Source organism: Gopherus flavomarginatus, chromosome 24, assembly GCF_025201925.1.
Source record: "Gopherus flavomarginatus isolate rGopFla2 chromosome 24, rGopFla2.mat.asm, whole genome shotgun sequence".
Classification (NCBI taxonomy): Eukaryota; Metazoa; Chordata; order Testudines; family Testudinidae; genus Gopherus; species Gopherus flavomarginatus.
In genome coordinates, this window is record NC_066640.1 from 7979740 (window position 1) to 8038461 (window position 58722).

Below are 58722 nucleotides of genomic sequence, written 5' to 3' on the forward strand. Positions count from 1 at the left end.
CCACTGAGTAAGGCAGCTCCAGGACTGTACTAGTCTACCCAAGTCTGATTCCACAGGCAGGCTGATTCCTTAGTACAGAGGTTCTCAAACTGAGGGTTGTGAGGTATCAAACCTCCACCCCAAACCCCACTTTTCCTCCAGCATTTATAATGGAGTTAAATATATAAAAATGTGTTTTTAATTTATAAGGAGGGGTCGCACGCAGAGGCTTACTATGTGAAAGGGGTCACCAGTACAAAAGTTTGAGAACCGCTGCCTTATAGCATGCGGTCCAAGGAGCCACTCTGCCCCGGAACTGACATTGGGAACACAGCGAGAACACACAAGAGCTCCTTGAGAACGACTCTGGCCTCGCTAGGAAATTGCGATGTTTGAGGGATTAGACCCCAGCCTTTTCAATGGGAAGGGGCAAACGCCAACCCCTGATAGGAGCAGGTGAAATCTCCCTGAAGAGAGATCTGGCCCATCATTCGAAACATGGGCCTGCTCCTGCACCCACAGGTGCTGGAACTAGGGGTGCTGAGGGGGTGGCGGCAGCAGCACCCCCTGGCTTGAAGCGGTTTCCATCATATGCAGGGTCTGCAGTTTGGTTCACGTGCTCTCAGCGCCCCTGCCTACATCCCTTACTCACCTGAGCAGGATTCTCATTGGAGTCCAAGGGCCACCGCGCCTGGGCAACACCCAGCTGGGCCCAGGGAGTCAAGCGAACCGATGCATTGCGCTAATGAGATGCAGCGTGATTAATGAGCCCCCATCGCGGTTCCATCACCCCCCCACGCCCCAGCTGCGATGAGTTAGCCGGTCCTCAGCAGACCGGACACCAGCCGCCGCGCTGGACGCTGCCGGCTGCACCGCACGCCAATCAATGGGCATTGTGACGCCGCCGTGTCGGCTCAGTGATTAATTAACTAAACCCCGTTACGTGCCCCGGGCTCCACCCGCACGCGGCGGCCCTGTGCTGGGGGGGGGGGCAGCCCCCGCCGCGGGAGAGCGGGGATTGGCAGCGCCCCGCCCGGGCCCCACCTGCCTCGCGGCTCTGCCGCTTTAAGAGCCCGCAGGCGGCTGGAACGGGGTCAGAGGCGGGGCGCGAGCGGCCGGCAGTGCGCCGGCGCCGGCCGGCGGGAGGGGGCGGAGCGCGATTTGATTGGTTCCCCGCTCCTCCCTCGCGCCGCCCCACCTTGAGGGTCACGTGACTCGGCGGCGGCTCCCGGCGCGCCGGTGGACGCTGGAAGCCAAGATGGCGGCGGAGCTGGTGGAAGCGAAAGTGAGTGAGCGGCCGCCCGCCGGCGGGGGGCGCGAGGGGTGGGGCCACGGCGGGGGCGCGGGGTTGGGGGCGGCAGCGACGCGGCCGGGGGCGGCGCCCCCGTTACCCCCCGGCCGCGAGGGCCCCTGGAACCTCCCTGCGGGAGCCGCCCCCGGCTCCTGCCTCCTCCGCCGGCCCCCCGCGGGGACCGGCCCGGCCCCCCCGCCGCTCCCCCGCCAGGGCCCTCGCCCGCTAGCCTGGGCCCCGAGCAGCCCCGCCTCTGCCGGTCTGAGCCCTCACTCGCCTCCCATCCCTCGGCGTCAGCGCCGTCCCTTCCCGAGCGCCTCCCCTCCCCCGTCAGCGCCGTCCCGTCCCGATCGTCTTCCTCTCTTACCCCTCCGCGCCTCAGCGCCCTCCGGATCCTGGAGACACGCGGCCCCCCCCCGCCATCGCAGTCCCATCCCTGCCGTCCTGTCCCTGGAGACCCCCCATCTCCTGCTGACAGTACCTTCCCCCGCCCCCAGTAACCGTCCCCGGAGGCGTCTCCTTAATCCTCCCTCCCTGGCATCAGTGCCATCCTGCCATTTTATAGCTGAGCCTGGGGACCCCAGCATCAGCCCCTTCCTGACCCTGAGACCCTCCCCCACCCCACCTGTGTCAGCACCTTCCTGCCTCTCACGGCCCCAGAGAGCCCCCATCCCTCTGGTGTCACCACTTTCCCCGCCAGTCTGGAGACCTACCCCCCCCCCCCACAATCCCACCAGTATAAGTGCCTTCCTGCCCCCGCCAACTCCAGAGACCACTTCGCTCAGCCTAATGCCTTAGTCCCTTCTTATCCCCAGGCTGATTCCTGAGATTCCCTCAGGGCCTTCTCGTCACCCCCATTGACCTCTGAGATTGCCCACCACCTATGCTTCCCCTACTTTCACTCATTGCGACTGATGCTTAAGATTCCCCACCTACTTCTGTCTCAGCCTCTTCTCACCCCAACACTGAACCTGAAGATCCCCAGCTTACTCCCCCGTTTCAGCACATCCTTTATAACTGTTTTGAAAAAATCATTTCAACAGGCATGCTGCTCCCTGCACACCTTGGCTTCCCTCCGCACCCGCTGCTTCATCTTATCTCCCTGTTCCCTCCCCCATGTAGTCATTGCCTCAGATCCCTCCTGCAGTTCTCCCATCCTCACTTCTACTCTTCTCATTTTCCCCTTCCTCTGTGACTCCCTCATGCTGCCGCCTTTCCTGTTCCAATCTCAGCTCATTGGGCTTCAGAGTGAAGAGTTTGCAAGTGCAGTTGAGGGTGTGAGTGTGAAGTGATGACATGCAGGTTTCTTCCACTGACACTTTAGAAAATGGTTTTGGAGTGAGGGGTGAATGAACTGTCCAAATGTCTCCTGTGGGTCAATTGTTTGCAAACTTTACCCCCCCCCCGGTATAAATGTCTTATTTTATGATCTAAATTGAAGGTATGGAGAGGCTTTCAGCAAAGTGAATATGGAGGTGGATAATGAATGGCATCAAATGCTTTAAATGTTCTGGAGAAAATCTTGATATGTCTATAAATCTGCATAGACTAGAGGATTCTGTGATGTCTGATGTATTTGAACGTTGTTTAGTGACATGCTGTTTTTTAAAAATATGTGAAGTTGTATTAGACTTACAAAACATCTTGTGCATAACAAGCCCCTTTAGGGAGAGGAAGACTTGCAGTGCAGATTCCAAGCCTCTCTTTATTGAGTCCAGTTCTGCTATGTGATACTGCTCTCTGCATGAGTGGGGCTCTTCAGTTCTTGCCTGCCAATGAGTGGAATCACAGGTGTACTGTCTGTGAAGCAGAACTGTAATCTCTCATGCACACAACAGGGCTTTCATGGTAAAGTTCCCATTCTTGACAGATGCAGAATACCTCTTAATGACTTCAATGATGGTTGACGGGGCTCAGCCTCTGGCAGGATTAGGCATTAAGTAATAGAATGACAGGGCAGGCCCAGTGAATGCTGTGAATCCTAGAACTGGCTGATGTAGGACAGAAGTAAAATGTAGAGAACCCTGTTTTTTAAACATAGGCATAACAATGGCTGACCCCTTCTCCCTGTGTTAGGCCTTCCTCATTGCTTTTTGTGGGCAGAAGCCCACCACTCTTCTGAAAGGAAGCATCTTGAAGACTTCTGTTATCTGTTGCCTGGCTGTAGTGAGAGTTCATTATCTTCCATGCTCCTTGAACACACAATTTCCTGTCTTTTGTTGCTGCCTAAAGCCTACATCTATATTCATTTTAAAATGAATAATCTCACTGGCTAATGAGAACTGCATATTCATACTGCTCACTCTGAGTTAGAGGCGTGAGGTTCTAGACATCTATTTCTCTGTGCCAAAATAGCCTGTTTTGCTTTTTATTGTTTAAATCTGATAACATCACTAGACCTGAAATCTGGGTAAACGTAAACTGCAAAAAGCAATTGAGTTAAGCGCTGGTTTATATACCTAATACACCCAGAGAACAGGAAATTGGCAACAATGAGTACAGGGATAACTTTCTTGTCTAGGGTGCTTATGCAGCCACTTTTGCTGTAGTATCTAGGCACCATGTGGTCAGTAATGTATTTATTCTCACAGTGCCCCTGTGAGGTATGGGCAAGTTCCATTACCCTCATTTTACAAATGGATAAGTGATGCACAGAAACTGAATGACTTGCTCAGGTTCACACCAGAGCACATGGTGGAGTAGGGAATCGAATCTGGGTCTCCCAAGTCCTAGATTGATTCCCTAATCACTGAACATTTTTTCCTTGGTTTGTCAAAGCTCTATTCTCACCCCACCCCCTTCTTTTTCTCATTGAAGAGATTCCAGAACACATCACACTACTAAATGTCTCCTTGCACCCAGATGCATTTGGGATGCATTATAGAACAGCGTCAGTGAAATAGAAAGTCCAAGTGAATTTCACAGGAAAGGAGAAGAATAAAATGTGAGAAGTTAATTCTTTCTGTGGCCTGGTCTACACTTAAAATTTAGGTTGACATATCTGTAGCACTCAGGTGAAAAATCAACACCCATGAACACCATACTTATGCCCACCTAACCTCCAGTGTAGACCCAGCTAAGTCAAGGGAAAAATGCTTCCATCATCGTAGCTACCATCGGTCGGGAATATTGTGTTCCTGCAGTGACCAAAAAATCCTTTCTGTCATTGTATTCCGTGCCTATATTATAGGGTTATGCCGGCAGAGGTCGAGTGCCGTAGCTAGGCTGCTATAGTCCCATAGTGTAGATGTGACCTTAATTTCACGCCCCACAAATACTATTAATGAATATTTCTGGATTTAAATCAGTTGCCATTTTCCTTTAAAAGTTGGCCTGTCAATTTTTTCAATGAACAGCAAGAACATTATTTTCAACCTATTTTGGTAATTAATCTGATTTCTGTATGTCTGTTCCATATTATCAGAAAATAAATATGGAAAACACCTAATGGGTGTTGTTTCCATCCCATGCACCTGGACATGTAGGAGTGTTTTCTGGAAAATTTCTCCTGAATTTTTTACAAACCAGTGAGCAAGCTGCCAGAATAAATGCAAATATTCAAACATATTTTCAGGGCTCAAAAAACACTTTCTTCACCCTGGGTGTATGTGAAACTTTTTTGGCAATGAAGAAGGGCCTTAACAATCAATCTGTACAGAATGTGAGCATTAATTTTAATTAATATTTTCTGGCTCTTATCCTTATGAAGACACTTCCAAGCATAGATCAATCCTGTGTTGTCTTTGAGTCTACAGACAGCTCCAGTTCCCTCTGAGCTTCCCCAGGCAGAAGAGAGCGAAGTTGACAAGACTGGTCAGTTTCAGCGTTGTTCAAAACCTTAGGATCAGCCTTGAAATTGGTAGTTTCATGGTGCTCACTCAGAGCAGTAACAGAAGCAGGCACTGGTCCTATTCACAGGAGAGCTGATTGAAGGGAGTTGAGGTGTGGGCTGAAGTAGTTAATAACCCCAAATACACTTGCTTTTCCAACAACCTGATGCAAGATATTTAGTATCCTTGTGATTGACACTGTTTCCAGTTGTTACCATGAGATTACTTTATAAAAAAATCTGTGATAAATACAGCAATTCAGTGACTACTTGTGTCACTGCCTTTGTATCTGTGTATACTGAATGATATTCAGTAGGTCTGCTGTGTATTCCCATTGCACAAACAAGTGTCTGTGCATGACACAGTAATCAGCTGAAAACCAGGTGATTTAAATAGAAGGCTTGGTGTCACTCTTGCAAGTGAATTTTAATCTTTTGAGTTCCAGGGTACAGGCTTTGGAGAGAATTGTCACTTGATCTATTTATAGCGCCAAGAATCTTTTACTTTTTTTATATTTATTTCCTAGAACATGGTGATGAGTTTCAGAGTCTCAGATCTTCAGATGTTACTGGGTTTTGTTGGCCGGAGTAAGAGTGGACTTAAACACGAGCTGGTCACTAGAGCGTTGCAGCTGGTCCAGTTTGATTGTAGCCCTGAAGTTTTCAAGAAAATTAAAGAGCTCTATGAGACTCGCTATGCCAAGAAGAACTCTGAACCGGGGCAGCCACAGCAGCACCGACCTCCAGAGGCGCTCTCCATACATTCTTCCTATGACCGTGGGAACACTGTTGCTAGGACTTCTCTTTCCACGCCTAACATTGACTATCCTGCACTCTATGGGAAATACCTTAACGGACTGGGGAGATTACCACCCAAAGTTGTAAAGCCTGAAGTTCGGCTGGTGAAACTTCCCTTCTATACCACCTTGGATGAACTGCTGAAGCCAACAGAGCTAGGTGAGTCTCTCTCATATGCAAATACAATGCTAACGCCCAGAACTCTGTCTTGGAAAGGATGGTGAAAAAGCATGCAAATTTTGAAATGATGGCAGCATTTTTGGTGAGCAGTGAGGCCACATGAGAGAGAGAGAGAGAACCAATGGGTTCTCTTTTAGTTGGTGTCTATTCAGAATATTCCTAGATTAATTTTTGTTGCTTTTTTTAACCTTTCTTAAAGCAGGAGCGGCAGTCACTTATCAAGGTGACTTGAAAGCCGGTCCTGTTTTGCTGTGGCTTTTGTATCCTTTACTGCCTTTTTAACATATTGCATCCTTGTGTACTGAATCATAATCTGCTCTTGCTCCAGCTAATGTAGCAGTATATTAGGGAAGCAGCTGTTTTCTCCGTCATTGTCACAACTATGCTAAACTGGAACAGTTGCCCTTTCTATGCTGATACTAGTTAGTTCTATACTTTATCATGGCAGACTTAAAGCTTCCCACAAATAAAGATGACTTATTGTAATACACACACACACACACACACACACACACACGTCGTCTTACGTTTATAAACCTGTCATGCAGTTCTTTATGCACCATATCTTGTGTTTTGAAGAGCAGCTAGAGGAGCTTGGAAGATGAAAGAAGCAGCTCCTTCCACTTTGGAGCCATGATAACCAGAGTCTGGGTTAGCGTTGTTATGGTTCGAGGTAGTGACGAGCATTGCCGTAACTGGCTGTAATGTGTTTTTTGTGTGTGACAGAGGCATAATGGGCCTTTTTGCTATGGTTGTGGCTCCCTCTGCTTTGTGACCCATCAAACTACGCCCATCTTCAACGGCCCATAAAGTAAACGTGGTTGCCTCAGGCCTCATTACAAAATGGACCTTGTTGTGAGCAAAATAAAGATGGAATTTGAGGATCTCCTGTTGCTGGAAAGGCTTGATCCTAATGTGCAGAGAGATGAAAGCAGTGTTGATAAATGATGGTAATGATATCTTACCAAGATTCAGCTAGATGAACTGCTGCAGTGTCTCAACATGAACTGGAAATTTGAAGGCATGTGAGAAGCAGCCATTGCTGAATAGCCTCACTAGGCAGAAGTGTGGATTTGTTGCTCTAATGTGGACATAAAAGGTGCTTTATTTAACCATGTTACGTGGTTCTGAGAAACCTGCCAGAACACAAATCAGATAATACTTAAACTGTCCTCTTTAATTCAAGAGAACATAAATTTTAGGAACAGGAAACAGCCATCTGGCCCTATGTGCCTGCACTTTCATAATTTCTTAATCCCATCTTCCTGCTTTTTTCATCCTAACCCTTCACTCCCTTCCGCCTTCACAAACTAGGCTGGGTATCCCTTGAGGTTATTTATATCCTCTGTTTCAGTTGCCTTCCCTCTTAACTTATTCCATATGTTTATTACTCCTTGTGGAGTTTCCCTGTTTACTCTTATTTTCCATATTTCTTAGCTTCTGGACTACTTACCAGTGTAAAAAGAGAACTATGACTATATTATACAGGCTTCAGATATATGTGATTTGTCTGCATAAGAAGGCAGTATAGACGTTAAGGCTGTGATGACTTAAACAGAGTTTTAGAAATTGGCTAATTCAGTCTTGAACACTGTGTGCCAGTCCACTGGAGAAACAAATGAAATGTAATTTCATATTTCGAAGGGGGAGAAAAGTGATTTTTTTTTTTTTCCTGCTACAACCCCATCTCCTATTTATAGCTCTGAGAAGGAGTGGAAGCATCTAGAGTTGAGGAGAAATATATTTAGCCTGATTACCAGAGAACACTGAGGTTTAACAATACATAGATGTTCTGCGTCAGACCAGATCTTTGGTTTGGCTAGATTGGCATCCGACTCCATATGAAAACTACAACCTCCAGAAGGTCTCTTGTTCCCTGGGCATGTTTGACCAATTTTCTCTTTTGTAATTTGTACTTCATCTGTGGGACTTGCTATAGGGCAGCTAGTGTGGAACAGATGCTCTTTTTAAACCTGATTTATCACTCCGAATCCACACTGAAATATAGATTTATAGTTCTACTTCATCTTTCCAGCTCTGCAGGTCCAGCATTGGTGGTAGTGGGGAGTACAATTGCTGGGTATCATTAGTGGGGAGCAAGCCCAGTGTATGATTCCCTGGCTGCTTCAGCATGGCAGAATGTCTTTGATGTACTCGTTCATTTTGGTAACTAGAAATGAGACTAGTAGGCATTGCTACTGAGATCCGGTTCTGGACTCTTGCTCTCCTAGCATTAACATTAGCAGAGGTGATAGATATCTGCGTGACTAACTTTTGTACTTGGCTCAGTAAGATTCCGGTTATCCTAACCCAAGAAAAATGCTTATCAGTGTGCTTACAAATACACACTAATAGTTTGTGTTTTGGAAACTGACGTTGACAATTTAGCTCCAAGAATATTAAGTTAAGAATACCAAAGTAAAGGTCTATATCTATGGAGTTCTACTTAATGAGATGGAAAAAGAATAAAGGCTTATCAGTTGCTTTGGTTTACTGTATCTTCTTATCTTTACATCTTTTGTTAAAGCAGTGCAACTTCTGTGTACAGACTAATCCTGAGACCTATTCTGTAGAAAATTCAAATGCTACTGGTGGTATGCCATAGAAATATCTGAGATCAGAGACCCATTTCACGTGGACATCATAATGTGCCCTGGGTAAATGTCCTGCTACAGAAGACATTTTAAGCATATGTAGTGTGATGAAGGAAACCAGGGAATTGAAACTTTTGTGCATTTCCCTGATTTTTTTTTTTTTAAATAGAAGGATCTTTGTTAATCAGAAGCTAATATGTGCTGAGAAACAAGTCTCCTTGAAATGATCACATTGAGATCAAAAGGTGGGCTATATTTAACTTAGAATAGGAGGATTAGAAGGGACCTCAGGAGGTCATCTAGTCCAACCCCCTGCTCAAAGCAGGACCAGTTCCCAACTAAATCATCCCAGCCAATGATCTCTACAATTGTTATATGCAGTGGGGTAGCTGTTTGGATCCCAGGGTATTAGAGAGACAAGGTGGGTGAAGTATTGTCTTTTAGTGGGCCAACTTCTGTTGGTTAGCGAGACAAGCTTTTAAGCTTACACAGAGCTCTTTTCACCTGAAGAAGAGCTCTGTGTAAGCTCGAAAGCTTCTTTCTCGTGAACAGAAGTTATTACATCACTCACCTTGTGTCTCTAGGCAGACATGCTTTTCTCTGCAGGAGAGTGTCAGATTACTATGCCTGCAGACAAAGATACAGCTTCAGGTGTTAGGGCAAGGAGACTTGAAGTGTTTTGTGAACCAGGTAACATTCCATATTTGGTAACTACTTAAACACACACGTTATACCAATTCAGTTTAGTAATGGATTGAATTAAATCATCACAACTTCCTTGTGTGGACACTTCTAAATTGGTTTAAGATTGTCCACGCAAGGTAGTTGTGCTGGTTTAGTTAAATCGGTACAGCTTTTGTGTGTAGACAAGGCCTAAAACCTAGTATTTGCTGACAGGATGTTTTTGTAGATTTCCTTAGCCATACTGTGGCTTTCAGTGAATGCCTTGGTTTTTATCAGAGATGAACATGGTTTGGTAATAGTGAAATGTGGTGTGGTAGGGAATTTTGGTTGGTTCTCCTGAAGCGAGAGAGAGTGTGACAGCCTGCATGTTTACTGTGGATGCAGAGTGCTGAGGTCTTTGCTTGGAGGCAGTGCCTGAGGAGGATCTGCTGGTGTCATTGTGGGAACAGAGGGCTACATAATCTGTGTGTTTCAGCCACTGTCAGAGTAAACTGTATCTCAGTTTGATACCCTTTGATGGTATCTACTTGGCAATTTGTATACTGCTTTTTATCTAGCCTTGAGTAATAAAATAGACAGTATTATTTCCTGCCCTGTTGAAGATCATGCTCAGTTCCTGTGTATATTCAGTCTGTCTTGGGGTATGTCTACACTGCAATTAAAAACCCGCGGCTCAGGCTGGCGTGGCTCAGTCTAACGGGCTGTTTAATTGCAGTATAGATGTTCAAGCTCAGAATGGAGCCTGAACTCTATCGCTGTGAGTTCTGACTCCAGCCCGAGCCTGAAATTTAACAAACCACTTAGCCATAACTCTGGGAGCCTGAGTCAGCTGGCGCAGGCCAGCCACTGGTGTCTAATTGCAGGTATCTGTGGTGGCTGAGGCAACTGTATTCTCTTGATTGCAAAACACACATCCCTGCATTTGACATCCTCTGAGAAATCCTCCCAAGAGCATATTTGCAAGCCATTGGTTCAGTTCTCTCTCTGGGCTAGTTCTCCGAGGTGAACAAATTGGGTGATTGATTCATTTGGAGTTAGAATAAAAAGCACCCATCCATATTCCCTGAGAACGCTGTCAGTTATTTAAAATTATAAAAACAAACTAATGGGCTCTCACCCAAGTCCCAGTATGAACTCCACTACCATCCCCTTACATTAGTCAATATGTGTTTTCAAAGGTCGTGGAAATGAATGGGCACTGCACTGTACTGTGAAAGGCATCAAATCTGGGCTACTTTGGATTGTGGGGTGGAAGGACACTTCAGAGCTCTGGAGCTTTTACAAAGAATCCCATGCCACCAGCCCCTTCTCTTGTATATCAAGGGAGAGAATCTAGCATTGCCTCCGCTGACCACAACTATGGTAATATGTCTCAGAAGGAGAGGTGGTGACTAAGGTAATAGGCTCCCAGGCTATTAAATATGATGCACTGATGCAACATACAGCTTGGTGTAGGGAAATCCTAAACTAACAATCCTACTAACATTAAGTGATCATGCTCAGCTGTTCTCAAACTGGCTTGTGGGTTGGCTTCTCAGAATAAGAATCCATTATAATTGGACTAAAATTCTAAAAGGCTATGCCAAGTACTTGTGAGTATTAGAGATTGTATGTCTTAGTCTGAGATTTGCTGATCTAGCTCAAACTTCATAATTAATTGACTTCTTTATATCTTGCTATCCTGGGGTTTTAACAGAAATTCATCCCAGCAAGTCACAAAAGCCACACAGATCAGAAAAGCTTAACTTAGTTCACTTTCAGAAAAGGCTTTTGGCTGAAACTCATTTTTGATTAAAAGTGCCCAACTCAAAAGTATTGAATAGTTTTACATGGTTTTTTTTCTGTTGGCCAAGGTTGTACTTGGTTGTGCCATAGCAAAAAGACTCTGGAATTCATCCGAGTTGTTTAATACTTACGGTGAGCTTTTGAAAGGCACTACAGTCTCATGCTTCAGGTCATAAACCAATCTCTAGTCGAGATCCGGTTAGAATTCTCCCTTGGGACAGATTATCCCATAACTTACTGAATGGTTTTCCCCACTCCCCCTTCGCCCTTCCCCGACACACACACCCATACACACACACCTTCCTCTGAAGTATCTGGTACTGGCCACGGTTGGTGAAATACTGGAGTAGATGCTTTTCTTCCTAGCTTCTTTTGGATCAGGAATAGCTAAGAGTTCTTTACTCATATCAGTCTCTAGCAGCCTCCTCTGGTTCACCCAGTAGAGATATTGACTGGCTGTGGTTGAGAGGAGCCTAACTCTTTGCCAGGAAAGCTGAGTTGCCCAGCTCCTTCATGGAGAGGAATAAAGAAAGATCAAAGGGACCCAGGTGGCTCAGGTCTCTTAATTCTGTTTCCTTTCCTCTTTCCTTCTGCAGCTAGTGAGCTGCCCTTGAAAGGGAGGGTTTTGCTTTGACTGATATTGCTTTTCCTATGGAGCAAGTTGCACAGTCATATTGACTAGGGCTGCTGTTGCTTCAGTCTCTGATTTGTGGTCTGAGGAGAGCACTGCTATGTTGCCTAACAGTCATACTTGTTTTCTTCCCCAGCCTCTAGCAGGACTAGTAGCCCAATTACATTTGAGTGACAAGGGAAAGAGGTAATCTTGGAGTGACACCTCACCCATGGTGCCTGTCAGAAGCCATTTGGCATGTTGTAGAAGTGGGCCTTTTATGCATTTTTGAGGTAGATGGTATGCTAGATATCTTGCTGCTGGGAGATACTTTGATGAAGAGAGATGATCCTAACCTCACATGAAAACCTAATCCTACAGTGATGATGGGATAAATGGGTGGAAACTGCTTGGGTCATGGCTTTGCTGCTGATGCTGAGGTTTGTACTCTCAATTGGGGTACAGGCATTGCTTTTGGAAAAGGTGGCTGCTTTGGAAAAGAAGAGGGATTCTTGCACAGTGGATTTTTTTTTAATATAAGTAATTTAAATCACCAAGCAGGAAATCTTGATTTGACTCATGGATTTTAATTGTTTTGTATTTGTACTTTTTATTTAATTTCTGAAGAGGTTAATTCTCACTGTTGTAATTTGGAAACTTTTTGCTAGCCAGCAGGGTGCCCTGTACACATTTAAGCAATTGTGTGAACTTCATATACATTTATTCAGATTTGTAATTGACTTTTTATTGCATTAGAAAATGGTGAAAAATATTTATTTACTAGATTCATTTTTACTTGTGATTTGTGTCAAGCTGCATTTGCATGGAAATTGGAATTCAACTGAAAATGCACTAAGGCAACTTTTTAAAATTTGTTTTGTTTAATTATTTGCATTTAAAACTAATTTATTAAAGGAAGTATTGTTTGCAGTTGGTGAGTTGGTCTCTGGTCACCATGTCGTTCAAGATTTTAGAACTAGTAGATCTCATCCTCATATCTAGTTTTTATTCATAGATCAAAAGAGGTAAACTAGCTTTCCTGCGTTTTCAACTCCCAATCCTTTTTCCAAATTTGAATGAACTAGTCTTTGAACTGATCTAGTCTAATAAACTGAATTGAAGAAAATATTCTTGCTGTACCTGCAGAAGAGGCCACTGCTGGTTAGCACTTTAGGTAATGAGTGCTTGGCCAATAAGATTTGCTGCCTCTAAATTGGTCAGCAACTGGGGATAGGAGGAATATCCCCTTCCCCCTTCAGGCCCCCCATGATGTGGTGCATAATATACAGAGGGTCAACCAACTGATCTGGTGGTCCCTTCTGGCTTTAAACTGACTTCCTCCAGTGCAGTGGTTTGGCTTTCTTTAAAACTTCATCCACAAACATGTACTGCTTGAATGTTGTGCAGTGCGAGATATCTTAATTCCTTAGAGTAAGGTTAGGCCTTAACATAGTTGTCATAATTTCTATTTTAATTAAGCTTGTTTTAAAAAAGAAAAATGTATTTTATTTGGATTTTTTAATTAAAATTAAACTGACCTTTTTTTTTTTTACTTCAGTTTTTGTCCACTCTGGGTTGTGGCTAACAGTATCTCCTTGTCTGTCTACAGATCATTATATTACCATACCTAAAACTGTACCATTAACTTAATGCATTTATTGACACCTCTTTTCTCTGCCCTTTGGGGCCAGCCTTCTGATGCTATCTTATCACCTGATGTTGATGTTAGATTGCTTTTTTTCCTTTTCCACAGCCAGTCTAATGGTCCCATCTATAAATACTTTCATGTTATGCATTGACACATCCTTACATTTCCCCCTCCCACCCTGAGTTCTGTCTTCATGCTGTGATTCCACTCATAGTGTGCTCTTGTTTTGAAGTGTACACCTGTTGCCTGATTGGGAAGTTGAAGGAACACATTATAAAATGGGTGGGACAAATTCCACAGCATGTTAACCCTGGTAACAAAACAGGCAGGCAAGGAGTGAGCAGTGCATTTTGATCAATGATGCAAAGACATTTGTCTCACAAATCTCTCCTTTCATTATGCCGCCATGACAAGGTGCCCTTTTTTTGTTTTTGGTTTTTTTTTTTTTTTTTTTTTGGACTATTCATGCATCTCTTTGGCTTTATAGGAGCATCCTCTAATCCCAGCAGACGACGACTTCTCCAATGCCAATTCAAAGAAACAAATGATGAGTGTATTGCTAAACAGAAAGTGAAATGAGGGATAGGACACTACTCATTTCAGTAGCACTTGGATGTACATTGGAGTGTAAAGTCTCCTCTCTCTCTTCTCCTTCTCTTCAGTCCCACAGAATAACGAGAAGCTTCAGGAGAGTCCGTGCATTTTTGCACTGACGCCAAGACAAGTGGAGCTGATCAGAAATTCCAGGTACTCTGTGCTGTGTATTGTTAAAACACTGTTAAATGCATAACTTCCCTGACAGTCTTCCTTCCATATTGGGTCTCTCTTCTCTGCCTGGTAACACTGCTCACTTGAGAACACCAGCAGACAGGTTTTCCCCAACATGAGGCACATAATCATTTTTGGCACTGTCCAATCTGTCTTGGTCTCTGTAGGCTTTCCTTCTGGCTAGTGTGATAAATCCCAGCTAGAATAGTAAGTTTAGGCAGGGCAAACAGCATGCAATTATTGAGGTCTTGAAACTTCTTGTTTAAGCCAAAAGTATAAATCTGTTTGCAGAATCTTTTTTGAATAACAGGTTAAACGCTCTATGCTCAATGCCATTACCCAGGGATTCTTGATAATAGCTGCCTGAGCAGCTATCTTGCACTCTGCCACTAGGACTTCCCATGACAACTACGTTCCTCTTCAGTGAGAGAACTTTCAACCCCAGGAGTGAAATACATCAGTGCGGGAGGTAAAGCTTACTCAGCAGCTGGCCTGTGACCCTGGAATTTGCTGCCATGAGAGATCAGAATGATGACAAACCTTTTGAGCTGAGTGAAATGTAAAACTCTGACACAACTTCCCCACAGTAAACAACAGAATAATAATGTCACACATCGGGGCAAGCTTCCTTCTTGAATATTTATTTTTATGTTAAGTGCTCAAATAGTATGGCGATCCACATAGATGAAAGTAGTGCAAAGAAATGCCATTCAAAGACCACAGAGACTTGGGCAGACCTTTTGGGATGATCTAACAGAAGACTGCTAACTGTGTATCTTGAATGTGGAGAAAGGAAAAGCCCGGAATATTTGGATCTATGAGGGGATTCTCATCAGCTGTAGTCTGATTAGAACATAGTATGCACTCCCTTTAGGCGTTCTAGTGAGCGCCTGACATCAGATGCAATGCTCCTTCAGGGCAGGTTCTGCCTTCTCTGACAGCAGCGAGAAGTATCTAAGTATGGTCCCCGCTGATGGACTCTTTAAAGCTGTCAGAGTAACTCCCTTTCCTGTAAGCTATGGGCTGAACTCAACCTCCTGAAAACTTTAAACAATTTAAAAGTAGGATTGGATTGCAAAACACTTTCACTGTCAAATCCAGGCTAAATTCTGAGTTTCATCTGGGCAGAAGTTAGAGTACATCTTGTGTCTGTGTCTAAAACTTTCTATTAAGAACCCCGTATTCTGCTATGCAGCTTTTCTGAAACCACTTAATATACCATTTGATAAAGCTAATAGCGTCAACAGGAATATTCTGTTGGTACCATAATGCTCATTCCTTTATTTGAAAGAGCAGTTTTAGTTTACTAATCGAATGAAGAGGGTGTTGTAGGGACATTGTCAGCCTAGGCATAGTGGGGGGCAGAGAGTGGGAATGTTTAACAAAATCTCATCTGCCTGGAAATGTTTCTGCAGTCACTTAATATTTTGATGAAGACAGATACTTTTCTTTAAACATTTCTCTGCAATTTTGGAAACCCAAATACCAAAACCTTGGTTTGGTGCATGAGAGCTGGAAAATGAAACTAACCAGACCGTTCCTATTTTCCGAAACAAGTGAAATTTTAAAGTACAGGAACTGCTCACTTAAAGTTGTCCCAGTTAACATTGTTTTGACGTTAAGTTGCAGACCAAAATTAGGGAACATGCTCGTTTAAAGTTGTGAAATGCTCCCTTCTAATGTCGTTTGGCAGCCGCCTGTTTTGTCCACTGCTTGCAGGAAGAGCAGCCCGTTGCAGCTAGCTGGTGGGTGGTTGGAACCAGGGTGGACCAGCAGCCCCCTTATCAGCTCCCTCTATCAGCTCCTCACTCCCCTAAGTTCCCTGTGCAACAGCTGGCCCTCCCCCCATGCGCTACTCCTGCCCTCTGCCCTGGAGCTGCTCCCAGAGACCCCTGCTTGTTGTATGGGGGAGGAGGGCAGAGGGGGACTAATGTCAGGGTGTCTCCCCTTCCCCCACTCCTGCACCCTGCTTACCCCATCTTCCATGAAGGGGGGGGGGCGCGAACAGGACGGAGGGAGGGAGAGAGCTTCTAGGCAGTAGCTGCTAGTTTCAGGTCTCAGTAAGCTGATTTAATTAACAAGGCAGTGTACCTAAGCCTGGGGTCAGCTACTTAAAGGGGAAATGCACATTTTTTTTCTCTCTCTCACACAGGGTGTCTCTGTCTGCCCTCCTTCCTTTCCTGCTGCCTTGTAGAGTGTTGTGAGAGTTAACCCTTGAGGGCTCAGTCAATTGCTAGTTCATTTAGCAGTAAGGCGTTCCCTGGGAATATCCCACCCTCCGACTCCTCCGCCTCAGCCAAGCTTCACAATCATCATCACAGTGTACCAGTATTAAATTGTTTGTTTAAAACTTATACTGTGTGTGAGAGAGAGATATCTCTCTCTCATCATATATATTACTTACAGACACACACACAGAGATAATATATAAAATCTTTTGTCTGGTGAAAAAAGTTTCCCTGGAACCTAACTCCCTCATTTACATTCATTCTCATGGGGAAATTGGATTCGTTTAACATCGTTTTGCTTAAAGTTGCATTTTTCAGGAACATAACTACAATGTTAAGTGAGGAGTTAATGTAAATGTCACAAACCCTGACAAGTGATTTAAAAAAAAATATCTGTAATAGCTTTAGGTTATTTGTTGATTGGATAAAGAAAACTGAGGTTTTGTTAAATGAAAGTCTGTTTTGTTTTTACCAGGGAGTTGCAAGCTGGTGTGAAATCTGTTCAGGTTGTGCTAAGGTAAGTCTGAATACCATGAAATTAATTAAACCCATGAGGCAGCAAACTAGGGGAGGGAGATCACTAGTACAACATAGTAACCGTTTCAATGCTCTGTGTTCAATAGCTACAAAATAACGGATCACTTTAAGCAAGTCCTTTGTTTGCAAGGATAGCGCAAGCATCTTACAACATAACTTTCTGCTGCATTGACCCTCTTGGTTCTCTGCAGATGATATTTGAGTTATTGCAATAGAAACTGCTAGTTACGTAGCATTCTGCTGTGAAGCCGAATTTGAAGTCTATGTCGTGTCCTCCGTAGAGATTCCTGGGTGTAATGGGTTTGGTTTGACTAGATGACAAGCATAGTTTAGTTTGAGTGGTACTCCTAGCTGGCTGCTGTTGAAGTCGATAGTATTTATTAGGGTAGAGATCTTTTAAATCGCATATGGGATGTAGACATTTAAAGGTCACCATTTCTCTCCAGAATCTGCTACACGGACACTAGTTCCCCGCAGGAGGATCAGTACCCTCCAAACATCGCAGTAAAAGTGAATCATAGTTACTGCTCAGTGCCGGTAAGTCAACCCAGCCATGAAGTGTCACTTTACAGCCCAGGGAGAATGTGTGTGATTTAAATGGTTCTGTTTTATTCTGGAAATTGTTTTCTGGTGAATACAGACGGGGAGCTGCAGTGCTAATAATAGATTGTTTTGACTTTGAAGTGCATTGTGTAATGGATTTGGTTTGTAGAGTTCATTAACAGTATTCTTGCAAAACTGCCATGAAAGTGCAGTGTCAACTTCCCTGCTCTTTACTATGACTTGATAATCTCATCCAAAAAAGTTACTCTGTGCATGAGTAGAATTTTTCAAGGCTGATGTCCTTGTGGATTTTTTTTCCTTTTCAGCTACAGCAGTCTCTCTGGTAAAATAAAGAGAAAAATGTCTCTCTTTGCTACAGGGCTACTACCCATCTAACAAGCCTGGAGTGGAGCCTAAAAGGCCCTGTCGTCCCATTAACCTCACACATCTCATGTACCTGTCAGCAGCGACCAATCGAATCACAGTTACGTGGGGGAATTATGGAAAGGTAAATGATTGCATGACTTGGGAAATAAACGAGCATGTGTGTGGAGTGTGCCCTTTCTTCTCATCCTGTCCCTTTCCTTTCTCTTTAGAGTTATTCAGTGGGCCTATATTTAGTGCGGCAAATGACCTCAGCGGAATTGCTGCAGAGGTTGAAAACCATTGGAATTAAACATCCAGAGCTCTGCAAGGCACTCGGTAAGTCCATGTCATTGTTAAAGTTCATGCAGTCTTCATCAGACTGGACAGTCTGAGAAGTCAGGCTACTAGAAATTTTGTGCGGAAACAATTGTCAAATTCTATAGAATCTTTCTCTGCAATTCTATAAAATCATTTGTCAAATTTGAGTGACTTTGCTAAGCTATATATTAGGCACATTATCAGATTGCCCCAGATCTGTGCAGAGATTTTTGCAGCACTTTTCATGATACAGATAAATTTTGACCTAATTTAGTTGGAGTTAGAATTCATTCCCGGGTCATATTATGGTGAGTGATGCTGAGGTTCAGTGTCATTCTGATGAGTGGTTTCCTGCTTCAGCTGAATAATTATAAATGGATGAATGTTGCCAGAGCACTTGCAGGATCTCCAGAGGAAATTTCTGGAGCAAAGAACTCTTATGTGGGGATGTCCTGCTGCCAATCCCCCTGTGTTTGAGAGCAGGAATTCACAGCACCTGTTTCAAATGCGATATAGATCTTTAGAAAAGAGGTGATCCTTGGTCGAACCCATTCAGATAGATCATGGTATTGGGTAAATGCAGAACCTTATTGGAAATCTTGGGAAATTACCTTTCAAAGGCAAGGCCAGACCGTCAGTTCCTAGTAGTCCAAGGAACTTACTTCCAGTCATTCAGTGATTCCAAATTATGTTATGACATAATGACCGTAGCACTTAATTCTGTATGAGAGGACAATTAAAAAAAACATGCTGTGGTATTCTACGCTAACCACAAACTGCACTTACCAGGCTTAGGGGGCACAATTTCAAAAAAGGCCTATTTAACGTATAGGGAAAAACACACATTCAGATGTGTCAGGTCCTTGTAGCCTGGTCACTAGCTACAGATGACTGATTATATTGAAAAGAGAGAATTCAGCATTCCTTTAGGAGGCACAGTGTGGCCTAATTGATAGAGCACTGGGTTTGGAATCAAGAGGCCTGGGTTCTATTCCCAGTTCTGTCACTGGCCTGCTGGGTGACCTTGGGCTTATCACTTCCTGCTCTGTGCCTCAGTTTCCTCATTGATAAAATGGAGCTAAAGGTACTAACTTCCTTTAAGTGTTTTGAGATCTACTGATGAAAAGCCCTAGATAAGTAGAGTGACTATATAGCAAGTGTGAAAAATTGGGGTGGGGAGTAATAGCCTATATAAGAAAAGGCCGCAAAAATCAGGACTGTCCCTATAAAATCAGGACATCTGGTCATCCTATAGATAAGACTTATTACATTGCAACAATTCAGCCAAACTCTAGCATCCATTTGTACAACTATCTTTAGGGTTCTCTATGGGTCCAAATATACCTTTGTATCTTGCCCCTCGCTCCCATCCCTGCCCAGGTGTGGGGCAGATGAACATGCTGATCCCTTCCAACTCAACATTCAGACAGTGGCTTTGACACAATTGTGCCTAAATAACCAATGGTCCTATGTGATTGATTGACATCTGCAGAACTGTTGCATCTTTGCTTATGGCAATAAGGGGAAGGAAAATGGTAACCAGCTAAGAGTTTGGCAGTCACTGGTTGTTGTGTGGCTTAGCTACCCTAGCATAGCTGAAGCAGCGGTTGTGGACTGCTCTCCCATTTCCCCATGCCGTTAGTGCTGTAAATAAAACCAGATCCCATCATTCCTCTTTGAGCCCAGTTTTAGTGAAACAGGGCTGTGGGTAATCAAGAGTAGAATGGCTTTTCCTTTCAAAACTCGTGTTTACAATATATCCCCTCAAAGTCTGGAAGCATCATGCAAATATTCTACAAACAGGATTTCCTGCCTTTACTGTTGGCAAGCTTGTTTTTGTCATCACCTCTAACTCCAGTGGGATAGATAAATAAAAATCTTGACTTCATTTGGCTGGCAGAGGTGGATTACTTTTGTTAAATTCTTAACCCTGGAGTCATTTTTCTTTTGTCTAGTTTCCCTGGTCATGTTATGAGCTAATGAGAAACACCATCACTTTGGCTTTCCACAAACTCATTTTTTGTGGGCATCCGAATCTGCCAGATCCAGGTAGCTTGTAAACCTTGCTACGATAGCTCACCAGTGCATTCTACAATGGTTTCGGATTCTGATCACCTCTCTATTTTAATAACCATTAACACTGCCCTTTAACTCCACTTGCTTACCCGGGCTGACGTATCTTCCTCTGCATATGTTTCTGTTGACTTCTGTTAAGAGCACTTTCTGAAATCCGGTACTTAGGTGCCTAACTGTGGAGTTGAAAGCCAAAGTTTCGTCACCCATTTTAAAGAAAAAAATCTTGATGCTAGTTAACAGCTCCTAGGATATAGTTGGTCTCATTTCCCATGATCTGCTGGGCTGGATGGAAAATGAATTTAACTGTTTGCAGCATTTAATGCTTGGTATTCTTGTAAAACAATACTCTACAACCCCACCAGCCGTTATGTTTTAGTTGTAAAGCAACATCTCAACATAGAGCTGGTTTTTTTTGTTTCTAAATGCATAAAGATTCTATATCGAGTTGTGTTTTATGATGGTCTGAGACAGCTGAGGTAGTGCACCCTTCCCCAAAGAGAGATGATGGAAGTGTAATAAACGTGTATGAACAGCAGTGCTAGTGGTGGCTTTTGTAATGTTTCTGGAGTGATTTGTTTAGGGACAATTTTCTGTGTTCATTCAGCACCTGTTTGAAGAAAAATGTCCCTCCAAAAGATGTAAATGGTTGTCTCCCTGTGGCCTCTGCAGTCACGTAGGCCCCCACATCTCACCTGCCAGCTAGAGCATCATCCTTGATTCTGTCTGTCCCACCAGATTTTTACGTGGGTGAGCTTCAGCAGAGACTGAACTCCCTACCTCCTATCCTAATGTGTCGATTATTCCAAATATGCCTATTCCCTTCTTGGAAAATGGCATTTTGGCCAGACCTCCTGCCTTGCTCTCTGGCTTTGCATGTTAATCTCCCAGACGTGACAAAGCCTGCTGCAGTGCAGAAACTGGCCAGTATGCCCGCAGCCCAGCTTGTTGGTCAGCTCCAGAGTTGCATCCCGTTGGGGTCTGAATAGAGCTAGTCTGTTCAGCTCAGATGAGACTAAGAGGGTCAGTTGGACTAGAGTCCTGCTGCCTCGCTATCGCCTGGGCTTGCCCCATTATAGTCGTGTCACTCTGTATTGTACTACATTTTTTTTTAAGTGGGTGTGGCCCTAGCTTGAATGCCTTGTTCCTTGTCCAGTATCTGCCCTGATGTTGCAGTGACGTGACCCACTACCACCTTCCACCCTGTTGTCCCTGCTCTCCATGGGTGTCTGAGTCACTTGCATATTGCGCAGTATTTACTGCATCCTCTCCTGGCATCAGCAGGTTTTTCCCCATGTGACAACCGCAGAAGCTTGCCTCTTATACTCCATGTTATTTCTAGGTTTAAAACGGGCTGCCTTAATTTTATCCTCTTGTCTTCCTGAATACAGTAAAGGAGAAATTACGTTTGGATCCAGACAGTGAAATTGCTACTACAGGTGTTCGAGTCTCGCTCATCTGCCCGGTAAGTTGTTGCCCAGCAATCCAGGCCATTAACACTAGCTCTCCTATTTATCTGTCCAAACCATCTTTACAGGATAATCATCTTTCACCAAAACCATCTAGAAGCAGTTTCTTGTGTATTTGCACATGGCACCAGTATCCCATTTTTGGAAGGGGAAGCATCTAGTGATACAATGGTGGGATGGGTCACTGGTCTGTCTGCTCTTGGTCCCGTAGCTGGTGAAGATGCGCCTGTCTGTCCCATGCCGGGCTGAGACCTGTGCACACCTACAGTGCTTCGATGCAGTCTTCTACCTCCAGATGAATGAGAAGAAGCCAACTTGGATGTGTCCTGTGTGTGACAAACCAGCACCCTATGACCAGCTAATAATTGATGGGTGAGTTCCTATGCTCCTTCCTCTTCTGCCCCTTCGGTTATTCCTCCCCACCCTCTTCCACGTTGGGCTCATGCTCTGGTTTTTAAGGCCTTCTAGCTGATCCACCTCCATTTCAAAATTTGTTTTTAAGTTTAAAATGTATAATTGCTCCATGAGCATGTAAAAGACTAACCTCCCCGTTACTGGTGGTAGTGGGTTTGCGTGAGACTCGGTCATTAGTCTTTGCTTCTTGATTCTGTAGCTTCTCATCAGCTCGCTCTGAAACTCGTACAACCGTCTTCATTTTTCATCTTGGTGACAGCAAAAGCTAGGATGCTTTGCTCTTTTCCATGCAGTGACTGATTGTCATTTACACTCCCTAGAGTAAAACTACTTTACACACTCCTGACAAGACAGGCTGCCTTCGGCATGCAGTCGTCTTCCCCTCCTTCGTTAAGGGCCTGATCCTGCAGTACCTCACAAGCAGTTCTCAGCACTTCATAAGTATGTGCCAACCATTAATCCAGGTGTCATTAGGTGCAGAGCTAGCACATCTGAGATGGAGGTATGAATGCAGTTATAAACCAGTGCTCTGTGGGTACATTCTTTTTTGGATACTCTACCTGCAAACTGCAAATAGTATCTGTAGCAGTAGGCTGCAAACTCCTTAAAGTCCTTAAAAAAAGCTTTGCTGGCAATTTCTATATTATGAGTTCCTATAAAAAGAACAAGATACGGGGTTGGAATCTCTGTAGGGACACATTGAAGGTATTTTGAGCACCTTATTTATGAATACCCACACTTTCAAGGGTTTGGGGTTCTTGTAAGCTTAGGTTGGAATTTTTCCTGGCTTTTTAGCCATTGTTTTTACTAATATGTTCTTGAAATGATTTTATTTTTACTTTTTTGATTCTTTTGGTCTGGGTTCATCAAAGCAGCTTAGGGTTGTAGTCGTGCATCGTTGAGCACTAATCCAGGCTCTTCCCTGCCTTAGATGGAGACAGTACAACAAAGATGCTTTTATAAAGTTCTTCCATGAATAAAAGGAGCTTGTTGGTTCATGGTTCTAGTAGTGTCTGCCTCCAATAACCTTACTTTGGTAGGTTCAGAGAACCTCAAGCTGTTAAGCATTGAATCATCTTTGTTATAATGTCATACTAGTTGTTTGTGCTGCTTTCTGAGAGGAGCTTTTTGTGAGTAAGCTTTAGACTTTCAGAATGAAGATCCTGTGTATTGTATCTCTAACAACATTACAAGGTCTGGCAGCACTCAACAGCACTTACAAACAGTATAGTAAGCACAGTAAGTGCGCCAGTAGGATTGCAAAAAAAGGTATCTAAGGTTTGTAGAGGGCCCTGCTGAGCTCTGATGCAGCCAGTCGAGTTTGGGTCACTTTGTTGAAACAGCGTCCAGAGAACCAAGTCCAAGAGAGCATTATGGTCCACATTGGGAAGCAGGAGGCCTGCGTTTTGTCTTCCCCAATCTGGGGCAAGGGTCTGAAGCCACAAATTTTAGGGAAGGTCCTTAGACTGGCCAACCGCAAACATCCTTTTCTTTTAGCCCCTTATGGAGAAATATAACTGTGTGTTTAATATATCTGGAGGAGAGTTCTTTCATTCTGTTGTCTTGTGCTGCCCAATGTGTTCTTGTGGGTCCCAAACATTAAGGTGGCAACTCTAAAAGCTCATGCCTTCAGATTGTGAACCATAGCGGGTTTTTATGCCCTTTGAAAACACTTGATGAGAGAACTGGCCTGTGAGGAGCATGTCCCACAGATGCAATATTCAGTGTTGGAGTCCACATACAAGTACCAATATTTTGGGACTAGCAACAGCACCATAGACGTTCTCAAACATGGTGTACATTTATACATCAGCCTGGAAGGGAGAAAGCTTCACAGTCTGTCTATGCTTGGGCAACTAGCTGAGTCAAAGAAAGTCCTTAGCCTTGAAGACACTTAAGAATGTCAACTGCTCAAAGATTAATGCTTGATAATAGAGGAGCACCTTGGAGGGGATATGCTTCCATTGTGCATCTCAGAACAAGGTTTGATAGAGTGATATTAGAAGATCATATAAAGAAACATGGAGAGATGGAACTGAGTATTATCAAGAGGATAGTCTTATCCAAGGAATGTCTGCCTCTTATCATTGAGATATGTTTTCATATGCAGAGCCAGGACGAGTCCTCTACAAGAACCACTGAATTAGCTAGTCCTGGCAACAGATGCCATCCTAAACAAGTTACAGACCTGACTAGGATTCCCAGTAGCTCCAGAAACTTGGGTTTAGATGCTGATCACCTTAAAGGAGAACTCCGTAAACTAGTTGCCTACTCTGCCAAGAGCAAAGGAAGGAACAGAGTGATGAATGCCACCATTTCCTGTGTGAACAAGGCAGCGCAGGAGTCAGGAAATGGCTAGGCAGCCTGACTATTCACTGAGCTCCAGTGTAGAAATTGCGGACAAATTGTACAAATGCTGATAGCAACGAGGTGCAGAGCTCCTGGTTTCTAGGAAATGAACTCTCCACTCAGATATCTCAGACCTCCTATTGGGGATTTCCCTGAAATATACTGATGGACCAATCACAAGAGCTCAGATGAATTCTACAAAGGGGCAGATGAGTGAGTCTATGTGAACTTCAGCCTTGGTTATATATTCCCATGGATTTAATCATGCAGACAGTACTCGAGTCATCAAGAAATTCATAGTTACTGATCTTCTCTGGCTATTGGGACCTCTTCAGTCAATCTGAAGCAACCTAGACATAGATTACCTGTTCACTTTGCCCTGTGGCCAATACGCAGGCTTGCGAGAATTAGATTTTTCTCAGTAAATGATAAAAAAAATCAAAGTTACTGATATGCAGAGAAAGAAAAATGATGTTTGAGAACTTGCTAGAGGTTTGATTTAAAGATATTTACTTTGTATATTTTGACGTTTAACAGTTCTAAAGATTTCACTTTTGAATCTTAACATCTACTGTCATTAAATAATTGTTTGACCCCACCTAATTTCCTGAAACTGTGGAAAATTTAAACAGATGAAAAGAGAAGAAGGTGCTTAAATAGTCTGAGATTATCCATCAAAATTATTAAATAAATTCTGCCAAGCCTACCAATGCATGTTCCTGGGGGAATTTTGCGTCACTGTGCATGTGCAGAATTCATATCCCCTCCAGATTTCTTTGCTTCCCCACAGAAAAATGACTTCTGACAGGAGAGCTACAAAAGTGGTCATGCGCCCCTTCCCGACAGCACAGACAGGTTGGCTCAGGTGCCCAGAGCAGCCAGTAGAGGTGTAAATCACCACCGGAAGGGGGGAGCTGGGCATTCATGCAAGTGAGAGAGAGACGTTGTGTCCCTCTTGCTCGCTGTTGCAGCATACTGTGTGTGAAGAAGAGCGTCAGGGAGTTTCTAAGGAGGTAGGAATGAGGCAGGCTCTGTCCCCTCTAGCAGAGCAGAATGTAGCAGCCTACCTGCTTAATGAATTGTTCCCATTGTCTTTTGAATTCCCCCCCCCCCCCAGGTGTATAAAACAGATGTAAAAGTTTTAAGTTCTTTCACATTGCCAGAAGGATGTAAAGGAGTGCTTCTCAAAGCCAGTCCGCCGCTTGTTCAGGGAAAGCCCCTGGCGGTCCGGGCTGGTTTGTTTACCTGCTGCAACCACAGGTTCAACTGATCGTGGCTCCCACTGGCCGCGGTTCGCTTCCCACAGCCCCCATTGGCCTGGAGCAGCGAACCGCGGCCAGTGGGAGCCATGATCAGCCGAACCCGCAGATGCGGCAGGTAAACAAACCGGCCCAGACCGCCAGGGGCTTTCCTTGAACAAGCGGCGGCCCAACTTTGAGAAGCACTGGTGTAAAGGACAGTGTGACCTTATAAATGCTGCTTGTGCTTTCGTGATTAGAACTGGTCTACATTTTTGGACTGAAAACATTTCCTATCAAAATGTGCTCCATGAACTGTTTGCTGCTGACCTTTCTGGAGATGGTCAGTAGCCAATGTAAATTGTGAGTTTGATTTCCCCAGCCCTCAGTTGTCTATGATGCAACACTGAGCATATGGCTGCATATATTTGTTGACTAATAACTAGAAATAAAGGATCAAACCTAGCCACATTACTGTTAGGCAAGGGTGTTTGGGGACTTTCTCCAATGCTCTCCACTCCTGTGCTCCATCCATTGTATTGTAGTTTAAATACATTACCGAAATAATTAAAACCAGAGTGATTATATTGCATTATTTTGACAAATATGCAGAATTTTAAACTATTGTGTTCAGAATTCCCCCAGGAGTAAATACAACAGGAATATCCATTTCCCTTTCTCATTTACAGCCTGACTATGGAGGGCTAAAGCTTATGGAAGAAAGGGTGTTCCGGTAGTGCTTCCTCCACTGGCAAAGCTTCCTTTTCTTTATTTTACAGCAGAAAACAGTGAGGTAGAGAAGATGAACTCGATCCAATCCGTGCCTTTGTCATTAATCTGGCATCTCTCTAATAGACAGCTGAACTTTGTTCCTGTTCAGTTTTTGTAAAATTGGTAATAATCAGTCTAGGAGTAAACTAGAATGGACCATGTTGGAGTCTGATCCAGATGGTGTCCGTTTCAGCAAGCAGAGGAACGCAACTCATCCAGTAAAGATTCAGGGAAGCTACTGAAGACCAAGCTAGTTGAGGGATCTCATGTAAGCCTCCCTGAACCATTTTACATCTTTAAAGTTCTATTTCTAGTATCCGTTTTGCTAGGCTAGGAGACTAGAGCTGTCCAGAGCCTGTCATGGATCTGCTATTTGATTCCACTCAATCGGGACAAAACAGTTCTCAGAATGGTTTCACGCATCAAGGAAACTTCAAACTTTTACAAATCAAGTGTTGGTTCACCCTTGTACTGATAAAGGGAAAACTCCACAGCCTAGGCGTGAGTGATGCTTTCTCCAATCTGAATTCTAGATGCTCTGTTCCAATAACTATTAAACACCCTCTTGAAGCCAGTGATGAGAAACACTTCAACAATAGTAAAGCAAATGCCCAACCGCTAAGGCACGATGAACCAGAAAGGTAGTCTCCATCTGGTTAGAGATCCATTTCCTCATGATTGGAAATGGGTAAGGTGGCCATCTGGATCTATGCCAACATTTTTGTATTTTCAACATAGTGTGGGCTGGGCACAGAAGCTTTTTCTGATGCAGCCTCTGGCCGGGAGGACATTGCATGCATTTTATACTTCCCGGAGATTTCATCAGTAGCTTGGGAAGTGCAGTGTCTGGACTGATAAAGAGTAAGAAGAGAGGAAGGCTACACTTCCTACCTGACTTTGTTAATCTGGTGGATTATTCTGTCCTTCCATAATGTAATAAATGGAATGTGTGTGCATGAGTCACCCAGTGTACTGTAGATGTGGCATCATAAGAATATTGTCTGGACAGCATCACAAGGGACTTGTCTATTGGCCTCACTTCACACTTGCAGTGGAGTGGGACTGTGTTCTACTGTAATTAAAATTTCAGCTTTTGGTATCTGCTGGGCTACAGGATGGGGTGTGAGGAGCTGAGTCTTTTGCATTGTGTTCAGATGTGGTCTAATAACTGAGCTGCTGTCTCAGCCCACTTCCTGGTGGAAAGTCTTCATCACAAAACTACCACCTGTCATAAGTAACAATAGTTGTCCTCTCCCACACCATGGGCAGCATCAACAGAGACCAAGGACTGAATCGAGCATGAAGGCTGCTCTCTGATTCATGGTTTAAGCCATATCAGGATGGACTGGGGATGTTGGCACTGCCAGTACCTGTTGTGTGGGGGGGAATAGGACTTGAGTGTAGCAGCTTTTCATTACCAAATTCCCTTCCTAACATAAATGTTAGGGCCATTTAAGGTGAGGATCCATCTTAGCATTCTGTCGTCAAAGGTGCTCTGCTGATTGCCTCAAGGCTAATAGATGGCATCTTCTTTCCTCTCCAGGCTGCTATCAAAAATATTGACTGAATGCGAGGATGCAGATGAAATTGAATACCTGGTAGATGGATCCTGGTGTCCAATCAAAGCTGAGAAAGAGAGAAGCTGCAGCCCTCAGTGTCCAATATTGGTACTAGGTGAGTGTGTAGTGAGTGGGGCTAATGATTTTAAATGCACTGAACGATGAACTGTAAAGAACATACACAGATCACTTGATACAAAATCAGGAAGCTGGGTCAGTGTTGGAGAGTTGTTGAACACCATATGAGCTCTGCTCAGAATACTGCTATAAGTCAGCTAATAGGTTCCCCTGTCTTTTTATACAAGAGAGCAAGTAGTATCAGAGAGGTAGTAACTGCACAGTAAGGGGATCATTCTGGTTGCGGTCCTCGAGCCCTTTGAATAGATCCCTAATGGTTTTGTTAGCGTTCAAATCAGTTGTTTAGCAAAACTGGGTTATCCCTTCCAAGTGGCATGGAACTAACATCTTTTATGTATTCACTTATGGAATAACCCTGCAATGTTCTGCCTCCACTCTTGGACAGTGGAAGGCCAGACCTTTCGCTAGTGACGTTTTTACCAACTAATCAGTCTGCGTTTGTTCTGTAACGTCTCTGACTGAAGTGGTTCCTTGTTTTTATGCAAATATTTCCCGAGCAAACACTGATTCTTTGAGTGGCTGCAGATGTGTGTTCGTCATGTGCACACTTGCCCAAAGCACCGAAGCCAAAGAACTCTGCTTGGCAGTACCTGTTGGGGTGGTACTTGTGCCCACTGGCTGCCATAGCCCCTATATAAGGGAGGCAGCACTCTGGTCCCCCTTGGTTCCTTCTCGCCCACCCGCGGCTTGAGTTGGAGCGTTCAGGTATGGTATCTCACCTCGTGTTCTCTATCGCAGTGTTTATTGGGGGTAGAGAGAAACAAAAAATGGTTAGTTTAGTAGTACCTTAGGGTTTAGTGCCGTGTAGTTAGTTTTTAGCCAGGTGTGACACCTTCCCTGAGTTTTAAGCATTGTCCAAAGTAGCTATCCCTACCAGTGAGCTCCGCACACTCAGGGCTGCCGGGGGTGGCAGGAGGGCACAAGTGGGGCAATTTGCCCCAGGCCCTGCAGGGGCCCTGCAAGCCCTGGTCCGGCGGCGGTCCAGGTCTACAGCATTTTGGTGGCAGGGGGCTCTTCAGTTGCTTTGGGTCTTAGGCAGTGGAGGGCCTTTCATTGCTGCCAAAGACGCGGAGTGACCGAAGGGCCCCCTGCTGCCAAAATGCTGAAGACTCGGACCACCGCCGGGTGAGTACAAGCGCCGCAAGCCCCCTGAATCCTCTGAGTGGCCCTGCCCACACTCAATGTTTGTGCCTTGGGCAAGGGCACATTAAGGAAAGATGCTCCATCTGTAAGTCCAAGAAGAGAATGCAGGTGGTTAGAGCCTTGCACTTAAATTGGCACCTACTAGAGCAGAGCATGAGGCCTGCTTCAGCATAGGGGACTACCACAGATCATCAGGCCCCTCAGAGAGCAACTGAGCTTGTATGGGCTGCAACTCCACAGTCATACTTGGATTCCTCTCCCAGGAGCAACGACAATTGTTCTCCTTCCTTTGGTAATCTGAGGAAAAGCTCTCCCAAAATGGACTGGAGCTGCTCCAGAACTTGGAGAGGTTCCTCCTCCCTTTCTAAGAGGAGTGTAGACCGGCACCGTGAGTCTTTCAGTATGTGGGATAGAGGTGGACTGTCAACCCCCTCTGCAGTACCAATGTGAAACCAGTACAGTCAACTCTGGTACCGCCTGTGGGGCATCCACTGAGCCCAGTCCCAACACCAGTGGTGTCGTCCTGGATGGCTTCCATATTGGTGTCCTTGGCACCACTGGCACTGGCTGCAGACTGTTGGCTCTGTCTGCAGCACCTTGTACCCATGGGGCAGGGTTACAGTTGGCTTCCTGGTCTGTACTGAGGGGTTTGCCAGTGCAGACGCTGTCTTCGGTACTGACAATGATTGCAGAGCAGTCTAACTCTGGGTCTGGGATCAACTCTGGTTCTGGTACCAATGCCAGCTTTGATACCGAGTGGGATGCCTTTGTCAGGACTGTAAGTGCCATCTCTTGCAGAGGATGCAAGGCCTTTACTGGCTTCATCTGGAGTGGCTCCTCCATTACAGTCAGACTACATGGAAGCGTCTTCAGGATCTAGTTAAGAGACCTTTCCATCTCCTTCACCTTCGCAGTCCCACTCTGAAGTCACTTACCATTGGCAATCGCCCAGAAGTTTATGGGGATTGGTACCACTCATGCAGTAGGGATAACTGCACCTGGCCTAGCTTCTACTGGTCACTAATGTCATACCCTATCCAGTGGCTTACTTGGAATCCTTGGGCAGCAAAGTCCCCATTTTCCAGTAAGTCTAGGGAAAGCTCACCTGTTCTCTCCCCTTCTGAGCTGCTTGTGCTTCAGCCATAGACTGAGTAGGCTTCCTCTTAATCGGTGCATCCTGGAACCCTTGTTATAGTCATGTATTTCCACTGCTTCCCTCTTCTTCCTTGTCACCAGATGATGCTATAGTGCTGGATTCTTCATCTCTGGTACCTAAAGATTTTAAATCCTTATCAAGATCTCCTGAGATGAATGACCTTGATCTTGGCTATTCAAGCTGAGGTTTTTAAGGAGAACAAACATATGTTACTGGATATCCTTCAGTTCTCAGCTCCTAGGAGAGCGGCTCTCATTATAAATGAAGTGATATTAGAGCCTCTCAAATCTGCGAAATACCCCCAATGTCTCTAACACCCACAGCAAAATGTACTGATAAGAGAAAGTATGTTCCCAGGGAAGGTTCCCATGCAAGTGTGTTTTTTCTCACATCCAACTTCTACTTCCCTGGTTGTGATGGTAAAAAACCAAGAAGTTATGGCAGGGGGGATATAAATCCATTCCTCAAGTCGGAGTCTGAGGTTGGACTTGATGAGGAGGAAAGCTTATTCAATCTCCATTATAAATGTGCATTGCCAACCAGCAGAAAATACTATCTAAATATGACTTTGTGAATTGAGATGCTGTGTCCATGTTTACAGATTAGTTAGCAGAATCCTCCAGGGAGAGTTGTGAGGCATTTATTGCATAAGGCCATTCGGTGGCCAAAACCTCTTTGCAGTCAACATTGCATGTGGCAAATGCTTCGTCCAGATTTATAGCTTTGGCTGTAACATTGAGAAAGGCCTCGAGGTTACAAGATTCTGGCATAGCTCCTGAGGGCCAAAAGAGCATAGAGGACTTACCTTTTGTGGTCAGTTTTTTCTCTCTAAGAAACTGCTGATATGTTGCATTCTGTTGAGGACTCGTGCTACTTTCCAGTCATTGGGGAATTCTATACCCAGGCCACAAAGAGGCGTCATTTTGCGGGGTTAGCTACAGCCCAGCAATATCATGTGCAATGATACTTCCAGCTGTTCTCCTGCCTTGCTAGGCTGCAAGACTTCTTCAGAAAAGGGCATGAATCACAGAGGAGACCTGGTTCTAATTTTAACCAACCAACCAGCCCATCCTCCTCCTCCTCCATCTTTGGGCAGGCAGCATCTTTGACTTGCATATGGAGAGCAGCTTACCAGTTGTGACCATCTCAACTACATCTCAGTTCGGGGACCGGCTCTCTCACTTCTGCAGTGCATGGGAAGCGATAACTAAGGACAGATGGGTCCTAAGCACTGTGGGGTCAGGTTATGCCATCCAACTTCTGTACTTTTTCCCCTTTCCACATCCTTAACCCCATCTGTTTTCAGGGACCCATCTCACGAGCCGCTGCTGCTGCTTCAGCAGGTCCAGACTCTGCTCTGGGAGCTGTAGAGAGGGTGGTTCCCCCTTATCAGAGAAAGGGATTCTGCTCCTGGCACTTCCTGATCCCCATGCCCAAGGGAGGGTTGAGACCTATCCTCCGTCTCCATGGTGTCAACAATTACATCAAATGCATAAAATTCCACGTTACCCTGGCTGCTAGTCACCCCACTTTGGATCACGCCATCTGGTTTGCTGCCCTCAATCTTCAGGATGCTTGCTTCCATGTGGTGATTTTTTTCCAGACCACAGGAAGTTTCCTAGTCATCAGTCAACATTATCAATACACTGGTCTCCACTTTGGCCTGTCATCAGCCCCACGTTTCTTTAGTGAATGTCTGATGATGGTTGTAGTGACTTATCCCCAGTGGAGGGAAATTCATGTCCTCCCATACCCAGACAACTGGCTAGTGAGGGGCAGATCCAAAGAATAAGTCCTCAGTCCTCTCCAGTTCACACTGTACCTCTTTGATCAACTGGGGTTGATTTTGAACACAGCAAAGAAGACATTGATTTTTATGGGGACCCTTCTAAACTCTCTGAATTTGAGGCCCTTTCTCCCAGGTCAGTGATTCCAAACAATATGACACCTTTTGTGCTTCTGGATCTCTAATCTCAGCCTTCTACCATGATCCACATATACCTGAAGTTACTAGACCATATGGCACCATGGTCCAGCACGTGAGATTGCATCTTTTTCCTCTTCAGTCGTGGTTGAAATTGGTCTCTCATCCGAGTAGCCAATCATTTGACAGACTGGTTTGAGTGCTACTAGAGATACTGGGCTAAACAGAACAGTGCATGTCAGGTTCCCTTTGCCTGTCCTCTACTGCCCAGGACTCCAGTCAACAATGTCTCCATAATAGCGCATCTAGGGACGTTAAAGGTTTGTGATTTGTGGTCAGAGATGGAAGCATCTTTTCATATCAACATACTGGAGCTTCAAGCCACTTACAATGCTTGTCCTGCCTTTTGGGATCAGATCAGGGGAGCATACCACCGGGAGCATAGCACCACAGTGATTCATGTGGACAGTTAGAGAGGAGCCCGTTCCAACTAGCTTTGCCAGGAAGCAATAGAATTCTGGTACTTTTGCATCAAAGACATCATGCTTTACAGCCTTACGCTTACCAGCTTCGCAAAACCAATTGGCCAACCATCTCAGTAGAACTTTCTCCAAGAACCACAGGTGGTCTCTGAAAAGCGGTGTGGTGAGGCCCATCCTCAGGGAATGGAACATCCCTTCAGTAAACTGGTTTGCAACAAAGGACAGTAAAAATGCCATCAGTTTTGTTCTTGATCTCAGTCCAGGATCTTTAACCAGTGCCTTCCATTTGAATTGGGGATCAGCTCTGATGTACTCCTTTCCCCCTATTCCTCTTATCTCTCAGGTTATCCTCAAACTCTGAAGTTGGACTTGACCAAGCTGGCACAAAAAGTATCAGTTTGGTAAAGACAAGGTTGGATCTGTAACCTTCTCAATCTGTCTGTCTGTCCAACCTCCCAGACCTCATCTCTTTTTCCCGACCGACTGACTCAGCACCATGACTAAATTGCTTATCCTACGCTGAGCAATCTGTACTTCACGATATGGATGGTTAGATGAAGAGGAAAGGCAGTATTTGGAATCAGTTTGGAGGGTCCTACTTAATAGTAGAAAATCATCTGCTAGGACCACCAATTTAGCCAAGTGAAAGGGGTTTTTTTTTTTTCCCACCTTGTCAATATCTAGGGGAATTCAGCTGATGTTCGCTCATGCTCAGGATGGTCTGGCATTATTTGTTACATCTGAAGTCCTCCTGTCTGCCTCTTAGCTTGTTGAGGGTTCAGTTGGCAGCAATCTCGGCATTCCATCCTCCAATCCAGAGGAAGTCTGAGAAAACTGACTCCATGACAGTGAGATTTCTGAAAGGTATTGTCCGTCTGTTTGCACCTGTGAAGGAAATGGTCCAGTTGTGAGACCTTAATACTGTACAGGCCACCCTCATGTGTCCGTTTGAGCTTGCTTTTTGTGTCTCTTCTTTTTTCTTTCCCAGAAGGCAGCCTTTCTTACTGCTATAACATCCACAAGAAGAGTTGGTGAACAGCAGGCCCCGATGGCAGGGCTTCCTCCTACACAGTTGTTCACAGACCAAGTGTCCTTCAGGCCACATATGAAGTTTTTTTATCCAAAGTGACTTCACAGTTTCACCATAAGCAGGTTATTTAGTTACCCTGTATCCTTTACTAAGCCACACTCAGATGATCAGTATCTTCATACGTTCGATAGGAAGCAATGCTTGGCATTTTATGTGCAAAGGACTAACCCACTTCAATCGTTGCACTGGCTTTTTGTCTTTTATGTGGATCAGATGACAGGACACCTGGTCTCGACATGCACAATTTCCAGGTGGGAGAACTTCAAGCATTATGACAGCTTATGGAGTACCCCAAGCGACATCTGTTATTTCTCAAAAATGTTTCGATATGGGACACTTGCAGGGCTGCTGCGTGGTCTTTCATATGTACTTAATGCGGTGGCATCTAGGTCAGATGCAAACTGAAGGAAGGCATTTTTGTAGTCATTGTATGAGTAGATTCAAGTAGTACCAGTAGGAGGTAGGGCTTGGAGAGTCATCTGAGTGAAGTATACATCTGCAGCCACTCAAAGGAAAGATGGTTACTTACCTATAACTGTTCTTGGAGATGTGGGTGCAGACCTATATTCTGCAACCCACCCTCTGTCATGTCTGAATCAGTCTCCCAGTCTTGGATTCTGGTTGCAAAGAACTGAGGGGGGTCAGGGATGAGCGGCCCATATGTAACTGTGGGCAGAGGCTTTGAGGGCCAGAAGGCATGAAAACTGGGTACTGCTAAGCAAAATTCTCTGGGTATGTGCACATGTGAGTGGAATATGCGTCTGCACCCACATTTAGAAGAGGAACAGTTATAGTACAGGTAAGTAACCATCTTCAAGGATGTATGGGTCTTCTAGGACATCTCAGGAATTATTCATTTACCCTCCTGGTCTTTTAAGTAGATAGATAGATTTCCGTACTCAGCCTCCCTAAAATGTTTTATCTGCCACTTCTCCAAATACTTTTCAGATATGCAAGGAGGCTGCATCCCTCTGGGATTTGCTGTGGTGGTGATGATGGTGAAAGAGCTGTAAAGGAGCGTTAGCCGGGAAGTTTTGTAGATGTTCTAACGAAGCCTTTCTTCCCAGGTTCTTCCGATGTCAACGGGCTGTTGCCGACTCCCAATGGTAATGGAGAGAACGGCAAGGTCACCGCCGACGTTGTGGATTTAACACTGGACAGTTCATCATCCGAGGAAGAGGAGGAGGAAGATGATGAAGAAGACGACGACGACGATGATGGACCCCAACCAAAACGACGCTGCTCTTACGAGAAAGGTTTAGTTTCTGCCTGCTGACTGCGGAAGTAGCTCTGAATCTCAGAATGGACAGACTTGAATACTCTGGTGCTTACTAAACTGGAGGGGAGGGGAATTTCTCCTTCGCCTCACTTCCCTTCCTCCCTGGTCTCCTTTTGACGTTCCTATTCCAAGTTAACCATTAAAACGAAAAATAAAACCATTGAGCTGCTTCTTGGTTGGAAAACTGCCCCACTAAACAGCCTGACCCGAGCTCTGCCAGCTCAACCTGACCCGGAGTTCGAAGTAAGGAAAGTGTCTTAAGCCAGGCAGCCAGGATCCAGAGCTAACTGACCTTGGGTGCCATTCAGCATTAGTGTGAATCGCTGGAGTTCCCCTGAAAACCTACAGGATGGCTAACTCCAGTGCATCTCCAAAGCTGTGTGCATTTTTATTGTCTTGTTAAATAATCATTCCTGATTATCTAAAGTTTTGCTGGACATGTGAATGGGTGGGTTAGGGTGGGAAAGAGAGGGACTTGGGCTGGGGGCGGGGGGGGAGGTTTATATATCCCAGCAAGGTTAGAGGGTTTTTTAAGGGTAGGGGAAGGAATGAAAGGAAAGACTTAAGATTGGAATCGCACTGTTCTTGCTAGGAGCCCCAGCAGCTCTGCACCTCATGTAAAGAGACACATTGTGAATCCTTTTAATCTACTCTGAAGATGATGTAGAAATTGTGCGTAGTTAATCATTTTAGTTGAGCAGAAGCCATGGGGAGGGCAAGGAGGGCTTGAACCACAAATCTGTTGTATTTATGAAGTGCAATAACTTGGTGTTTTTGAAGATGCAAAGGGCTGTGCATTCCCTTTTGTAAAGAAAGCTTTGTCTCCGGAATCGGTGCCAGGGGCCTGCAGGGACACGGGGCATTGTGTAGGCGTGAGGTGGGGTGGAGGGGATGTATGGCCTTCAAGAAAATGCCAGGTGGGGAAATCTCAGTTTCTAGCCAACTACCTCGGTAACTCCAATTCAGGTTTATTTCAGTCATGAAACAGTGCGAAGCCCATCACTGGTACTGCTGACCAATTTAATGTCATTGTGTTTGGAGACTTAGCCAAGGGCTAAGTGGAGCACGGCGACCACGTATTAATGGCCTCTGGACTTTTCCACGTCTGTTAAGGCTTTGGTCCCAGACCCAAAGCCACTGCTAAGCTCTTAATGGCAAAACATTGTTGCTTTTGAGTTTCCAAATGGTAACCTTTTCCTTTGTCTTGTAAAGATTTTTTTGGTAACTAAATTGCCTACGCAGCTCTGCCTGTCCCTAGTTAAAAGCCTCTGAAGTCTGCTTCTCTTTGGACCTTGCTGACTTTCTCGTCTGTGGATGAGAATAAACTTTAAAAGGAAGTTGGCATGTTGACTTTGCCCCTTGAGCATATACAAGGGAAGCGTGGAACTCAAAGTAACTGCCCTTAGTAATGCAATGGACCACCCCACCAGCTGAGCAGAGATGCTCCAACCAAGGCCATGCGTGTAGCTTCCAGTCGTGCTGTATAGAGACTTCCCAGCTACTGGCAAAGGACATTCTCTCATTTTCAGCCCTGCCACCCCTTCTGCTTACACCGTACTCTCTAACCATTGGTGAAAGTACAGACACATGGGCAGTGTGGACTCTATTTCATGTCCTATAATTACCTCTTCCCCTAAAGCTTGGGCCTGGAGGAAAGGAGGCAGCTATGTTAAACCACAGAACCAAAGTGATGGTGCTTTCCAAAGCACTTCTGATGCATTTAAGAAAAAGTGATGCATTTAAAATACCCCATCAACTTAAAAGCCATCAAGTTCCACTAGAACTCTTTTTAAATACCCTTTTAAGGACCTACTCTAAAGCCTGTAGGAAGAGAGCAGAATTTTATCCCATAGATGCTATTGAGCAGAAAGCTAGACCCTGGCTTTCGGAGTCTTTCCTCTCCAAATCCTCACTGAGACTTGTTGCATGATGTCCGAATAGAACTTTCTCCAGTGAGGCATGCTGTCCCTCAGATTAAGCTGCTTCAAGAAATCCCGGGCCCGGTGGTGGTGGGTTATCGTGCTCTGAGTCCTCTGATGAGAGCGAGAGCTGATCACCTAGGACCGCATGGGCATGTTTGAAGGGAAAGGTCCTTCCTGCAAATCTGTATTTGGCCCAGCAAACGGAAGTGGAGGCAGGTGGAAAATGTTTCTGCCTTTCCCCCCTCCCACCCCCCTAAATGAACACTTGCAAAGCTGACTGTGGCAGGGGCACATCAGGCTGAGGGGGTGGCGGGGGGGATTGTCAAGAAGCCTCTCTCACATTTCCTCAGCAGCAGCACCAGCCTGTGAAAACATGGCGAAGGAATTACCCAGCCTTCCCCCTGCCCCCTAAGAGCAATTGAGGGGATGAGGGACAGGAGGGAAAGAGGCAACCCTGGAATCTCATTCACTCTTCCGCCATTTTAGTTCCTTTCCCACAGAAAAACCTTTATTTGTATGGAAGACTTTTTTTATTTTATTTTATTTTTGCAAATAAGCAATATGTTTTCAGGTTGAAACAAATAAATAGATAAAAATAACTTGGTAGAGCTCAAATTGTTTTACTTTATAAAGTTTTGCGGCTTGCATCCCCAGCCACCCGGTAGTGTTAAGAGTCCAGTTTTTTTTCTAATATTTGTATCCTAATTTAATTGTTTTTAAATTTTCCAGGCCAAGCCACTGTTTGGAGACGACATGCTTCTGTTACTCCTTTCTTTTTGAGTTGGCCAGCTCCTCCTGTACATGTTTTTCTTATATCCTGTTTTTTCTTTTTTGTAAAGAAGAGGAAAAAAACAAGAATTATTTTTCTTTCCCTCAGTACACATTCTTCAATGTTCAGAATTCTAGTGTTTTGTTAAATAAAAAGAAAGATTTACATTTAATTCCCAGCTTGTCCTTTTCCATTGTGTACTTTGGGATGTCCCTCTTCTGACTGAAGGCATGTCTACCTTACAGCTGCTTCAGCCGTCTTCCCCACAGCTGTGCCATCGGAGGGCCATAATGTGGACATTGCCTACGTTGATGGAAGGGCATTTTCCGTTGATGTTAATCCACTTCTTTGAGAGTGAAAGAATTCTTCTGCTGACACTGCGCCTCCACCACGAGTGAGGTCGACCTTTCAATGTCGCACCAAGCAAGAAGTTTTCTCCCAGCACTGAGCAACACAGCTAGGTCGATCTAATTTGTAGTGTCGAGCAGGTGGGAGAGATGGTGGATTCTTCATTTTGTGGGGTCAAGATTGGGAGCCTGATGCTTTGTTACCCAGCGTTGTCAATTATACACCAGGGGGAAGTGGGAGTGAATGTTACTGTGGTGACTTACTAGGACTTTTAAACTCGGTGAGAAGTACCGGGCAAGGGAGAATCTGGTGCTCCAGACGTCTAAAGGAGACAGTCTGGCTCCACTGTACATTGGGCTTCATGCAGGAGTCACGGGATGGGATTCTCTGGCCAGTATCATGTAGGTGGCCAGGCTAGATGATCATAATGGTCATCCTGGCCCTTAATCTGTGACTCTCCAGCGGAAGATGGCAGAGCCAGGCAGGCTGAATGGGGAAGATACCACATTGCAACTCTTACGCTGTAACTTTGAGTCAGTAACTCATTAGTGACGTGGCTGACTGCAGATATGGTTTGCAGCAACACATGATTAATATTCATGACTGTAGTAGCTTACCACATGCACCCTAAGTGGGCACATGGGTGTTAAATTGGTCACAGCCTCCTTTTTGGCTGTGTGGAGGAGACTCCCTTTAACCAGTTTGCCTGTTTCTCCCTCCTCGTTCTCAGTGCAGCAGGCAGGGTGTCCTTGAACAGGCTGGTGGACTGCAACTCTGTGGGCACGTGTCCCCAGCTACTCTGTTCCCGGCCGAGGCACTGGACAATAGCTGCCTAGATTTTCCCAGAATGCCCAGAGTTAAAGCTCAGCTGTTCCGAGGCACTGGGGTGGACGAGCTCAGGGGATGTATGATTGCCATGGAATAAGTTGCCATGTGGACAGACTCCGTGCATGGGCCAGAAGAGTGTCACAGACGGGTTATTAAACCATAGCTGTAATCTCTTTACATGGGGTCTTGGTTCATAGGAGTGTGTGCATCTCCTGCTCATAAATGGGATCTGTGTACATCTGTTAAATTACAGCAATGAACCTCCCACGTGTCCCCCACCAGAACTCCTGAATTCGTTAGGAATAAAGTGCCTGCCTTGTCCTGCATTTCGCATTCGTGCTTGTATCATGAGTCGGGCTTCTGAGTGGGAAAGGCTCCTCTGAGCTTGCATGGATCCTTTTACCAATCCAGTCTGGGACCAGCCCTTGTTCCTCTCTCCTATTCAAGGATTTCTTTGTATTGGAGGTCTTATGATCCCTCAGCATTCACCCTGAGCTCTGGCTCCATTCCCTGCAGTTATGATCAAATCACCACTTAAAATAGGACACTGAACCAAACTACGATTTATATGTTAACACGTTTATTTCATATAAATGTCTGGAACTTAGATCAGGTCCAGAACAGAAGCGATGTCCTCTTAGCATGGATAAGAAACAAAATGGTGCAGTCATCAACCGCCTATCCTTGGGCACAAACAAAAAGCACGTGGCAGCCAGAATTGTGGAAGGAATTACACAGGACCCAGGGAGGTTGGAGGTTTCCAAACCTTAACCAGCATGGTCCACTGAACTGAGACTTGGGAGAGCTGGGTTCTTTTACTAGCTCTGCCACTGAACTGCTGTGTCACCTTGGTCAAGTTACTTCCTTTTTCTGCCTCTTTCCCCTCCCTCCCTTCATCTGCCTGGTCCGCTTAGATTGTAAGCTCTTTGGAGCAGGGGACCATTGTGTAAGTACAAAGCCAAAGACTTCGGGATCTCTAGGCGTTACTGTCATTTTAAATAACTTTCTTCTGTCCTGGAAGAGTAGTTTTTTTACTACTTTAATCTTCAAAAAGCGACTGGGGATCAGTGAGAGCTGGGCCCATGAGGTCCGCTAACCGGCAGCCCAGCAAGAGGACAGCAGCGCAGAGGTCTAAAGCAAAATACACCAAGGACAGGACTTCTGAGAAGATGCAGCACTGCTTAATCCTGTTGCAGGTCTTGAATCCTGGCTTTGAAATGTCTCAGCAATTCCAACAAACTGATGGGCTGGAAACTGGCAAAGCGCTTGGAAGGCTGGCCCATCCGCCCACAGACAGTGAGAGACCACAGCCTCTGTTGGGCTGGTTCCCTGTGGATAACACAAGCTGTCTTAGCTGCTGCAAATAAGGGAGACTTCCCCCATAACAGTCAGATTCTGGTTTCTCCAAGCTTTCTTTGTCGCGTCAGAGAGAGCATTCAGCCTTTCACTTGGCAAGGGACAGTTACAGCACCATCGATCACGCCACTTTAAAAACCTTCCCTAGAAAGGGCATAAAACCTTCCCAAAGCCCTGATGCAAGCTTGAAAGTTCAAATTAGCACACAGAAACCTGGGAAGTTGCAGAGTTTTTAACATTCTTATGTTGCTTTAGGAGCACATGGATGCTGGGTAAGGGTGGCTTTTCTGGGGCCTAGGATCATGAGATTTGGAGGGAATCTTCAAAAGCGCCTCTGTGGCTGACGAGCACACGTCCCACTGGCTTTCGGTGGGACGTGTGCCCCAAAATCACTACAGGTCTGTCTACACTGCATTTAAACACATGCAGCTGGCCCTTGCCAGCTGACTCCAGCTTGGGCTGCAAAACTGTGGCGTAGACATGTGGGCTGGAGGCTGAACTCTGGGCCTCTCCCTCCTCGTGGGGTCCCAGAGCTTGGGCTCCAGCCCGAACATCTACACTGAAATTGTACAGCCCCGTGAGCCGAAGTCAGCTGACGTGGGCCAGCTGCAAGTGGTTCCATTGCAGTGTAGACATCCCCTAGGCTACATCTGGGCACTTCCCAGCACGTGCAGCAGCTTAGGTCACCCGTCCAAAATCCTAGGTATATGCTTGGGGGGGACTAGCCTGCACTGCCATGGCCACCCCGCTATTTCAGCACACTGGAGTGAGGAGAGCTGGCATGTGTCCGTCTGCCTGAGCTGGGAATTACACCTCCCATCTATAGATGTACCCTTAGGGACTTCTGCAAATCCCTCTACCTGGAAAGGCCTGTTTCTCATTTACACTGATACTGTTCTGGTGGTGCAAAGCGGTCTCCCTTTGGGCATAAACGGCTTCGAGTTTGGCACATCTAAATGTGAATCAGGCCCTAAGTTCTGAGCTGGTTCATACAGTGGAGGAAGGTGAGTTAATGTGTCATGCACAAGGCTGACTAGACAGGCCAAGTGGGAACCTTGCTGGCTGGTTCTCTTAACCTGTATATTAAAATACGTTGGGATTTTAAATTGGTTTAATTTTTCTGGGCACTTTAAAAAAAAATGGGGTAAAATGCCCTGTTTCTATCAGACAAAGGCCTGTTCTCTATTCTGAAGGGAACGTGTCTTTTTTTGGTATCATGACTAGGGTGGAGCGAGATGATCTTTCAGTTCTATTCTTAAACAGGTGGGCCACTCACTCCAACAGGAAAGTGAGGAGGGGGTAAGGGTAGAAATTTGTTCTTTTGCAAGACGGGCCTAGAAGAACATGAGAACACAGTAAGTGGGAGGCTGGCTGAGATGAGAGCTCTACCCATCATTCAATTGTCTAAGAGGCACAAGCCGTCTTAGATGCACAAATGCACACATTGGAGTGGACAGACCTTCTCACGCTGAAAGTCAGTATGGTTTCGTATTGGTGTTCTTGTGGCTTTCAAGAATTGGCAGCTGCTATAACCTCAATGGTTTAGAACAATTTTGCTTTTAATTATTGAGCATCTCAACCATCTTCCTGTTCTCAGAGTCAAAGATTAAGGGTGCAAGGGCAGTGAAATGCCCAATTTCCATTGATTTGCTGGGCCAGCTGAGCACTGAACTCCCATTTGCGCCTTTGGAAATCTGGCCCTAACAGCGGCTAGTGCTTGATGATGCAACACGAGCCGGTTGTTGCTTGAATATGTGATGCTGGTTTGCCTGGCTAGCGCCTTATTCTTAAGTTGCTGGCTGAGGGTGTGAATGCTTCTGCCCTTCAAAAGCTTTCGATCCATCCTATGATTCTTTGTGATCAATTATCTTGTGACCAGTATGAGAAGCAGAATTCTTCAGAGAGCCTCACTGTGGAATTCACAGTCTTGTGCTCGTCATTCACAGCTGAAAAACACCCATTGCTCTCGGAGTCCTTGACCTCAGAAGTAGCAGCCTGGAGCCCGAGACCCATTGTGCACACTCAAGCCACGCTGGTACCTTTTTGACTTTTTACCTACTTCCCTAGCTGGCTTCCTTCTGACCCTGCTCAGCAATGGAGCTCCACAACTGGTCCCCCACCCGCAACTCAACTCTCCTTTGACACCTTTCCACCCAAGGGAGAACGCTGATCTTATAGATCTGCAGCCCCTTTACGATAACAGAGCTGGTGAATAAGTGTGCCGATGGCTTTCAGGTTTTGGTTTTCAGGAAGGTCTCTCAGAAGATCCACCCTCCTTAAATATCTTCCAGCCCTCTTCTGTGTCCTCCCTTGCGTCGCTCTAGCAGCTTTCTTCTCTTCGTGAACCCTGGCCTTGCTGGAGACCTTGGCTCAGAATTCCTCCACCTCGAGCGGATTAATCATTTTATTTATTAGGCTTATGGGCCAAATCCTGCTAAACCCAGGGCTTTGCCAGATAAACAGGCTGCTTTGCAAAGGCAGCCCGTTTGTGAAAACACAATTAGCAAACCGTGTAATCTGCACTAATTATCAGGCACTCAGGAGGTTCATTCCCCTCAGCTCCTGCAGGGTTTCCCTGGCCCCACTGGAAGCCGCTGCTTCTGCTGGAGGAGGAAAGGAGGATGAGCTCGGGTGAAACCCCCAGAATTGCCCAGACCATGGAAGAGGCAGGAGCTGGGAGCAGATGCCAACCTGGAGCCTCCTTCACAATTGATTATCTGCTCTTCGCTAAGGGGAAGCCAGCCAGCAGGGAGCGGGAGTCCAGGAGCTGCTGGCCACAGGACATCCCTGGCTCCTCTGAAAGGAAATCAGTGGAAGAGGAGGTTCGGGGGAAGCCACCGGTCCCTGAGTCTCTGGATCCGCTGGACAAACCCAACCAGTCTTACATTGCCCTCATCTCCACAGCCATCCTCTCCTCCCCAGAAAAGAAGCTGCTGCTCTCGGATATTTACCAGTGGATCATGGATAACTACCCTTACTTCAAAAACAAGGTGAGTTTTTCCCCCTCTCTTGGAGTGGTAGCCTTGCTTGGCCGGTGTGAGGGCTGGAGTGGGTCCAACAGTCCCCAGTTCATTCGTACCCTGGGCTTCAGGCTCTCCAAACCCCTCTAGCTCCAGAGTCACTCCTTTTAGGGGCTGCATTTTGGCTCCTGGGGAGTAAAGCGACTCTATAGAACTCGGTTACAGTTTTTTTCGTAAAAACCCACCAGCCCCATCTGAGTCACTTGCACAGCTGCGGCTGAATCGCAAAGCATGGCTTCTGTCTCTGATTTTTTTTTTCACTGGGATTTGAGGGGGGCCACGTGGGGGTGGATTTAATTGTCCAGTACAAACTTGCCCCTCTCTGGGGAGGAATAGACACTAGATTGCCTGGCCTCTGAAATTAGACCAGCAGAGCCGATGGGGGGTGGGAGAGAACTAGGGAATACCTCCTCTTTGAGGGAGAGTGGAAAATTCTCAGCTGTTCGCCCTTTCGTGCCCCGAACTTGCTGAGTTCCCCAAGGGTGCTGTATCCTGTTCGTTGCTGTTGTGCCTCCTCAGCCTGATTTTCAAACTTGCTCTTTGTGATCTGCCGTGCGTGCGAGAGGGCAGGGTGAAGGCAATGCTCCCCCTCTTGCCTTCCAGCCGCTGTGAGTATAATGGATGGAAAAGGTCAGGAAACGTTCAAATGGAACGTCTGCTCTAAACCTCCGTTGCTTGGGCTGCTGAGCCTGCAAGGTGAATTGTAAAGGCCCTTTTTCGGCCTGGCAGGAGAAGGCAGCAGTTAGAGGTGCAGGTGCAGGGGAGTCCGCAGCTTTCAGACTGAGTGGTGTTGGGGTTTGGGGTTTTGTTTTGTGTGTTTTCCAGGTCAGACTCATCTTTGAAAACAATCTGACCGTGACTGTGCTATAGGAAAGTGTCCCCGTCCCTGGGTCATCCGAACGATTGAGCAAACACAATGAGAATTGTGACGCTGCTGTCTGGAGTACATGGGGATGCTCCCTTGCAGGAGTTATAGTTCCTGAGCTGGTGTTGCTTAGGGCTTAGAATAGGGTGTGGGGAACCAACATGTGGGGCCAACTCAAGTGGCCCGCAGAGGAGGCAGAAGAATATGGTGCATCTGCCTTTTTTTTTTTCTCTTGGTGTTTTCCATAAGTCACAACAAAAATCTGCTTGTTCACATTGCAAAGTGAGGGCTAGTTGTCCCTGGAAGAATCTCTGCTGGCAGAGGGAAAGCGGAGATTTAGCAAAAGCAAGGTATGAGCTGAAAGGCTGCGAGCTGCAGGCACTGAGAGAGGGAAGCGGTTTGTTCCGACCCGGTCCTTCGGCACTTGGTTGTTGGAATGAAAAAAAACAAATGTGGAACGAACCATTTGGAGCCAAGATGTCTCAGTTAAAGATTCACCCAGCAATCGCAGGCACCTCCACAACCTTGTTCCAGCAGAACTGGAGAAGACCGGACTGGATATTTCTAAAGCGAGGAAAAACACCAGGGGAGAGGAGAACTTCCTTTATCCATCAGAAAGATGTAGGGTGACCAGATGTCCTGATTTTATAGGGACAGTCCTGATATTTGGGTCTTTTTCTTGTATAGGCTCCTATTACCCCCCAACCCCGTCCCGATTTTTCACATTTGCTGTTTGGTCACCCTAGATGCCAGAAGTGTGTAAGGCTAAAGTCCAGGGATGAGGGGGTTTCTTTTTTAAGTCCTTTGCAGGGCCCCCTCTAACTTGGTTTATCCATCTGTAGAGCTCGGGGACACAATGGGATGGTTGAGGGATCCACCGATGATCTGAGATCCTAGCATGAAAACAGGTCTGGGATCTGGAGGATTTGCTGCTCCTGTAACCGCTGGTTTGATTGCCTACGTTCCTACTCCACTTGCCTTATCTCAGTCTTCCTCCCCCGCTCTTTGACTTTGCAGGAGAAGAGCTGGCGCAACAGCGTCCGGCACAACTTGTCCCTGAACGAATGTTTCATCAAGGCCGGACGAAGCGACAACGGCAAAGGGCACTTCTGGGCCATCCACCCGGCCAACCTGGAGGATTTCTCCAAGGGCGACTACCACCGGCGCCGAGCCCGGAGGCGCATCCGCAGGTGAGAGGTGGCTCGGGTTGGGGAATCAGGGCTAGCGGCACCAGGGGCTCAAATCCTTCGCTTATCCCTAAGCCAGCTGCATGGTAACCCCCTCTCTAATGGACTCTTAACCTCTAGCCTGATGACCAGCAGGAACTATTCCCCCTTCGGGGCTAAGACCATTATTCCTTCATGCTGACCTGAATCTGACCTTGCCAGACCCAAAATGTTACCCGTGTTGTCCTTTCACTGGAGCCTGGTCCTGCCGGTGACCTCATCTCCACCCTTGCTCTATAATCACCCTTCTACTCTTGGAGGGAGAAAAGAAACTATCACATCTCCTTTCAGCCAACTGGAGAGACTCAACCTGGTGCTGGGTTGCGGTGAGGCGGGAAGAGGTCTCGGGGGAAGGCACCAGGGCTCCAGACCTCCCGTGTTTACTAAACGTTCCTCGGTGCGTGAGACCAAGGACCCCTGCAGGTCTCGGCAATTTCATGAAATGCAGCCTCGTTCGTTTCTGGCTTCTGGGGCTCCAGCTCTTCCGTGAGCAGGAGACTGGCGCTGGGGCGCTAGGACTCCTGGGTTCAGCTATGCAGCTTCTAGATAAGTCAGCATGTGGGGCGCAGTTTCATCTGTACAATGGGCAAAACACTCATCTCCCTCCCCGGCTGCTGAAAGAGCGCTGAAGTCGGGTAAGCACTTACGGAGAGGCACTCAGGTGAAAGATACTAGGGTAGGGAGAATAAGGGTCCCATGGGAAGAGATGGGAACTATGGAAAATCAGGGCATGTTGGAGAGAGACCCACTTCCAGTCAACCTGTGGAACTCCTTGCCAGAGGATGTTGTGAAGGCCAAGACTGTAACAGGGTTCAAGAAAGAACTAGATATGTTCATGGAGGACAGGTCCATCAATGGCGATTAGCCAGGTTGGGCAGGAATGGTGTCCCTAGCCTCTGTTTGCCAGAAGCTGGGAATGGGCAACAGGGGATGGATCACTTGATGTTTACCTGTTCTGTTCATTCCCTCTGGGCACCTGCAACTGGCCACTGTCAGAAGACAGGATACTGGGCTAGATAGACCTTTAGTCTGACCCAGTATGGCTGCTCTTATGTTCCTTCCTGGGGGCCAATATGAACTCTCGCACCCTTGGGGTGGAAGCTGCAATAGGGGACGTAGCTGAGACAGCTGAACCTCCCATGGGGTTGCTAGCCCCAAACCGAAGCGGCCCTGCCTTGGCAGGGGTTGGGGGTGATCTTACCACCTTCCCTCCATCAGGGCCAACCCACCTGGTGCACTGGTGAGCAGGCTGCCGGGGGAGGCACAATCTTCCCCTGCCAAAGGCAGCTCAGGAGAATCTGCCCTAGACCAAGAGCAGGAGCTTTGTCTGACTGTCCTCTCCTTGCCCCATGCAGGATGGCAGTGAACCTGAGCTATTACCACCCCTACGCCTTCTACGGATTGAGCTGCTGCCCAGGACGTCACTGCCTCTGCTGCCCTCCCTACGCGTACCCTGCTGGCCCCGGCCCTTCTGCGCATTGCCAGCCTGGATTCCCCCTTCTCCCTCTCTACCCATCCGCCTCCCAGCGTTGCCCCTACCTTCCCGCGGGCGCCCACAATGGCCTGCAGGAGAAGCAGCTCAGCTGGCCTTGGCACAGACCCCACTTCCATCGCCCCCTGCAGGCTCATCCGTACCTGTAGCCTGCACTTCTCCAGCCTCCAGAGAGCCTTGTGCCACCAGGGATTGTCTCAGCAAGGAGATCTTGGGGGTGCTTTTCCTCCTCTGCTTTGGAGCAGCCCCTGAACAGCTCGGCGGGGTCTGCCTTTGGGTCCCTGGGGCCTGGCAATCCTCCCCTTTTGAAGAGGGTGGAGGTAAAGAAGTGACTTGGGACTCTTGGGACTCGATCCTCGAGTAGCCCCACTCCATCTGAGTCCCTCCAGCCAGGCGTTGGGCAGCTGCAGTAGCTGCATACCTGCCCAGAGTCTTCAGTGGTTGAATGCTGATGGGCTGCCCTTCCTCACTGGCTGGAGCGTTTCCTCGGCGCTGCTTCTTTCTGTGTCCTTCTGTGGTTTTGATCTCAAGACTGATGGGGTCCTAAAGCTCCATAGCACCCTGCTGCAGTTGAACCAGCAATCGGACAGGACCTCAGCCTGCCACCTACCTATAGGACATCTGTCCACCTGTATTGCTCCAGGGGCACGCATGCAATCCTCTCCACTCCTCCCCTTCCCCACCCGCTAAGTCTTCTGCAGCGTGCCCAGAAGCTCTGCAAATTCTGGTCTACGAGTGCCTCAGCATTGGCCACTCCTGCTCTGGGGGCCCAGGCCAGTGGTAAAGGGAAGCACAGAGCCTTTCGCCTCAAGTTCCCCTGCTCAACTATGATAACTAGTTGTCTGCATCACACACGGTTCTCGTGGGCAGCCTCTGGAGACAAACCAAGGACTGAATGGGGTGTGGAGTCTCCATTCTCCTGCTGGGCCAGGGCCAGATGCAGAGCAGTCCTGTACCAGGGATCAGCACCATGTCTTTATCTTCAGCATTGACTATGTAACCTTCATCCATTGAGGGTGCTGCTCCGTTCCCCTCCCCAGGGATGCCTGGGTCACAGATAGGTGTTGCTGACCCATCTGCACCTGTGGCAAGGGGACATGGGTCTGTCAGCTCAGGCAGCAGAGGGGCCTCTGTGTAGAGCCGGAGGTCCCACATTCAAGCCCTGTTGCTAATGACCATTTCTGGGCCACGCCCTCATGTTCACAAGCAAAACCATTTTCCAGTTGGGCAGCCAATCCACTCATCGCTTCCTTGTAGCCTAAGCTACTGCACCCAGGGTTAGCCTGGCCCACACTCCTCTATTTAGGGCCAGGAAGCTGGGGCACCCCAGGCAGTGCAAACCCACTCTGGAGGTGGAGCCAGAAGGTGTTGTTTATAGAGAGGAGGCAGCAGGGGTCTAATATACAGAAGTGTATTTGTTCGACTAAAGGAACATGGGATGGAAGCACAGCTACCTTTAGTGTGTAAAGAACTTCACCTAGGAAGGAAAAATCCAACCTGGCACATAACTGGCTAGGTGGCCGTGCTGCTGAAAAGGTTCCAGTAGATCGCAAATTGAATGTGAGTCACCAATGTGCGAACAGCTGTGAAAAAGTTTGGTATCTTTCTGGAATAGATTAACGGGAGTGTTGGAGTGACATGGGAGGTAATTGTCCTGCTCCCCTCGGCATGGGTGAGGAGCACGGGGTCCACTTGTGGGCACCACCCTGTAATAAAGATGTGAACAAAGTAGAGAGAGGCTGGAGGAGAGCAAGAAAAGCGAGAGAAGGTTTAGAAAACCTGATGAGAAAGGTTTAAAAAACGGGTCAGGTTTAGTCTTGAGAAAAGATGAGGGGGGCTGCTCGGAGATGTAATAAGTCTTCAAATCTGTTAAGGGCTGTTCTAAAGAGGACGGTGATCAATTGTTCTCCGTGTCCACTGAAGACAGGACGAGAAGCAATGGGCTTAATCTGCGGCCAGGGAGCGTTAGGGTGGATATTAGGGAAAAGTTTCTAACTCTCAGGGGAGTTAAGCTCTGGAGCAGGTTTCCAGGGGAGGTTGTGGAAGCCCCGGCGCTGGAGGTTTTTAAGAGCAAGTTGGACAAACCCCTGTCAGGGCTGGTCAAGGTTGACTTGGTCTTGCCTCAGCGCAGGGGGTTGGAGTAGTTGACCTCCTGTGATCCCTTCCACCCCTACGTTTCTCCAACTCTTCCCGTGCCATATACAGCCAGGCTGGGCCCAGCCCTCCTTAACGTGCTGCAGAGAACAATCACCAGTGGACTAGCAGAGACCTAGCAGGCTCTTAATTCCCATGAGACTTTGTGGCATTTTGGTTTAAACCAGGTAGTAACGTTCTACGTCTGCCTTGCGCTTTGTCTTGTCGGTTTGAGTGGCCCCTTCCCTGCCGACGGCCAGCCAGTGACCCTGCCCCCCCTCTTGTGTTAATGCCTCTGACCCCGGCTGGCTTGTAAAGTCGTTCGGGTGGGTTTCCTTGAGGGGGAAGGTCTTGTGCAGCACAAACATTTTGCAGACGTAGCCCCCCGTGACACTGGAGTGAAATTGAGCGACCCCCCCCCCCCCCGCGTGGAAATACACCGCCACACAGCCTTGTATTAAAACCCTGTCCAAGCAGCACCGCGTCACTGTGAAAGTCTGTTCCTGTGACTGTGCAATGAATCCTCTGGGAACGGCCGCTTCCTTTTCTCTCCTGACTTCTAGGAGTGTGCACGTGTAGGTTCCTACCTGTGTGCCCCACCACCCCACCCCACGCAAGCTGCTTACACATATGGGGCTTCAAATCTCCTCCTTGCATGGGGGGGTGGAGGCATTGCGATGCTTTGATTGGAAATTAATTTTACTGATTGGATAAGCCTCCATTTTTGTTTAAGAAAGACCCTGCCCTAATTTCCCCCTGCTAATTGTTCTTGATGCCCTTAATGAAAATCGCAGATCCCAGGCCCTAAGTGGCATTAGCAGCCTTGCTAAGAAAGACGACTTTGCTGTTTTAATCTCAGCAGCTAAGCCCCCAAAATCTTATAGCGGTCTCGAAAAATAGGAAGCTTATGACACAAACTAATCTTTTAATGTGGGCCGCGCCCTTTGAATTGAGGCTGCTGGGGAAAAGCATTTCAACCCCTGGCTCAAATGTACATGGGGTGGGTACCGGCCCGAGGGCTGCAAGGGGGCTGCTGAGTTGAAATTCTCTTTCACGATGTCCTGGCAAGAAGGCTGGTGGCTGCTAGTTACCTGCCCCTTTGCTGAGCAGATTTTTCCATTTTCCTCCCGTGAGACCTCAGCTTCCTTTTCCCAGAGGTGTAACCACGGTCTTGCTCCTCTCCAGACACCCTGGGCCTGGCCTGTGAACAAAGAAGGGCCAGTTCCTAGCTCACGTCCCTCCCCTCCTGCCTCAAGGGATCCTGGCTTGACCTGTTGAATCGCTAGCAGAGTAAATGTGGCCCTTGCCAGGATGAGTGGAGGGTATGGCCGTAACGTGTGGGTGACCCTGGCTCCTGGCTGCACTATGCTAAAGCAGCAGGAGCTATGATGGATTTTTATTTAACTAGTGGCTAATCAGGACTGATGGTCCCGGTGCCGAGCTCGCACATATGGGTTCTGCAGCCAGCAGCCAGACGTCCCGAGAATATTAGGCTCATTCCCATAGTCGAGGCTTTGTCTTAAAGACGCAACTACACCTGCTTCCCTTCCCCTGGAAAAAAAAAGATTTCCCGCTTTCTCACCCGGGTCCCCTTCGCTCTGCAGGCTTGGGGCTAGTTTTGTTCTCGAAGGCGTCTTTCCATGCAGTGGTCCTCCTGCCCTTCCCAACTGGCTTCATGGAAGGAGGGTCCTGGTTTAATGACATAGGGGGAGTGGGCAGTCGCGACAGAGGCTGGGAATTGCCGCTTTTACCTCAAGTATCCGTGGGGAGCTGTGTTAGTCTGTAGCCGCAAAAACAACAAGGAGTCCAGTGCCACCTTCAAGACTAACATTTATTTGGGCATAAGCTTTTGTGGGTAAAAACCCCACTTCTTCAGATGCATGGAATGAAACTTACAGCTGCAGGCATTATTATACTGACACACGAAGAGAAGGGAGTTACCTCGCAATTGGAGAACCAGTGTTGATAGGGCTTTTACCTCATTACCTGAGTGGGGGGCCTTTGGGAAATGAGTTTGGGTCTCAAACCATCCCCCCATGGCTGCAATGTGCACCAGCCTCTGCCATGGGGTATTTGGAATTGCGCCTGGAGAGGGTCCCAGGCCTTGGGTGGAGCTGTCCCTGCTTCCTCCAGGGGTGAGACCTGTAACCAAAGCCCCCTCCCCCTGCTACCACAATCGCCCTGGTTAACCCTGATGGCCAGCTGTGATTCTAACCACGTTTCCATTGGGGCAAGCTCTTGAGAAAATAGCCTGTCCCGTTGGCGTGGGCAGGGCCTGGCACTGCGGGCCTGGGATCCCGTCAGAACAAGGCTATAAACACGTGGTAACCAAGGCGCCTGGCAGGGCCAAACCACGGTTCCCCTGCATGGGCTGGAGCAGCATTTGAGAGGGGCTGGGTGCCCCCCTCTGTGTCTGGGGGTAGCCGGGGCCTGTCTCACCCCTGCAGGATGAGCGCATGGTCACGTAGCTGTCTTCACACCGGCAGTGTCTGGATCACTGGTTCGTTCCAGCCCCTGTCCCTGCTACACCATGCCAGGCCATGGTGGGAAAGGAGGGCAGCTGTGCTGCCACGTGGGGTGAGTTGCAGCATCACCCCCGGTGCCTTTGGTGTCTGCCTGTCTCCCTCCAACACCCAGCTTAGGCTGGACTTCCTGGGGCCTGGCACTATGAGGAAGCACCTTCCCATCCAAAACCCCAAATCTCCCCAGTCCAGTAGCATTGTCCCAGTGTACTGGTGGGGAAACTGAGGCAGCGAGCAGGGCAGTGACTTGTCTAAGGTCAGCAGCAGAGCAGGCGCAGCAGAGCTGTGGTGATTCTCCTGGGGAGCCATTTCTGTAGGTAAAGAGCCAGTTCCTGACTCCCCTAACCTAACCCTGTAGTTGCATGGTCGCCATCTTCTGACCAGCTGAGCCCCACGAGGGAGGCTGCCTGACCGGGCACAGAGCCATCCGCTGGCCGCAGGAGAGCTGAGTTCCAATCCTAGCGCTGGATCCTTGAGTAATTTCCTCCTCCTCCCGCCCCCTTTAGGCCAAATCCCTCGGGCAGGGACTGTCGTGTTCGGGGTCTGTGCAGCGTCCTGCTCTTGGCTGGGGCCTCTGGGCATTACTGTCCTACCAGCAGCCTTGTAGTCCTAGAGACGCTAAGCTCCATGTTAGCGAGGCTGACGATGCAGCACTCAGGGCCATGTGAACCAGGGGCTCCCCGGTGCTGGGGCATCTCCCCCTGCTGCGCTTGCTAATCTGTAATGCCCCTCTCCTGCCCTGGCCCCCGGCGGGCGGGCAGAGCTGTAGGCCCCATGGGGCAGGATCGAGGCACACAGAGCCTGCGGCCTGGCTCCTCCAGTGGATTGAGGCACCTAACTCTCAGTGAGTCCAATGGGAGTTAGGCACCTACAGCCCTTTGAGGATGTGGGTCTAGGCAACCTGCCCAGGGTCACTCAGCAAAGAGACCTAAACCCCAAGTTCCCGAGTCCTCGGCTGGCACCAGAGTATCTGCCTCTTTCCTCGCCCGTCTCGCCTGTTTACACCCTGCTGCACATTGTCGGAGACGCCATGGCTGAGTCTTGCCTCTGCCATGTCTGCCCCGGGATCCGGTACACCCAGAGCTTAATTCAAACGAAAGAGGGGCCGGGACTCAAGCAACTTTTTACATTAATAACTGATGCAGCAGGCCCAGAGAGGCCGGGCGCTGAACTGCCAGGCCCAGAGATGCTGGGGGCTACAAACTGCCAAGCCCAGAGGTGCTGGGCGCTGAACTGCCAGGCCCAGAGATGCTGGGGGCTACAAACTGCCAAGCCCAGAGGTGCTGGGCGCTGAACTGCCAGGCCCAGAGGTGCTGGGGGCTACTAACTGCCAGGCCCAGAGGTGCCGGGCGCTGAACTGCTAAGCCAGAAAGTGCTAGGGCTTAAGCATTGCCTATGCTGCCTCTGCGAGGCCAGGCTAGCGAGTGAGGGGCTGGCTGGGCTCTGGGTCACATTCCACCTGGGGCGATGGCTTTTCACCTGCATCTGCCATTGGCCGCCTCCTGGGAGTGGGGGCCAGAGGTTGGTCAAAGGCCAAGGGGATTGGCAGGCAGGAAGTGTTACCCAATCCCATGTGTTTCACGGGGGCTTCGTTCCGTGTGTCTACAGTTATGTGAGCATAACACAGCTGTGTCCTGTTCACACACAGCCCCACCCCCAGCAGAGGCTGAGCAGCGGCAGGGTTTTAATGCGTGGGGCACTCAGCCAGCCAGGGCCTGGCAGACCCCAGTGTAATCAGCACAGCCATGCCTGGCGCACACGCCCCTGCCACCCTGCATCCTGCCCGGGGCTACGCTGCCCACTGCCACGCTGGGGCTGCGCTCCAGGGGCAAAAGCTGACTGCAAGCCCCCCGCAGGGAGAGGGAGGGGAGCGTGACTGAGGAGGGATCCGAGTTACTACAGAGAATTCTTTCCTGGGTGCTGGCTGGTGAGTCTTGCCCACATGCTCAGGGTTTAGCTGATGGCCATATTTGGGGTTGGGAAGGAATTTTCCTCCAGGGCAGATTGGCAGAGGCTCTGGAGGTTTTTCGCCTTCCTCTGCAGCATGGGGCATGGGTCACTTGCTGGAGGATTCTCTTCACCTTGAGGTTTTCAAACCACGATTTGAGGACTTCAATAGTTCAGACATAAGTCAGGGGTTTGTTACAGGAGTGGGTGGGTGAGATTTTGTGGCCTGCATTGTGCAGGAGGTCAGACTGGATGAGCATAATGATCCCTTCTGACCTTAAAGTCTATGAGACTGGCCCGACCCCTGCCAGGTGCAGCACACAACTCAGGGGGCCTTGGTGGTGGTGGTGGAGTGGGGCCCGCAGGCTGCACGTCAGGGCAAATCCATTCGTGGGGTAACATGATGCTGGGTTGAGCGCCGAGGCACAGAGAGGCCTGGCGCTGCTGCAAAACCAGCATTTGACATATAGCAGGCGGGGGGGTAGGTGGCAGGGCTCCTGGGTTCTGCCCCAGGCTGAGGGAGAGGGGCGAGGGGGGGCGCAGTGGAATGCAAGTCAGGCCTCAGTTTCCTTTTTGCTTATGGACATGTCACATTCCCCATCCTGTACCTCAGGACATGGCCTCCCCGGCCTGTTGCGATGTTATGGCCTGTGGGCCCTCTAGCAGAGCCACGCCTGGCTGCACTGGGCCTCGGTGCACCAGCCGGCCCTGCACAATCCCCTCTTGTGACAGGCCGGCAGCGGGGCTGCTGACTCCTGGCCACGGCCCACAGCTGAGCCCCCGGGGGGCTCATTAAGCCCGTGCCATATGCTGCTGCATTCCCGCTGGGTGACAGGTTGGCCCGTGCTAAGCAGCGGGTCCGTCCCAACTCCTTAGCATGCTGCGCGGGGGAGCATTAGCAGCCTCTCAGGCAGTAATCTGAGCAAAATGAGGATTATAATCATGCTTTGTGCTTCTATCCCGGCATCAGCAGCATCACCTCGCACTTCTGGCCAGCGCCGACAAGCGGCTTAGCGCGCTGAGAGCTGGGAAAGCTCCTTAAAGACAATAAGCAAAGATGAGCCACAGTGTGTCACCCAGTAAATAAGCAAGAAGCCGGGGTGAGGAGGAAACCCTCCCCCCACCCATGGTCCATCCAGCAGTGTCCATCAGCTGACCACTGCCAGGTACTGGCTGCTAGCTGGGTTTATTCCACCTCCCACCACAAGGAGGCACTGCAGAGCCAGGGGCGGGGGCTCAACCACAGAACAGCCGGCGTCTCCCACAGGTACTTATATTGCCCCGTTCCACCTTCTCCGGCAGCACAGCACCCCGCTGAGGCAGGGTCCCAGGGCCCTATGGGGAACCAGGGCCTACGTTACTTGCTCCAGGTCACAACACAGACCAGCTGTGGCAGCCCTGGCCTGGAACGGAGACCTCCTGACCTCCCGGCTTGCACCCTGATCACTGCACCATCCAGCGTGGTGCATCCCCTCCCCGCGCGGGCTGCTGGGGGAGCCCCTGTCCCTGCTGAGGTCCTGCTGTTTTGGAGCCCCTTAGTGGACGATGAGTGGGAGCGATGCTCCAGCCTTGCTCCTTCAGGGGCGGGGGGGAGCTGGAAGCTGTTACACTGCTGGAACTGGGTGGGCAAGCCAGGTGGGGCTGTGGCACTTGATTTCCCCTCCCCATCACAAGGCAGAAGCTCTCAGGAGTGGGGTTGCAAAGCTGATTTCTAGGGGAGACGTGGAAGGAGAGGCGGGAGCTCAGAGCTTCTCCAGGCTCGCCTGCCCCAACAGATGCTGGGGTGGGAGCAACATCTGTGAAGAAGCGTCCAGCAGGAGGTGCTGGGAAAAGCTCTGGAGCTCTCAGGTCCCCTAGCGCTCGCACAGGGACTGCAGCAGGAATGCTGGATGCAGGAGCCAGCCGCCAGCGCGTGAGCCACGACTCCCCGTGCAGGCGGAGCCACGTGCAAGTAGTGAACGCCAATGGTCACAAGGTAGCAGCCACGGGAATGAGAGTCGGACACAAGTAAAGGGAGCAGATGCCGGAAGTCAGAGAGAAAACAATCTATTAGTGCAAAAATGACCATTTCTCTATTACAGTACAACAGATGGAAAGGAACGTACAACTGAGTTCATTTTAGTCAGCAACCAATCCTGAACAAGAGTAGAAAAGAATCAAATGCAGCGTTTCAACTGGCGTCTCCTTACAGATAGAAAAGCCAGGGGCCGGGCACGCAGCCTGCACAGACTTGAAATTAGTGGTGGCTGCCCTGGCCTGGACATGGATTAATAAAATAAAATATAATAATAATACCCAGGTCTCCCAGCAAACCTTCGCCAGCCCACTTCCCTTCGGGCGTGAGCAGCCGCCCTGACCATTTGTCACTAGTGGAATCAGAAAGGAGCCACGCCAGCTACAGAGCAAGGGATGGGCCTGAGGTCCCCTCCCCCCCCCCCCCCCCCGGTCTCCAGGCAGCCCACCAAGCATCACCGTTAACTGCCGGTGCTTAGAGCAGACGAGCGCTGAGGGTCACGGGACTGTGAAGACGGGTTCGAGGCCATCGGAGAGCCAGCGCGGCTTGCCTCCTCTTCCGCAGTTTGGAGCAGGAACAGCAGTGAAGTCTGGCACTACTGCACCCAGCCATTTACAGGAAGGAGCATCCTGTGGGGTCATTGTCTGTTTCAGCAGGAGATGGGGAAGACACCTGACCTGACTTTAAAATGGGTGTTTGCAGCGGTGTCAGGCCCCGGCTATTCGGGCCACAAGGAGGGCGAGGTCACATCTTCTCTTGGCCTGGCGGCTGGCGGGGAGCAAGCCAAGCATTCGAGCCACACAGCTGTGTGGTGAGCCCAACAGCTGGACTTTTTCCCGCCCTCGGAACAGGGGCCCATACAAGATACGACCTCACTCACCTCGTTGCTTGGGTTTTAAAAGGGTGTTTGCCAGGAAGATGCATTTTTGCCGCTACGTCCTGGGCAAAATTAGTCGGGATCTTTGATTAGTCGGGGGCTGGGGTGGAGTCATTGGTTGATTTCTTTCTTCTAGGGCTGATTGGGGGGGATTCAGGCCTGCTTCCGAACTGAGTCAGTTTAAAACAAGTGGCTCCCCCCTAGGAAGGTGACTGAAAACACTCCCTTCCTCAGCAAAAACCCAATGGAAGTGAGTGGTGAGGCAAGTCTACTCTGGCCTTTAACCAGGGAGTCAAACACCTGATTTCCAACCTAAGTATCACCCCGTCCCCTTCCCAGGCTCGCTGCCACTGGCCTCTTCTACCCTCCAGTCCTCACTTCCATGTACATTTTTCCTGCAAAAGGATTTTGGGGTACATCTTGGGGCCTGGGATAGAAACAAACTGGCAGGGATCCTTAGGGGTCCATCGTTTCGAATTGCAGGCAGGTTAGTCAATCCCAAACCCAACTGGAACAAAGAAATCAACCCCAGGCGGTTAGCTCCTGGAGGAGTAACTCGCACCTGGCAGACCTGTCTCCCAGCAGTTAGTACAGGGCAGGACAGATGGGCCTTTGCCCCTGGTGTGGGGGCCAGAAGCGTGAAGAATCCCAAACTTCTGCAAATCTATTGGCTCAGTCAGGCCCTGAGCTCACTAAAGCCTTGTCTATGCTGGCAAAAGCCAGTCCGGAATTGGCCAGGCTTGGCATATGCCACTTGCATTAGAAACCAGCAGACGCCGAGCAGAACCTCAGATGGGACCTAATATTTCAGGCAAAGTGCTCGGAGTTACTTTGTCACTAGCCCCACGTAGCTTGGGAGAAACGTGCCTCTCTCCAGTACCAGGACTACCAAAGGGCCAGATTCTGAATCTACTCCAGCTTCCAGCCCGGTCAACCGGGAGGACAGCCACTGACCTGGTACCACTGGGTAGAGTTTGGCCCCCAAAACTTTACCAGCCCCTCCTGATATCCCTCCAGCTGGGGTTGGGAATGGGCCAGGACTGAGATCGACACCCCCTGTTGCAGAGGTGGCTCAGACACCTCGCTGTGCCCTCTGCTCCAGTGGGAACCAGCCAGGACGGATCCACACTGGTCCAGGGGAGAACGCGGACAGGAGCGCAGTGGTGGGGAAAAGCCGCACCAGTTACCCGTTTTCCAACCCAGGGCGTTTTCCCAGTGTAGACCCACGGCTGGATCCTCAGCTGGCGAAAACCAGCAGCGCCCCACTGGCTTCCACTGAGCGATGCGGATTTACATCAGTTGAGGATTGTGCCCCACAGTCTCGGGGACTAATCTTCAGTGGTCTCAGGCACCTGCTGGGGTGGTGGGTCTGAGAAGCAGCCCTGCCTCCACTCCCACCTACGCTCGGCTTCCTCAGCACTGGGATTTGACTTGCCAGCCCCAGGTCCGGGGCGAATGGGATCAGCTCCCTCGTATAAATGGCGCCGGGCAGAAGGGAGAGTCCAACATGGCTAGTCGCCGTGAAACAAGCCACAAGTCCAGGTGCCAGGCACCCAGCAAACAGGACCTGGGTGAGCCCGGCAGCCAATGCCCAGTGAGCTGGAGGAGCGGGATGCAGGCAAATGACCGGGCAATGGCCCCATCCAAAGACCTCCCTGCCCTCCTTCAGCAACCGTAAAGCCAAGAGCATGGGTCTAAAACCCCAATCTCCATCCGCCTCCCAACTGCGTTCCAAGCTCAGCACTGGGGGGAATCCAAGAGCAGCAACCTCGTTAACAAAGCTCCAAACCTCCTTCTGCCGGGCCGGGGCTTGCCCAGCCCAAATCCAAATAAAAACAAAATCAACCCAAAGGGAAATCAGCTCCAATGAAAACACCCCTCAGAACAATTTCCCCTGCCCGGCTGCAGGCCAGCTGGCGTAAATTGGCTTCCCTCCATTCAGTCCAGAGTGCCATGGGTGACTTACGCCAGCCGGCAACCAGGATGGGGGACTGAGGGTTGGACACCGGGAAGGCACAAGAGGGTTGTTCTCCCCCTCTGATCCACTAGCTCGTGGCAGCGACTAGCACCACGTTCCCTGTGGATCCGCTAGGCCTGTGCACCTGCTCAGCTCAATGCCACAGCCGGGGGTCACTGCCCAACCTCAGATCCCAGGGTGAC

General features: G+C 48.0%; 1 protein-coding gene across 1 annotated transcript; it reads left to right on the forward strand.

The window, feature by feature from the left end:
- The first annotated feature begins 1194 nt into the window (after window positions 1–1194).
- PIAS4 (protein inhibitor of activated STAT 4) lies at window positions 1195–38106 on the forward strand. Its single transcript, XM_050934263.1, has 11 exons — window positions 1195–1264; window positions 5627–6056; window positions 14061–14145; window positions 16870–16911; window positions 17378–17468; window positions 17854–17982; window positions 18071–18176; window positions 21623–21696; window positions 21912–22072; window positions 28016–28146; window positions 35032–38106. The coding sequence occupies exons 1-11, from the start codon at window positions 1238–1240 to the stop codon at window positions 35238–35240; spliced, it is 1485 nt and encodes a 494-aa protein (XP_050790220.1). The 5' UTR covers window positions 1195–1237; the 3' UTR covers window positions 35241–38106.
- Window positions 38107–58722: the final 20616 nt, after the last annotated feature.

Coding starts and splice junctions, on each gene's coding strand:
- PIAS4 (XM_050934263.1), top strand. CDS start 1,238: ATGGCGGCGGAGCTGGTGGAAGCGAAA. Junction 1,265..5,626: donor CGGAGCTGGTGGAAGCGAAA/GTGAGTGAGCGG, acceptor TTTATTTCCTAG/AACATGGTGATGAGTTTCAG. Junction 18,177..21,622: donor AGAGCTCTGCAAGGCACTCG/GTAAGTCCATGT, acceptor TCCTGAATACAG/TAAAGGAGAAATTACGTTTG.